The sequence below is a fragment of the Homarus americanus genome, unplaced genomic scaffold (genome assembly GCF_018991925.1).
Source record: "Homarus americanus isolate GMGI-L3 unplaced genomic scaffold, GMGI_Hamer_2.0 scaffold52512, whole genome shotgun sequence".
NCBI classification, from domain to species: Eukaryota; Metazoa; Arthropoda; class Malacostraca; order Decapoda; family Nephropidae; genus Homarus; species Homarus americanus.
The window spans coordinates 16,539,389-16,611,477 of NW_024735442.1; the positions used below are offsets into that span (position 1 = coordinate 16,539,389).

Here is a 72,089-nt window from a genome sequence, read left to right on the forward strand (position 1 = left end):
CGCGCTACGTTCGGCTGATTGACAATCGCTTTGCAGTGTTTGCAGCGGAAAGGTGCAACAGAGCTCTGTGTCGAGAGGGTCATTGATCTGCCATGATCGTACCAGTAGCCTCCCACTACGGATCACAGAGAGAGAGAGAGAGAGAGAGAGAGAGAGAGAGAGAGAGAGAGAGAGAGAGAGAGAGAGAGAGAGGAGAGAGAGAGAGAGAGAGAGAGAGAGAGATATGAACCATCAGAAATATACATTAGCTCCCAAAAATTTATAAAACCCGGTATATTTTCAAAGTGCATACTGGTCTTATGAGTGATCATAGTTTAAGTAACTCACGAAGGTTTTGAAGATGAGTGAGATGGAGGCATGAAGGAGTGTGAGTCCCGTCATCTTAAAGTGATTACGGTAACATTCTGACACGAACCGGGCGGAGGAGAGTAAATTTTTATAGCGTGTCTGTAAGTATTTGTCGACCTTCCCATACCAACAACTGGGAAATTCATCTCACTTAACAAGGTAGCAGCCACAAACTTGGGGATTTCTTCTACAGCAGGTGTGTGTGTGTGTGAAGAAGAGGTGTGAGGGTCTAGCCGAACATGGCGTAGAGGCGAAGGCTAAAATCTGTTTCTTTCCACTCACGTCACCCCCCACCCCCCAAGACTACATATCACCTGGTGTTACCCTGATCAGACTACACCTAACTACGTTACATTTCTTTACCTGCATCATTATCATCTCCTTAGTGGGTTTAGTCACTATAGACTCTCGAAACTACGATGGGTTAGCGGTTAACTCGCCCGCCTGTAATAGTTCATGATTACCACGACCATTCCTGCTCAAATTTCCCTCTTTAAGACGACACTTGCACTGGGAAACAACAACATGACATTGGCAACGAATTTCAGGAAGTCGTTTCACATAAGGAGGAAAAAGCCCTGATGAACAAAAGTACCGCAACCATCTCAATCACATGATGGTGGGACCTATACCAAATATCTCGTGAGGAAGAGACTGCTGAGAGATGAGAGACAATAATGGTCACCTTCCACCTATTGTTTGCACGAGATCAATATATACATTTGTCCTTTCTCGATGGGCTACAGACTCATACTAAGATCAGGTGGATGTATGATCACTACCCAAGTATCTGGGGGCAGTTCTTGACGTTTTTAGAGCAATAGTTTTTCCTTCCATCCCGAAAGGAAATGGAAACGTTTAAAGAAAGATTTAATGAATTACCATACAACACGAGATCAATATCGCTCTAAGAAACTCTAAAGAGCTCCTATCATTACAGGAGACTACAAAGCAAGAATAATCTTCCAAGTCAGAACTACATTTAACCTAATAATCATCGATTGAAAAGGGGAGAAGCTACACCTTGATCACTAATGCTTCTTTGGTCACTATACTATACAGCGCCTAAACAGAAAATGTGAACCACGCGAAAGATAACAAGAATGCAGTTAACACTTCGAAATTTCTGGTAACCAATGTGAGTGAGACTCAGAATATAAGGGAATTCTCTGCAGTTGGTAGCGTCACCCCCACCTGTCAGAACAGAAAAACGGCGACCTCACACCATAACCAACGGTATGAAGCTAATTATTAAGCTCGTAATTCTAACACCGTTCGGCTTTCAGGACACCTTTGATATAATGAAAAACGATGAATTTATAATCATTATTAAGCAGAAAATAAAAAAATAACAAGATTATCACCATAAAAAATAATTCGAATTAACTAAAAGAAAACGGAGATGATGTGTGATATTTGTGATATTTTGTAAGTCTAAAAGTAATTTGCCGGGCCGGCCATCAACCTCGATATGCCCAACGTGTGATGTGAAATCAAAAGAGGTATGAAAGCTATCAAGGATAACAACCTACGTACTGCATTGGTGTGGATTCCGTCCCTTGTTGAAATTAAGAAACACAATAAATTAAACCGATTGTCCAACGAGGCAGCGAGATAAAGACAATAGACTGCGACCTTTGGACCATCTACTGCAGTTATTAAAAATATACAAGTGAGAAATAATGAACTCTGACCCGTAAGAATAACTGGGAAACTCACAAAGACTTGGCAGTAATGGTATTAGCAGGACTGGCGAATTTTGTGATAAAAGGTACCGGTATAGCCAGCACAGCAAGAGGTACCGGTATGGCCAGCACAACAAGAGGTACCGGTATGGCCAGGACAACAAGAGGTACCGGTATGGCCAGGACAACAAGAGGTACCGGTATGGCCAGCACAGCAAGAGGTACCGGTATGGCCAGGACAACAAGAGGTACCGGTATGGCCAGGACAACAAGAGGTACCGGTATGGCCAGGACAACAAGAGGTACCGGTATGGCCAGCACAATAAGCCAAGCAAGATGATATAGTCGTTACCGGGATCAGACGAGGATAGAGTCACATCTGAACACTGGTCAAATAAACTCGGTAATAAACCTTCAAAAATATATTACTTACCATAACATTGAAAGTTCAGATCTCCTAACCTAATAATTGAAGACCTTTTCGTGGTACTTTTACGCCGTGTTGTGTTGTGTTAACCTTTTTTCTACTTCCTTCGTTCCTTCCCTTCCTACTCCTCCCTCTCCTACTCCCCACAATCCTTCTCCCTCCTACACCCTTTATCTTCTCTCTCTCTCTCCATAAATTTCCTTCATCCACCATAATATTTCCCTCTTAAACCCTGACCCAGTCTTTCACTCCTCTTCCTTCTTTCTCTCCTCTTCCTTCTCTCTCCTTCTCCTCTTTTCTCTCCCCTCCACTTCCTTCTTTCTCCCCTCCTCCTTCACCCTAAACGTCAATTCTATAACTAATTCCTTAACTCTGAGTCGTCGAAACATCCCTGTAACTTATCCTTAATTCACCTGTCCACGATAATATGTCAGACTTTTGACAGGTAAAGGTACTGACTCCTCTTTACGTGTGACCCTTTTACCTTGTGTGGCTGTAAGTGATACCAAGATCTGACTGTATGTGTGTGTGTGTGTGTGTGTTTATTTCTTATTCTTCTCTTCTTCTTTCTTCTTCTCTTCTTTTTCTCTCTACTCTACTCTTTTTCCTTCTTATTCTCCTTTGTTTCTATTTATCAATCCCATCAGTTAATAATACTTTGAGTGGCTAGAAATTGACACACGAAGGAATAGAATATGACCAGGTAATGCTAAAGACAGGTATGACAGAGGGCCGGGGGTTACTCAGATAATCATCTTACTATTACTGGCAAAGAGGTTTATCTTATGTAGTCAGGGGTGCATGTAGTACGGGGTAAGTAGAGATAAGGGAGAAACAAAAAACCCATAAGAGAGGGAGAGAGAGAGAGAGAGAGAGAGAGAGAGAGAGAGAGAGAGAGAGAGAGAGAGAGAGAGAGAGAGAAGTGTATGAACCGCTAAGGAGTTAAGAATTGTGACATGACCAGCGTTGGGTGTGATGAATACTGAGTTGCTGAGGAAGGAAGGAAGGAAGGAAGGAAGGAAGATACTGGGAGAAGGAGGGATATTTTTGCCAGAATAAAATGCTTGAGGGATACTTTGCCCTCTAAAGGATTAAGTATCAAACGAGAACTCCGATTGGTGGACAGGAGAGAGAAGAGAGTTAGATGAACCTTTGGGAAGAGAAAAATAAAACAGTCTCAAGTGATTCATTGACAACTAAAGAAAGATATCGTATTCCTCATTCACTTATAATGACGAAATAATGAATAAGGCAACTGTAAGACACATTAATGATGAAGAGAATATAAAGGCTAATTATACTATTACCTGTAATTAATTAACCTTAGTACTCCTTTGTATATATTCCTATCCATGTCTAAATCAAGGTATAGAGTCAATTATTCTCTTAATTTTAATATACAGGTGTGTGAACTATTGAAAAACATGAAGGTGGATTTACCCAGCATTGACAATTTTTAACTAAGACTCGGATGGGTATGGTAATGAAATGTGTAAAGTATATACATTTTTTATTAGATAATGTAAATATGTACTTCTGTGTGTGGGGGGAGGGGATGAACTGTTTTCCACATTATCATAACCACTTAACTCTAGAATAATTAAACACATCACTTTCTCTCCTCGAAACCATAACAACGTGTGTAATTTTTCCTTCCTTTTCTTCCCCCCGCTCGGCAGCTCGCCTCAACGAAGTGGGCACCATGGAGCCTGAACCAGACTTTGGCGACGAGATAAACAACGTAACGGTACCGCTCGGGAGGGAAGCCATCCTCTCTTGCATAGTGGACAACCTGGGTGAATATAAGGTGAGTTACTTACCACTCTTGTTACTCATCCTGGATATGAGGTGAGTAACTGATCACTCTTGTTACTCATCCTGGATATGAGGTGAGTAACTGATCACTCTTGTTACTCATCCTGGATATGAGGCGAGTAATTGACCACTCTTGTTACTCATCCTGGATATGAGGTGAGTAACTGATCACTCTTGTTACTCATCCTGGATATAAGGTGAGTAACTGACCACTCTTGTTACTCATCCTCTGCTGCCATTCAGAGCCAAGTCACTCACCATAGCCTGAAAAGAGTAAAAGATGAGTTATATAAAAGATGATTCGTGTAAATGTATATGTATTTATACTGAAAATCTAAAGGGTAGATCCTATATGTATAGAAATGTTATTATAAATTGAGACAGACAGACAGAAACAGTGCTGTAGTAAACGTTAACCAAACATGTCAACACCTGGAGGAGGCTGGGGGGAGGGGGGCAGCTGTCCACCATTACACTACTACATCTTTAACACCGAGAATTCCATACCAATGATTCCAAACACTTGTCAGATTCTCATATTACTCCAACACTCCAAAGTTCTTTCTCAATTTTAAAACTCTAATATATTTCTGCTTCTCTTTAAAGGGGGTCTTTGATTTTCTCTGTGAGTGGCGTCAATTCTTGGAGGTGGGAGAGAGTCTTTGGCATACCGCGGGTTTTTTTTTTTCCCTTTGAAGTTAATTTGTGTACGTTTCTATGTAATTCTGAAATCACGCGGGAAATATGTTGGCGGGTTTTTTATTCTTAAATCACGCGGGAAAAATATTTGCGGTTTATTTTGTTTTAGAAATCACAGGGGATTTTTTTTATAAGAGTTTTCTATCGGTAAATCACGAAGGGGAAAGTATTTGTGTTTTTTCCCCTTAATTTGTAATGGACGCGGAATAATTATTTAGTTTTATTAAAGTGAAAATTGCTGGAAAAATATACTTTTTCAAATCTTTAATCTGTAAATCATAGAGAAGAAAATTTTCGGTTGGATATATTTACCTCCTCTTGGGGCAAAGATAAAAAAAAGTAGGGATTAAAACTGGAGAAATAAGAACAAAAAAAAAAGATTCAGATTATCAATAATTAGGAAAATACGGATTAACAATTACGAAAGTTGGAAAAATACGGATGAAAAAGTACGAAAATTAAGAAAAAGTATTTAAAAAGTACAATAACAGAGATAACACTTAAAAATGACGAGAAAGAGGAAGAGAGAGAAAAAAGGTTTAAGAAATATACAACAGGGAAAATAAACCTACATTAGAACTTACAATAAAATCAGATAACGTAAATATTCTTAAGATATAATTCACGAGAAAAAATAAATCGTATTTTTTTTTTACTTTAATTTTTTTTTTTTTTCATATTTACAAAAGGGCGAATTTTTTTTCGTCTCAAGTTATGTTTATTTTAAAAATCTAGATAGAGAGATAAATAAAAAATAGACGTTTTAGGGTCATTCTTCATTTAAAAAATACGTTAAGTTAAGAAATTTACATCATGAGGAAAATTTTTTGGGTTTTTATTACTTTGAAAATAAAACAAAGAAATAAAATAAATTAGAAATATATCTTAAGGGGGAAAGAAAGAAAATATCGATATCAATCATAAAAAAACCCTGATAGGTAACACAGTTATTGACAACGTTAATAAAAGTATTATTGTATCCTGAAGATGGTGAGCAATGTTATGTACTGTACCAGGACCAGTACACTAAGAGGTTCACGGCGTTAACTTACTTACTTATCTACTATCTTATTACTTACTTATTCACTACTAATTTTTACTTATTGCGACTTAATTATTCATTTATTATATTACTTTTAACTTTTTTTTTAAGGATTCATCACTTTGTTCATCAGGTTCTCATATACAGACTCCTGAATGTACATACCTGACTCTGTGCCAGTGCCAGCCTATCTTGAGTCTAAGAGAGTACACACACACACACACACACACGTGGTCTTGTCACACAATTCTCTGGTAGATTATTCCATGAGATAACAACTTGGTGGTCGAGTGGATAAAGCACTCGTTTCTTGATCCAATGAATGCCGGTTCGAGTCTTGCAGGTCGGCCACTGAATGGGGTCTCCTCTACAGCTGTGGAATAGATATCTAATTTTACTGATAGGAAGTGTAAAGACGGTTGATTGTAGTGTAGTTCTCTCGTTCTATCTCTCTCTCTCCTTATTTAGCCTTCCATGCCAGTCTGTCTACTGTACCTTAAGCTGATCTGGTTGATACCTGAGCTTGAAGGAAGAGGGAGAGAGGTGGAGCAGAGAGGGAAGAAGAAAGTAAGAGGAATGGTAGTTTGGCAGGAGTAAAGAGGAGGTGTGATGGAAGATAGAGGGAGGAAGTATTAGGGAAGGGAGAGAAGGGGGGGGAGAAACAGGTGTGATGGAGGAGAGAGATGTAGTGGGGAAGGTAAGGGACAGAACGAGGGAGGATGTGGAGAGAAGGGGTGTGAGGGAGGGGAGGGTGAAGAAAAGGAAGAGGAAGGGTCGGGAAAGAGAGAGTATAGGAGGGAGGGGACAGCAGTGGGAGGGAGGGGGCAGCAGTGGGAGGGAGGGAACAGCAGTGGGAGGGAGGGGGCAGCAGTGGGAGGGAGGGAACAGCAGTGGGAGGGAGGGGGCAGCAGTGGGAGGGAGGGAACAGCAGTGGGAGGGAGGGGGCAGCAGTGGGAGGGAGGAGGCAGCAGTGGAAAGGAGGGACCAGACCTTAACCCGTGACATGCACCGCCTCGTTGTTGACACGGCCACCCAGCGCAAGGGGAGCAACTGTCATCAAATATGCAGTGAAGGACACTCTTGTTACCCAGACCGAAATTTTGGCGGCGCTGAGCAAATAGCGAGCAGTGTGAGGGTGTTGTCCAGGCCAGCTAGTGAGGGAGAGTCAGGGTTGATGGTGAAACACAACCACAGGTCCTCTTGGTTTGTAGTGAGGGGGCGCTTGCACACACACACACACACACACACACACACACACACACACACACACACACACACACACACACACACACACACACACAGTGGAAGAAATGACGAACTTGATGAGTCTTGCTACTTAATATATAAACAGCTCTTTTGAACTCGAATCTCAAATACTGTCCACATAACAAGAGACTATTGGGTGTAGTGAGAGGCACTGTGAGGATGATCTCAGTACCACCACCAGCTCCTCCTCGACGTATCAATACAACAGATAATTCCAGGTTTTACTCATGGTAGTTGCTGGAGGCATCACTCATGATCAACACGACGCCTGCAGACGGTTACCTACCCGATTTCCTATCCCAAGAAGTCCCCCGAAGGAGCAGTTTGAGAGTGGAAACCCTTGCTTTTGGTAAATCTGGAGTAGCGCGTTCCTCACCTCACTGAACTTAATATATATTCAACGTCTGGCAAGAGAAATGGTTATAATACTTCTTCTCGTTTGAAAATTTAACTCATTTTCTACGGCATATCGTTCTATCTTACCTTTCATGAACAAACATAATGTCATTCAAAGGTGAGTAAACTTCAAAGGAATGATAAAATGAGGGGAATGAGAATGTTTGTTGGTGTATAGAATTAATAACACTTCGGCCTCCTTCACATGCGAATACTTCTAAAGCCAGAGCGCCGAGGCATCAAACTCTCCCTTGGGTGACTCTAAGTGACACGGGGGTTATTTAGTCCACTGTGGGGGGAGTACATCATTGGCTGGGCTTCTTTAACACACCCGCTCGTGTGCACCGTGATCACGTCTACTTCTATATAATCTAGAACCTACAAATAAAAATATATTGCTTTTGAGAGCGTTGAGGAAAATCTTCTATTGAACTCTCCTGATGAAACTACACAGGTGAAGAGAAGCTGTCATAAATAACACCCTTGACCTGACCTGGCTCTGGCAGCGTGTGTCAATCAGTGCCACTCAAAAGTTTGAACTTCCTGATAACGGTAAATATTGAGTTCTGATGGTGAGACAGACAGGCAAACGGACATCACCAAACTTTTCTCTCACACCTGGACGTTAATAACTTAATACTCAACCCAGGTCCTGCCGCCTGCACAGGTCCTGCCTCGGCACAGGTCCTGCCTCCTGCACAGGTCCTGCCTCCTGCACAGGTCCTGCCTCCTGCACAGGTCCTGCCTCGGCACATTTATAGCAGAAAGACCACATGTACACCAGGAACCTTAATAAAGCTGGGACTACTTTATAGTTTAAAGCGAATTAGTCCTACAAAAGACAATCCCAAAGGCCCGGCGAGACAGTCAAAGGATCTGTTTATGTCTTTTTTCTGATAGATGTCATGTAGTGAGGAGTCTACAACACCTGTGAGAGAGCCAGAGAGGAAAAGCAACATATTAAGTTAAATAAACACACCTATCTTGGTCAATAGGAGAACCGGAGGGGGGAGAGGGATCACCTTGCTCACGCCTTCAGCAAAGATAATTTAATGTCCCCACCAGTTTAGATTCCTGTTGACCACAAATGAAACGACGGACAAGAGACTTACAAAACGTGATCAGGCTGTTTGATTTACACCTTCCGTTGATGATAATAAAGAGTTCTGCGAGTCAATTTGCGTCTTCTGGTCCTTGAAAGTTTGAACGATCATGTTGTGGATTTCCTTCAGGATGTAGGAGGTAGCGCGAGAGTCAAGAAAGCAGCTCATATTCCGGAGATGAAGCTCTGGTGTAGCAAGGAACCTGTAAGCTGGAGCATTCATATTTATGAATTGTGCCGGCGGCGGCAGTGTGTGAGGAGCAGCGAGCTGAGGAGCTGCTGTCCACACTGTTGTCAGGTCAACAAAGCCACGAAGAGTGTTGCCAATGATGACGAGTCTGATTCCATCACAATCCTTTCCAAATAAATACATACATACATACGGACACATAGAAAAAGAGAGACTTACGCCCGTATTATTAAACAACATCTTCCCTTGAAGAGGGTCGTCGTGTTTCAACCCGAGTTTTAAATTAAATGAGTCCTGAGGGACACCGCAGTACAGTACTAGCGGTAAAATTAACTAATTCCAATAAAATTAATTTATAATATTGAAATTAGTTCATTTTACCGCCACACCGCCCCGTTAAGTACTGTACTGCGGTGTCCCTCAGGACTCATTTAGTTTAAAACTCGGGTTGAAACACGACGACCCTCTTCAAGGGAAGATGTTGTTTAATAATACGGGCGTTACTGACTTCGAATTATTGCCAACCAGGTGAATTAGGCCAGGAGTCATAGAGCATCATTTAAGTGAAACAATACCTGTGAAACGAGGAGGGGAAGTCAAGGCTGCTTTATATACCTCTGTCTCCTGAAGGATTAACAGTTCGTGTTGGTAGTGTTGACGGAGAGATCACTGGCGTCCCTCGGAGCTCTGGCTGTATACGTGCGTCAGAGACCTTGGCTGTGGCAACAAGTGTATCATCGCTGGTGATTAACCTGATGGCAGCGACGGTGTTGCTTCCATCTTTTAGCTGACGGAAGCCTTAATCTTGGAACAGCTTTGAGGGAGATGTTAAGTCTTGCTAGAAACTGATTCTTTGATCACGAGGGATAGAAGTCGGACGATTTTATCCTCTTTTTGATAATTATTTTTAGCTTTATGAGTGATGTTGAGGTAAGGATATTGTCCCCTTGTTCCCCTTGACTGGTGCAGTGAGGCAGACGTTACCGAACAGGAGGAACTTGTGCCAGGCTTAGTGGGTCTCTGTGTGGCTTTAAGACCTGGGAGTACCTGTATTAAGCCACTCACTCAACACCTGACTGACACGGGCAAGACATAACCACAGACAAGACATAACTGACACAGACAAGATATAACTACAGACAAGACATAACTAACCCCTTCACTACGGGGGCTTAAAATTTTTATTTATCTAACACCAGGCGATTTTAATCAGCTCAGAGAGGACCCCGTACACAAGGGATTAAGAATTGGTGTCGTATGAATAAAAGAATCCTAAAAGTTAAGCCATCGTCCTCAAAGGGTTAAGCCATCGTCCTCAAAGGGTTAAGTCATCGTCCTCAAAGGGTTAAGCCATCGTCCTCAAAGGGTTAAGCCATCGTCCTCAAAGGGTTAAGCCATCGTTCTCAAAGATTTAACCACCAAGGAAAGACTTTTAGTTCAAAATGAGATTCATAAGCTATTCATAACTTAGATTCGTGTTGGAAAATAAATATTAATCTCTTCTGTGTTATAGTTAAAGAGACGTTAGATAGATATGTCTCTATTTGAATTTATCTTTCTCTATTATTCTATTTTTATTCATTTTTTATCCTGTTATCCATATCTACATTGTGTATTTTTATATATATACGTGAATAAACTAATAAGACAAAATAAATAGGTAGTTTGGTTTAATTTTTCACCATCTTGGAGACACATATTGAATTAAATCACTTGAGAAGTTCTTGTATTTGAAGCTAAAGTTCCTCAAGATTTTAATTATTTAAAACTTTTCACGTCAGGTCAATTCTACCCTCCAGTGTGTCTCGTGTTTTGATCTTGGATAGAGTTTATCTGTTTCTTGGATGAAGTGAGTTAAGTAAATAAGAAAGTGAGTTAAGTAAGTAAATAAGAAAGTGAGTTAAGTAAGTAAAGTAAGGATTATCTTCAGAGTGGATCAAAGAAGAGAAGAAACAGAAAATTTTATAAAACAAAGATTTCTTATTTTCATTCTTTCTCAACTTTCATTTTCTGATTCTATTTCTATCTTTAAGTTTCAGTCTTCTTTTCTCTAGCCCAGCAAAACTTCTTTCATAATTGAGACGTCTTTCTTGGTGTCTGTCTTTGCCCTTTTATTACACACTCTCTCTCTCTCTCTCTCTCTCTCTCTCTCTCTCTCTCTCTCTGCATCACCAATCCCCACCACACTCTCTCTCTCTCTCTTTCTCTCTCACTCTTTGTTTATCTCTCTCTCCATTAGCAACCTCCTCTTTCCTCTCTTTCCACTCTCTCTCTCATTCTTTCTTCCATCTTCTCTGTGACTCTTCCATTATCTTTGTTTCTCCTCTCTTTTATCTTCCTTATCCTTTCTTTTATACATTTTTAAGTCCTCTCTTCTCATTCTTCCTATCTGGTCTCTCTTCCATCTTTCTCTCACTCAAACCTTATCTTTTCTCTCTCCTCCCCTATCATTCTTTCAGTCAATCTTCCCTTACAACCTACTCCCCTCTTGGTCTCTCCCTCACCCCCCTCACCCCTCTTCCCTCACCCCTCACAGCGGAACCTGGTCTATTTGGTGGCTAAACACTGACCTAAGATAAACACGGGTCGCGTCCTCGCCTCCCGCAAGATCAACAACAGCCATGATCTGTTGGATTCCGTCGCGCTGACGAAATTCCTGTTGATCTAGAGAAGTTATGCCAGCCAAGCTCACACACGCTACGCCAAGTTGACCACCGTGTTCTGGGAGGAGGAGGAGGAGGAGGAAGAGGAGGAGGAAGAGGAGGAGGAGGAGGAGGAAGAGGTCTTTGAGGAGCGTGTGTCTGTCTGTATCTATCCTTCAAATGTACGTACATCTTGTCTATCCATCTGTCTGTCTTTCTCTGTTTCTCTCTATCCACACACACATCTGTCTGTCTTTATGTATTTTTATTCTCAGTTTATTCCCTCCCCCCTTTTATTGTCTATCCTTTACAGTCCCTTTTACTCTATTTCTGTTATGTCTGTTTCTATCTACGTCTATCTGACCACCTTTCTCATCCCTTATTTTCCCCATCTCTTTCTCTCTTTAAATATCTCTCTCCTTCTTTCTGTCTTTTATTTTATCAATCTTTATCTTCCTTTCTCTTATTACTATTTATCCCAACACCCTCTATCTCCTCTATCCTTCCTAGTCTTTCTCTCCTCCTCCTCCTCCTCCACACTGTAGGTATTTCTCCAATTGTGTTTAGGGGAGGTAGGGAGGGTGAGGAGGGAGTTTGAATGTTTAAACGTTCAACTTGCAAACCAGTGACCCGCGAGCAATGTTATGAATGTTTAGTTCGGGTGATAGAGTTAAAGGGAACTATGCGTTTGAAGCTCACCTCTAGTCTTCGCTTGATGACCACAGCGGGTCCTCAGATGTTGTCTATACACACAATCACACACACACACACCTCGGCCTATTATGACCGATACTCTTAAAATTCAGAACTGTCAGCCGAGAGATAGTTGCTGATACCTTTAAACTTTTAGAGTGTCAGCTGAGAGACATACCCCTATTCCTGACATGACTCATAAATTTCTTAAGTATCAAATGAGAGAGAAATACATTGTTACTGATACTCTAACTTGAGGGAGAAAAGTTAAAGCTTGTTTATAGGCTTAAGTTTTCACACATCCTCGAGCACGATTAGCGACCATACAAGTTCTTACCTTCTTGGAGAGTAAAGAGAGAATTCTGACTCATCTTGTTTGTGTAAATGAGCGTGACAATCGACAGATGACTCGCAAGAGGTTGGTCCAAGGTTCAGTGTTTTACGTTTATCCAAAATTTCCAACAGTAATGATGTTTTTGGCAAGGAACGATTGCTGATTGGTCTCATTTGTAGGTGATTCGTGAGAGATTTTAGATTAATATACATCTGAAGGTTTAAGGGGATGTTATTGAAAGTGACTGAATCTCAAAATCAACAGGAAGAGTTGACGGAGTTTTTTTTTTGGCCAGTTCTCGTTTGACTCTATTCGGTGTTATCCCACCACGAGTAATCCTCTTCAGGGCACCAACGTAATCCATCATGACAAGTGGATGGCGAAAGTAATCTTCTGAATAAAGATGTATCTGTTGATGTTGACGCACCAGGTAATTGAAACACGTTGACTGGTATGAAATGATTTCGTGGTAACAACCCAGGTGGTTAGTTCTCTGCATCAGTCTTATGTGACCAAAGTGACTCTGAGAGAACCAGAACACAACAAAAGGACCATTCAAGTATTGGTGACCAGAGCAGACCAGAAACATAATAGTAAATACCAGATAGTTGGTCTTTGGTATCAGATGACCCGTCCAGTGGATACCAAGATGACAAGAAGAAGAAGGAGGAGGAGGAGGAGGAGGAGGAGAGAAAAAAGAATATTAGTGAGAAAGATAAAGGAAAAAACAGTTTAGGAGAAATGCTGGCGGAGGGTCTTTCAAGATTTCGAGGGGGCGTCCATGTTGCCTGAATTATAAACAAATTTGAGGGTGTTGGTGAGGGTGTTGGTGAGGGTGTTGGTGAGGGTGTTGGTGAGGGTGTTGGTCATTGTCGTCCAGAGGAATGCTTCTACTCGGCGTTCAGGACTACATGGGGGTATCAGACGAGTAGTAGTTTCTGGGTATGGTGTTCTTCCTTCATTCCCCATATTATTTCAGCTGACACTCAAACATAACCAATTACTTTGTTTTCGATGTGTAGTCGTAGTAGTAGTAGTTGCGTCCGTAAACCGTAAACAAGATCATTCTGTCTCATTATTTCCCGGTCTATAGGTTCTCCTTCAGGTTTCCATCACACAGAGGAAATAACTGTTTGCTAAATCCATTCACGGTTTCCTCCTTCTCCTCCTCCTGTCCTCGACGTTAATAAATCACCAGGTAGTATCTTGTATATTACATGAAGGTGAACTTTTATTTGATGTCTGTTCACTCTTAATTTCACATGACTCGGCCACATGTCTGAACTCAGTATATTGATGTGTGTGTGTGTGTGTGTGTGTGTGTGTGTGTGTGTGTGTGTGTGTGTGTCCGTGTGTGTCCGTGTGTGTGTCCGTGTGTGTGTGTGTGTGCAAGTATCTCGGCTTTGTTCTCATCGCATCCCGAGGACACCATTGATGTCCCTTCACCTCCAATACCTCCGGCTGCTGGGTCGTGACCTTTGTTCCTCACACCTTCAGTTGTTGTTCCAGACACCGACTCCATAATTTCTTCATAGATATATAACCGGAACTATTATTCCTGGAAATACCTTATAAGCTCTCTTTTGTACTCTCACAAAAATGTACCATCCTTCCGTGGCTCAAAACATCGTGCCAAAGAGCCACAGTACACACAAGAGTAGTATACAAACACTGGAAACTCACTCGCGAGCAAAACATTCATTGGGAACAAAACCAAAGCAAACGCAGCGGGAAAACTGGAGAAAAAACTTTGTACACTATAGTATACATCCTCTTCAAGCTCAAGCGGGAAAATAAATTCCTGGTGTTTAGTTAAATGATGCTCCCCCCCCCCACACACACACACACACTGTCGCCATCCTCTACTCCACCTGGATACTCACAGAGAAAACAGGATTCCTTACACAAACATGTATTATTAATTCAGACAAATATCCTCTTCACCTGCCTTACCCAGTAACTCTCCCTCGACTCCAATACATAAATATTCAAAGTCCCAACTAATTCGTCTACTCTTCATTTTTTTAGTTCAATATATAGCTGATGGTTAAATGGCACCCCTTCATTAAATCTCAAGGAATGTTCTCTTAGGCGACTTTTACCAACCATTAATGTCCCTCAGCTCTTGCACGATGACCCTCTCTTCCTTATGCTGTAGATCACTGAACCTCCTCTCAGTCACCTCCCGTCTTAATCCATCGACACCTTTCTTCTTCTCAACCATGCAGTAACGACCCTAACATATAGTACAGTAGTTAGTGTAAGGTATTAAACGCCTGGTCAGAGGAAACACCACAAGATTCACGATGAGATGGACTGACTACCTTAGAAGACTCGGTTACACAGGAAAGAGCAACACGTCCCTTTGTTTAGTGAGAAAAGTAATTAAACATTTATCCTACCAATGTTGACTTATGGATGAGAAACACGGTGACTGAATTCAATATTAATACAGAGGCTCCAAGTTACTGAAAGAACCATGACGAGTTGAACACGAGCAGGGAAATACTAGCTAAGCCCTAACACACACAGGAGGGAGAGCACTACCCCCCCCCCCCCCACCACACACATGGGGGATTAAAAAACAAATGAGTTAGATCTTAAAACACAATTTGTGATGGAACAAAGGCTAAGGAACTACAGCTCATTTATCAAGACAAACATATTAATGGTTGATGAATGAGGACCTCGGTGTGAACCTACTAAATGAGACTCGGTAAAAGGGTAACTATCAAATGCGTTGTTGACATGAGGAACTTTGGAGATGGTTAGATGGTTAGTGGACAGAAGAGCTTCATGATAAAAGGTTCTCTTCAAACACCCCCCCTCCCCCCCTACCTTGGTCTCCCTCCTGCAGGTACAGTATCTCTAGTGATGTACAACTGGGTCATGGTCGTTCTACACCAGAATGTTCCACCAGGTCATGAAAATAGAGCAACATATTCTGAGGGATTCACCAATATGCTGCGGGTCAGTGTGGCTCGCTATGTCTCACACACACACACACACACACACACACACACACACACACACACACACACACACACACACACACACACACACACACACACACACACACACACACACACACACACACCCCTTCCCCAGCATCAATACACAACCATCAACTACATGGCTCTCAATTCCCAGAGGCAATCTTGCCCCTCGCCAAGACAGCATTCAGCAGAGAGCTAAACACAACCTTATACCTATAGTACCAAACGACACCATTCAATGCTCCAACCAAGTGACTGACGCTCCTCTACACGAGACAAAACGGTAGAAACAAAAAAAAACGGAACTTTTTGGGGACTAAGTGAAGTTACACAAAAAAGAAGAAGAGTAGTAAAAGAAAAAAGCATTCCTTTATTTTGTTGCCGTGGGAGTGACAACAGAAGTAAGGAGATTATTTATTTTGACGTTGGATGTAGCCTTAGTCGAGCAGTGAGGATGATGCTAAGAATACCCAATCCTCCCAACTCTTACACTGGCCTTTGAGGGATTTGAGATGTTACTAAAAAAAAAAAAAAAAAAAAAAAAAAAAATAAATACCTTTTACTTTTTTTTCTTATGAGATATCAGACAGTTCTTGGATACTTGGTAAAAATTTGTGGTATTTACATGTTGGTTTTATGTCACGAACAGAAATTGGAGTACTTGGACACCAAACATGTCTGGGAATTAATAACCTTTTAATAAAGAACATAATTTAATTGATATTGATCCATGTTTTTCCCCGAGTCCATTCTCAAATCTCACTAAAGAAATCCTATAAGATAACTGTATCTCTTTGTGGTGTATAATGTGACCTATAATCACAGTTAAAGACCTCAGCTATTGAAGGTCACCAAGACATTATACTATCATTAACTTCTTACTCTACAAAGACACGAGAAAATGTTTATATGTCGTTAATTTTATAACTTTTTTATAACTTTTCTACGTCGTATAAAGAAGCAATGGAGTTTATCTATGCATCTCTCCCCGGCGTGGTCCAAGGTGTGAGTTGTATTAATCAAAAGCTCATCCTATATTCTGGCAGTTTTCTGACCCCCGTCGACAGGGAGTCATGTTGCAGTCAAAAACACTCCGGCGCTCAGCAAAGTTTTGTTTGCAAAATAACTTTGTGCTGGAACTTCTGACAGAGGCGCGGGTTGAATGTTAGCAAAGAAAAGATTGAACCTACCCACACACCGCCCCCCATCCTGTTTCATCCCACTAAAAGCGTTTTATAGCCTGAAATATTAAAACTAAATCATTTATCACCGTTTAATTTGACATCTGAATCCTGATAATAATAACAATAATAATATATATTTACTGAGGGCTGGGGACATAATGTTCAGTTAACACCTTCGTTGACGTAACACAAATCGGCAACCAAGCGAGTGTTTCCAGGTGGTATATCATGTAGTCAGGCCCTTGCAGTCATACATTGCATCTCAAGTTACCCAGTGCTTGTCCCGTCGTTTCGTGAACCTTACCATCTACTTGGCTCCGGTAAGGTACTGGTCGAACGATATATTGCAGTCTAGGATTTAAAAGGTTCCTTAACTCTTGTCTTGAAATACTTATCAATAGTAAATAAATCAATATTATTCCGACTTATGAACCAATCTTAGTGCCACCCTTATGAACCAATCTTAGTGCCAAGATCTCGTTAGGGTAGATAAAGGAATAGAAGCTTAATTAATACTCATTAGTGTTTCTTTCACCTCTCAGTTTCTCACGTTTCACCTCGGGAAAAAATAGAGAGATGAACTATTGGGATAGATTATTACAATGGACTTGATTTTGGTTTATATAATATTCCAAACAAGAGAAATTAAGAGCTTGAACGACAAAAAAAGAGCTTGACTAGAGAGTTTTGTAAGTTGGAGTTTGTGTGGCTAAAGAGATGAGGTTGAATAGAACAGCAACATTTATCCTTTCACCAAATTATTATCCATTTTTCTCACCCTCTTAATCTTTCTACTTCCCCATTTTTCCTTTTTTTTCCCCTCTCGTTAACTATCTAACTTTCCCACTCCTCTTCGTCTATCCACTATCTTATCCCTCTCTCTCTCTCTCTCTTTATCTTAGAAACTCCTCCGTCACTGTGTTGACCTATTCTTAGGCCGAGGTTGTGTTGTGTCTCGTAGGTGAGCGAGAGTATTCACCTCAGAATGTTAGTAGATGACTGGATACCCTACAAGTGAATGGCTCTGAGTTATGCATTGAAGGCGAGACGCGTACGAGGAAAGGCAGGAGAGGGGGGGGGAGGGGTGATGACTTGGTAACTTGAACTTTATAAATTGATCATTGGTGAAAATAAAGAGGAATTGGTATTTAGTTCACTATTACAGTTCCCACAGGTGAGACCAGACAAGCAATTTAGGGTAAGTGTCGATAGAAAAGATAGTTAAGCTCAGATGCATTTACAATAGTTTAGAGATAGATCGATTTATAACGAGTAAAGTGATATTATGTAGTGTGGTCTTCACGGGAGTTCTGATAGTTTATTCTTATCAACAGAAGGTTATCAGTATAAGCTTCCTGATGCACTGCAGTATTTATGGAGAAATTATCTGTGTTGGATACATTTATCAGTGCTAAGATACAGTGACTGACAGAAAGGAACAGATCCAGAACACGAGAATAAATGAACACCAGACACAAGAAGTTTGGGAAAAGAAAAACCTGATGACACACTTCCTCGAGAGCTTCTGAATAAGGAAATATTTACCAAACTTACAGACGACCAAGTAAGAGTTGTGAGAGAGAGAGAGCTTAATGGTAATGTGACTCTGACCCAAAAGTATATTAGGGATTAAAATATATTCATAAAGTAGTGAGTATTCTCTGTTAATGATACCTTCCATAACCTGAGAGATAACTGATGTTAATTATGACAGGTTGGTGAATGGTATGAATATCCTTCTTGGTTCTGGGTTCGATTCCTAATAACTTGGGAGTATGTCAATTACATTTTTATACATAGACAACGTATTTCTACTTAAAGGAGTCTTGTTAGTTTGATGTAGAAGGTGTCTTAGTGTGTTGTAAAGTTCTAACACAAGTTCTAATCTTTTTTGACCTTTTAAAGTAAGAAAAAAGTACAAAAAAAAAAACGTCCAGTGGCGACCTTTAGCTGAGGACCTTCTCGCCACCCACTGAGCCCCGTGGTTCCAACCCCTGACTACGGATATTTACAGTACCTCAGTGAAGTACCTCAGTGACTAATATTTCTTAACAACACACGACCAGACACAAGAAGTAAGTTATCGTACACAAGGAATTAAATCATCGTACACAAGAAGTTAAATCTCAACTCAAAGTCAGTCTTAACCTTTTCGTAAGTTTGAAATATAAATAAATGCGAACATCATCATTACTACACTGAAGTAAGAATCATACGGCTGTCTAGTATTCTAAACACACACACACACACACACACACACACACACACACACACACACAAAAGATATTTGATGACTTTGATACGAAATCATTCTAGGTAAACAACACGCTAGAAACCCAGACCCAACAATGGCTGAAATGCTTTAAGAACAAGAGTGAACACAACCTCTCACAAAGCTAATCATCCACGATTAATGAAACCCACCGACCCCGAGGAGTAATATTTACGAATCACTGAACTTCATATTGTGACTTGACTTTTAAATTCCTACGGGAGTTTTGCACTTTACGAAGAATGTTTGTACCGGATATGAACAATTGAGCTCTTATGGTTTTTCCACTTGAGGAGAGAAACCCACAAACACATAAAACACACAAATATTTATATTGAGACACCTGCTTTATCGTGGCTGCTAACCTAACTGGAATTACAGGTAAACCCTTGATGGTTTTGTTCGGTTATCCTTGGTTTGAATCGACTGAGTGTTTACCATTGTTTGTGTACCTGCATTGTTTATGTAGATTGTCTGTACACCTGGAACTACTATCTCGACCACACTACTATCTTGACCACACTACTATCTCGACCACACTACTATCTCGACCACACTACTATCTTGACCACACTACTATCTTGACCACACTACTATCTCGACCACACTACTATCTTGACCACACTACTATCTTGACTACACTACTATCTTGACCACACTACTATCTCGACCACACTACTATCTTGACCACACTACTATCTGACCACACTACTATCTTGACCACACTACTATCTTGACCACACTACTATCTCGACCACACTACTATTACTATCTACTACTATCTTGACCACACACTACTATCTCTGACCACACTACTATCTACTACTATCTCGACCACACTACTATCTACTCTATCGACCACACTACTATCTCGACCACACTACTATCTTGACCACACTACTATCTTGACCACACTACTATCTTGACCACACTACTATCTTGACCAGGTAGGATTCATCACATTTCATCACCCACGAGAGGAAGGAAGGGAGGATTAGGATGGAAGGAAGGAAGGAAGGAAGGAAGGAAGGAAGTATTAGGAAAGGATGTTGAATGAGATGTCCCTCTTGCTTAGGTAGAAAGGCAAGGATTGTCTCGTGTGTGTGTGTGTGTGTGTGTGTGTAAAGGAGTTTTCCCCTTCCTCTTTCACCTTTTAATGTTTCGAGTCAGAGAGAGAGAGAGAGAGAGAGAGAGAGAGAGAGAGAGAGAGAGAGAGAGAGACCAGGAGATGATGTATCGACGTTGGTTCCTCACTCCACACACCCGTTCCAGAGATTGAAAAAGGTCAAGTCACATATGGACAAATTCCCTTCCGTCTCTCCTTTCCCTGTCTCCTCCTCTTTCCTTTACACTCCTCATTTTCCCTCCCTTTCTCCTCCTTCTACTATCTCTCTTTCTCTTGCACACTCCCTTCTCTTCTTTCGTCCTTTCACTATATCTTCCTCTCTTCTCCCCCTCCCTCTTTCCTCCCTCCCTTGTCTTTCTCTTTCTATTTATTTCCTTTTCCCTCTCCTCTTCCTCCCTCTACTTCACAAAGAGAGAGAGAGAGAGAGACAGACCGAGCGAGGAAAAATGAGCGATGGAGATAAATAAGGGAAGAGAGAGAGAGAGAGAGAGAGAGAGAGAGAGAGAGAGAGAGAGAGAGAGAGAGAGAGAGAGAGAGAGAGAGAGAGAGATGATGGAAGCCTTTAGTATGTCTCTTCCTTCTTTTCCATCACAAAGAAGGAGACAGAAGGAAAAAATAATAATAAACCCCCCCTTTTTTTCCTTCTAGTGTATATTAACTGATAATCTCTCCTCCCCCCTCCCTCCCTATTCCATCTCCATCACAGAGAAAGGAACAGAGAGGAATGATGAAAAAAAAATCTTAATTCTGTCTCCCCTCTCATAGTGAAGGGGAAGTGGAAAAGTTATGCAGATTCACTCTTCCATTTTTTTGATTACTCTTTCCCTCACAGTTAACAGGAAGGATGGACTTGACCCCCATGAGAGCTTTGTTGACTCTTGTAAGATGGGTGAAGGGTGTGGGTCTTCTCGCCCACCTTATGTTCTCAATGGTTTTATAAAGAGGGAACATGGGATGGGATGGGATGGGATGGGATGGGTTGGGTTGGGTTGGGTGGAGTGGAGTGGGGTGGGGTGGGGTGGGGTTGGGTCGTGTCGGGTTTGGTTGGGTCGGGTTCCGAGGTCATTGCTGCATGGTTTCTATTATCCGTTCACGTCTACTATCAAGAAAGATCAATTACCCATAAAAATCTGTTTCCCATGAAATTATATTGGCCGGAAAATTGATTATTAGAAAATACCGATTATCCACAACGTATAACTATCCCAAGAAGTGAATTACCTTCAAAGATCCATTATCAGAAAATGATCGAATATCCGGAAAAGACCAACTATCCGCGAAACATCGAAAATCCGGAAAGATAAATTATCCGGAAAAAATCGAATATCAGCAAAGATCCATTATTTTCCACTGTTGTGTTCTGTATATACACTATTTTTACATTCCTAACTCGAGACAATTCCTAGAGTTAACCCATCTACCAAGTAAAGCATCATGTCTTCTTTAGGTCTTGCATTTTCATTAGATAACGAACACCTCAGCAAGAGATTTCCACCCAATGAAAATCCTGAGAGAGACTTTTGCATATGGATGTTCTGAGTCCCTATAATAACAATCAGAGGTTGACCAAGATTACAGCAGGTCGACTAAAATTACAGCAGTGTTGGCCAAGATTACAGCAAAACATGGCTCTCAACTCTGTAATCTAGACTCAGCCAACCATCCCATCCCCCGGCCAAGTCAGCCAGTCAGGCCTACATTCTCCCTCACCTCCCTACCCTCTTTCTCCTCCTTCTGTCTGGTGATGTATTTCTGATGGGGAGGAGAGAAGAAGGGAACGATAGGGAGTGGAGGAGGAGAAGAGGAAGGAAGAGATGAAAGGAGGAAGAGAAAGAAAGAGAGAGGTTGGGTAGAGAAGAATGACGAGAGGGGAAGAGGAAGGAAGGGAGAGGTTGAATAGAGAAGAGAGAGACGAAACGAGGAGATGGAAGAGGAGGAAAGGTATAAAGGTGGAGAAAGGGGGGGAGAGGGAAGGTAAGGCTAAGAAAGGAGACTAAAGGAAAGAGAAAACAAGAGAAGGAAAGGGAAAGTATGGGGGGCAGTAGGAGAGAAAGGAAGAAAAAGAGACCAACAGGGCGATAACAGGAGTGGAAGGGGAAAAGGGAAAAGGGAGCGATTGAAGAACAAGGAGAAAGAGGAGGAGGAGGAGGAAGAGAGGGATGGAGGAGAATAGAACAGGAGTAAGTAGAGATGAGGGAGAAGAAGAAAAGGGAGAGTAATAGGAAAGAAAAAAATGAGATGAATGGGAGATGAGAGAAAGAGGGATAAGTAGGGTAGTGATGGATAGAATAGAGGAGAAGAAGAGAAGACACAAGGAAAGTAAAAGCATAGGAGAGGGAGGGAGAGAGAGAGAATGTGATGAATGGATGAAGAAGGAAAAGAGATGGTAATTTTTCTTCTTCTTCTTCTTCCTCTTTTGTGTGTGTGTATAGAGGATGATGAGAGAGATGAGAAAGAGAGTAAAAGAAAGATGATAAGAAGGTAGATGAAGAAAGGAGAATAAAGGGAGAGAGAGAGAATAATGTGGAGAAAGATGGGAGATATACAAAAGGAAAAAAAACTTGGAATAAGATAAAAAATAAATAAGAGGAATAAAAAGCAGATTATGTGACAGACAGACAGACAGATATAGACAGACAGACAGACAGACAGACACAGATATAGATAGATAGATAGAGATAATGAAGGCTACATATTAACACAACACTCCTTCTACCATCTCATAAACCCATCGTGTAATCTGTGTTCAGGGACCCGTGGCTAACAGAATTATATAGCCAAGAATTTATTTTTACACCACATGTTTGAAATTAGTGATGATTTAACTTTTTTTTATATGTGAGTTTCTCTGTCTGTCTGTCTGTCTCTTACAAGGTCACCTGTTTGTTAGAATGTAAAGAGTTAGAAAGACAAAAAACAGAATAACAACAACATATACGAAGTTACGTATATATTAAAATAATTACAAATACCTCTATACTGTTATCATAGTTACGAATGGATAGTAAAGGTAAAGACACTCTAAAGATAATTGTCAAACACATCATACATGAATTCTGGATGAGAGACTAACTTGTAAACGTCATACTCACAGGAATTAATGGAAATGCAACAACAAAAATGACTTTCCCTTCATTCATGTATATTCTCTCCGTGATGGCTGGGGTTAAGAGCAAATATACACATGACTCTCCCTCCCTATACTGTTCTAATATACTGTCATATATGTGTGTGTGTATAATAATTTTGATATATATATATATATATATATATATATATATATATATATATATAATATATATATATATATATATATATATACTTGTGTGTGTGGGGGTGGGTGGGGGGGTGAGGGGTTGTGTGTGTGTGTAATAATAATAATAATAAACGGTTTATTAATAGAGTTGCAGCCGGTGGCTGAAAATATACAAACTTACATGTGATTTAGACATAATAATATACGTTCAATACATTTACAGGGCTGTACAGTACATAAATGAGGAGTTGTTTATTATTTTAACAATAGATGGGATGGTACTATTCTTATAACTATCAGTGCTGGCTCTTATGGGCTGAATTTTGTTGTAGTGGCGGACTGCGTGAAGTGGGCGGGGAACTGCAGGTGGCAGTAGGTGGCGATGACGAGGACGGTGCAGTAGTCCACTGCCAAACCTTGCTAGTGCTTGGTGGTGGAGGTCACTGGGGGATGGCATTTTCAGGGTGGAGAGAGCATTGATGTAGCTGGAGTGGTCTGCGCTGGCATTTCCAGGGTGGAGAGAGCGTTGTTGTAGCCCGAGTAGTTTGCGCCGAGCATGATTCTGCAGGCTCTCTTCTGTACCTTCTCTAGCTGACGTTGTTGGGTTGAGTTGAAAGACGACCAGGCTGGTGACGCATACGTTAATTTGGGGAGAATAAATGCATTGTAGATAGTCCTCAGCTCTGGCGTGGGTGCCCCAAGTGACCTGATTCGTCGTAGCATGTAGAGTCGGTACGAGGCTGCCTTGATTGTGTTGTTTACATGGGTCTTCCAGTCCAGTTTGTGGTCTACAGTTACCTCCAGGAGTTTGGCAGACTGCACTAACTGGAGAGGATGGGCACCCACTGTAACTGCTGGAGCTTGCACTGGAGTGGTGGCGGTATTGAAGTGCATGACTACGGTTTTGGTGTGATTGATGGTGACCTTGTTCTCCGTGATCCATGCCTGTAGCCTGTCCAGGGTCCCTTGTAGTGATAGAGTAGTCCGATGAAGTGTTGTCCACTGTCACCCCTACAGTGCAGTCATGGGGTAGTGTGTGGGGTGGTGTATGTGTGGGATGGTGTGTGTGGTGTGTGTGTGGGGGTGGTGTGTGTGGGGTGGGTGTGTGTGTGTGTGTGGGGGGTGATGTGTGTGTGGGGGTGTGTGTGGGGGGTATGTGTGTGTGGGGGTGTGTGTGTGTGGGGTGGTGTGTGGGGTGTGTGTGGGGGTGGTGTATGTGGGGGTGGTGTATGTGTGGGGTGGTGTGTGTGTGGGGGGGTATGTGGGGTGTATGTGTGGGGGTTTATGTGTGTGGGGGTGTGTGTGGGGTGGTGTGTGGGGGTTGGGCAGGTGTGGGGTGGTGTGTAGGGGTGGTGTGGGGCAGTGTGGGGGGTTGGTGTGTGTGTGTGTGTGTGTGTGTGTGTGTGTGTGTGTGTGTGTGTGTGTGTGTTATTTATGTGTATATCACGGTAAAATCACAACGTTAACTCAGGTGTATTCATTCCTTCACAGGTGGGATGGATGAGAGCGGACACGCAGACTATCCTGAGCCTACATAAGAAGGTGGTCACTCATAATACCAGGATATCCGTCACTCACAGCGAACCCAGGACTTGGAACTTACATATTAGAATGGTAAGTGTCACTCCTGATTCTCTTGTTCAGTTTATTTTGGTGAGTGTTGTGGTGGTGGTGGTGGTGAGTGTGTTGGTGTGTGGTGGTGAGTGTGTTGGTGTGTGGTGGTGAGTGTGTTGGTGTGTGGTGGTGAGTGTGTTGGTGTGTTGGTGAGTGGTGGTGAGTGTGGTAGTGTGTTGTTGGTGAGAGTTGTGGTGAGTGTTGTGGTGAGTGTTGGTGTGTTGGTGAGTGGTGGTGAGTGTGTTGTGGTGGTGAGTTTGGTGGTGTGTTGTTGTTGGCGAGTGTTGTGGTGGTGGCGAGTGTGGTGTTGAGTGTTGTGGTGGTGGTGAGTGGTGGTGTGTTGTTGGTGAGTGTTGTGGTGGTGGTGAGTGTTGTGGTGGTGAATGTGTTGTGTTGGTGAGTGTGTTGTTGTGTTGGTGAGTGTGTAGTTGTGGTGATGGGTGTGTTAGTGAGTGTGTTACCAAGTTGTATTATTGAGTGTGTTGTTGATTGTGTTGGATAGTTGCTGTATGTGTTACAATGTATGCTGCTGTGTTGTTGTGTCTTTCGTTGTGTTTCTGTGTAAGTTGTTGTATGTTATTGTGTTGCTGTGTTGCTGTGTTGTGTTGCTGTGTCTGCTGTTGTTACTATCTCTGTTGTGTTGTGTTTATTGTGTTGTTACTGTCTCTGTTGTGTTGTGTTGTGTTGCTAGTGGCGGTAAACCTATATATAACCTTATTACCTCTTAATTAATAAAATCATATGACAACACAACACTCACCATAACCCAAGTTGTATTTCATCACTTTATATAAACTTTTGGGTTGTAACATTTCCACTTAATTCACCCAAGTTATTTCTCCTCCCAGCTGACATTTAAAACCTGTCAATAACTTCCTGTCACTTGTTTTTTTTTCCCAAGTGACTGAACGTGAAAATCCGCAATCACGTTCTCGTTTGTAATTTAATATGAATACAGGTGATTTATTTCTTACCTCCCCGCCATGTAATGTTATTGAATGAGTAATATGGTAATTTAAGGTGGTAGGTTGACAGGTGTAAGGAGACTTGTGTTTTAAATATTTACAGGATTTACATAAAGGAAATGTTAATCGTATTTGCTTGTCTGTCGTAATACTCGACTGTGTTCTGGAGAGTAGAAGACACGACGTTAATGGTGTGTGTGTGTGTGTGTGTGTGTGTGTGTGTGTGTGTGTACATGAGACATTAATAGTGTGTCTGTCATTATATCATTCTCTCATCCAACATTCTATCATTCTATCATCCAACAATCTATCATGTCCTACAATTCTATCATCCAACATTCTATCATTCCATCATCCAACAATCTATCATTTCCTATCATTCTCTCATCCAACATTCTATCATGCCATCATCCAACAATCTATCATCTCCTACCATTCTATCATCCAACAATCTGTCATGTCCTACCATTCTATCCTCCAACAATCTATCATGCCTAATCATTCTATCCATCATGCTACCCCCACAGGTAAAGGAGGATGACAGAGGCTGCTACATGTGTCAGATCAACACAGCCGTTATGAAGAAGACGGTTGGGTGTGTCGATGTTCATGGTGAGTAACTTCTGTCTGTCTGTCTGTCTCTTTTTGTTTGTTTTGTCTGTCTGTCTCTTTCTGTTTGTCTTGTCTGTCTGTCTGTCTCTTTCTGTCTGTCTGTCTCTTTGTCTCTTTCTGTCTGTCTGTCTGTATGTTCATAGTGAGTAACTGGCTGTGTACTTCTGTCTATCTGTCTGTGTGTTTATGTCTCTCTATCTGTCTCTTTCTGTCTGTCTGTCTCTTTGTCTCTTTCTGTCTGTCTGTCTGTATGTTCATAGTTGGTAACTGTCTGTGTACTTTTATTTTTCTGTCTCTCTCTGTCTCTGATTGTTTGTCGATCTGTCTGTCTGTCTGTCTGTACGTTTGTCTATTAGTAGATAGCCATGTTCTTCTGTCTCTCATTGTCTCTGTCTGTCTGTCTGTCTGTCTTTTCTTTAATATGTGCCTTCTGTTTCCGTCTACCTGTCCTGTGTGACTTGTAAGGCAGTCTCTCTCTCTCTCTCTCTCTCTCTCTCTCTCTCTCTCTCTCTCTCTCTCTCTCTCTATGTCTGTATCTCAATTAAAACTTTCTGCATTGTCAGGTTAAGTACCAATCACCTCGTTTCAGGCAATTAGTTAACTTTGTATTGATTCATTATGAGAGATGTCCTCCAAACACAAGTAAAGACAATGTCCCTTTTACAATGTCCTATTTTAACTATTTACAAAAACATATAATAAAAATATAATTAAGACAATTTCAAATAAACTCTTTATTGACAAAAAGTATTAAATTAAAATATAATTACCTACATTAATCTCTCTAATAACAAAATTAATTAGAAAAAGAGTCAACTTAATTACACTCTTTAAAAAAAATAAAAAAAAATAATTGGATCTCTTAATTGAAAGATATAAAATAATAAACTAAATTAACCTTTGAAATGAAAATAAAAGTACAAGGAGTTCATATTTAATCTCTATTTGAAACAGTGAAGAAACGTAATGAAAAAGAACAAAGAATTAACTCGAATTATTTTTAATGAACAAACAAATATACAGAGAATAACAGACCATTTTTCTGAAGGATAAAAGAGTGTAGAGACCCACGGAAGAGTGTAGTGACCCGCGGAAGAGTGTAGGGACCCACGGAAGAGTGTGGAGACCCGCGGAAGAGTGTAGAGACCCACGGAAGAGTGTAGGGACCCACGGAAAGAGTGTAGTGACCCACGGAAGAGTGTAGTGACCCACGGAAGAGTGTGGAGACCCGCGGAAGAGTGTAGGGACCCACGGAAGAGTGTAGGGACCCACGGAAGAGTGTATGGGAAAGCCGTAGAGTGGAGGAACGCAGGAAGAGAAAGTGTGTTTTCCTTTGTCCCTTTCTAGGGATGGCTGGGGACAACAAAGGATTTTCGCCTAACAGATGAAATCAATCGCTATTTCTTCGGTTAATTGTGCTCGCTACTACTGGACGCACGGGAGGACGGCCAGGACGCACGGCAGGAAGGCCAGGACGCACGGGAGGACGGCCAGGAAGCACAGAGATAAAGCGTGCATCCTTTCCCTCGATGACGGAGAACAAATATAAAGGACATTTTTTTTTTTACCTCACAGATGAAGTTTTCCTCTGAGTGAGTCGAGCCAGCAAGAGCGAAGTCTGTAAACCAGTTGTGTCACGAACAAAACAACGATAAACTAATTAATGATTCCTCGCAGCGACAAGTAAACAAACAGGTAATAAGTATAAGGTATAATGCTCAGTCTACAGAAAGATAAGTGGGAGACAGAAGGATGATGCCAGTAAACATCATGGGACTGGTCATTAGGAGAGGTGATGTGACGGTACAACAGCCCTCAGGTGGCACTTTACCTCCTAGACATGAATGAAAATGCATCTAAAAAAAATTTCCCCTAACCTAATCTAACTTAAATCCAGGTTAAACGATTAAGTTATTGTAGGCTGAATTAGGTTAGGTTGGCTGTTGATTGATCATGTCGTGCTGGCTCGGGTTACTTAGTGCAAACACACACGCATACACGCACACTCACGCACGCACTACACGTACACCGAGGAAATATATCCCCAAGGAGATAAAATAAACCGGTAAGAGCAGGGAGGCCGTAACGTGGATGTGGTGGTGCTGCAGCTGGTGTCCCGTTGTGTATGAAGGACGCTTGCCGCTGGCTGTACCTCCGTTGGAACACGTATCGATTCAAATCCAATAATTCCTCGCCCTCCCCATCTCCCCCCCCCCCTCGTTCTTTGTGCGCTACACGGCTTTGAGAAGTCACATACCGAGATAATCTACGACGTAAAAAAAAAAAAATCCAAGGGAATTCTTTTACGAGCGATACGGCGTTATAAATGCAGTCATCGATACTCGGAGATAATTGTGGCCATTATATCTTTTAAACAAACGGCAGTAGAGATGTGTGGTGATATTTCTGACAACCCAATTAAGAAAGTCTTTAAAACATATAACTCCCAACACCCATACACGAGATTAATACTGACACCCTTGTTGTTAGTGAAAAATCTTTAAATGGCAACACAACACTGTATTCCTAACAGTCATGTGTGCACGAGTATCTGAAGCCTTAAAATATACCAGATATCGTTTTAAATATTTTTGGAGCCTCAAAAAGAAAGTAAAAAAAAATAATAATAACTTTTTTTTTGTTATCGGGAGATGTAGAAGGATGATATTGCCTGGTGTTACTGGGATATTGTTGGCTTTCCCCCTCCCCTCACACACACACCCGCGACTATGCCTGTCCACGTAAGCATACTGATCCACCTCTTGAAATACTTTGCAAATTAACACATGTAAATAATAATGTGCTAATGTTAGAACACTTAATATCTCTTTAAGACTGTAAGAAGCTCTGTGTGTGTGTGTGTGTGTGTGTGTGTGTGTGTGTGTGTGTGTGTGTGTGTGTGGACAAGAAACATACTACAAACACACTTAACGAGAGGCACCTGACGACATCACACCGGGGTGACAGCATCATACAACACAAGACCACAGTTCATGGTGGTTCTTTACACAGCGAATCTCACAAGTCATTAAACAAAGACAATTACTAACATTCTAAAGACAACTGTTGGGGGAAGAATGTTTTACAAGGCTTGCTGGGTCTCTTGCACCTAACCTAACCATTAAATATAAAAGTAATCAATCTTCCTAAACTACTCATAAAACCTGGGGAGCAAATATTTAGGGAATAAATGGCAGATGTATCACTTCAAGGCTTCAAGACTAGAGGTGCTGTAACAATGTAAAAGGAGTTAAGGTGAAGAACAGAATAAGGAGAGCCTAGAATGAATCCTATGAGACAAGAAAATACTCAGAAAACCCCATCAACTACTTGGCGTCAGGGTATGTAAGGGGGAAGTTATCACCCGGCGGAATAATAATAATAATAATAATAATAATAATAATAATAATAATAATAATAATAATAATAATAATAATAATAATAATATTTCACTGTATATAAATAATCAAGACATTATTTTCCAGAATATTATATGAATACGGAAAACATTATGATCATTATTAAGAAGCTAAAAAGAAAATCAACTGTTTGAAATACCTGATACCCAAAAAAATATATGAGTTACATTTAATATGAATATACTTCTTTTATCTTGACCGACAAAAAAGTATTATATATTTCGACTGTAAAGTTAATGTCCGGATGACTGTAACTTCGCTGTATGGGAATATTTTACGAAGAATTATTGTCAATTTACCTTCATGAGTGACGACGTCCAGTATTGTGTTTCCGGTCAGTCGAGAAATCACCCCATCATCATCATTCATCTTCTCTTTCATAGATTTTTCAGAAGTCTTGTATCTTTCACTTATGATCATCTGAAATTAGTTCAATATATAAGCAACATTGAAATAAATACAGATGTCAGGTTTTTGTATTTGAACTTACACAATTTCATCTTCTTTTTACACACACTTACACACATATTCTTTTCTTTCACATTTAGGATTTCATTCAACATACCACAGTAACTCATAACTTTTAATAGAACAAGATTATCTATGCTATATATTTTAGTTCTAACACATCCTCATAGTTACCGTACACACACACACACACACACACACACCCTTCAATCTTTACCAATCAAACTTAACATTTTATTCAATACACGACAATAAAATTCAACCTCTTTTTAATAAAACTCAAATATTTCTTCCCATCTTCCAAAAAAATTCCACAATATCATCAAATACTTTTTCTCGTCTTTTTTCTTTCTTTTGTCCAGTTTTACAAAGAAATATATCACATCTAACACAACCTCAGTTTACATTTACATATTACACTCGTTTCCCCTATGTTTCCCCTACAATAAAACACTCACTGTGTGTGTATATCAAGACCTGCCCCTCACACGCGGCATCAATATGTTGCAGTCCCTCCTAACATCATCGACGAGCAGACTTCTGGTGACATCACGGTGCCTGACGGAGAGAGCGTGTCCTTGGTGTGTACGGCCAATGGTTACCCAGCTCCTAAGATCCTGTGGCGGCGGGAAGACGGCGAGAAGATCACACTCAGGACTGGAAGAAGAGACAGGATGAAAGGTTAGTTCTGATTTACTTAATAACGGGAAGACATGGTTAAAGGTTAATTCCTGTTTAACGGGAATAGGACATGATAGAAGGCTCGGTCATGTTAAATAAACAGGTTAGACAGAAGTTCCTAATATGTTAATGCGAAGAAAACAATGGGATTTATTTAATAACATAAAAATACAAATAATACTTAAATCTTCCCATGAAAAAGGACAAAAACTTAATGATGTTAAAACCTATTGGTATTTTGACTTAGAGAATACTGAAGAAAACTAATGGTGAGATATATTCGTTTTTTAGACTTCGCTTTATAGGTCAAGGGGTCATTCCCATCATTTTGTCTGTCTGTATGTTTGTCTACTTATACGACACGATATTAAAAAAAAGACCGGTTTGATTAGAAGCTAGTAAATAAGTAATAGAACCCGGCAGATATGCAATAGAACTTGGTAGATTGTTAGGTTAGGTTGGGAAGTCAAATATCAACGTCACAGAGTTTAACCTGAATAAAACTGACCTTTGACACAATATTTAGAAGAAAAAAAATAACATAGGCCTGAACAAACTGTTATAAAAGGAGGAGAAATAACAATATGTCTAGTTATTGGAACACAAGCAGGTCAGGGTCAGGGAACATGTTGAGCACGGATTGAGGGGAGGGAGGAGGGGGAGTATAGGTCACAGGTCGTTGTATTCGAGGATGACACGTGTTGACCTCTTGTTCCCTCCAGGATGACCATGGGGGGGATACCTCACTTGGGGACGTCGTTTCGGGTCAGGTTGGGTAAGGTCAGGTTCAGTTCGGGTAAGGTCAGGTTCAGGTTGGGTCAGGTCAGGTTCGGGTCAGGTCGGGTAAGGTCAGGTTCAGGTTTGGGTCAGGTCGGGTAAGGTCAGGTTTAGGTCGGGTCGTGTCGGTTTGGGGTAAATGTGATGAGGTTAAGTTTGGTCTTTTTAAGTTAGGTTAGGTTAGGTTAGGTTACAAGTTATGAACAGTTCATTGACACGCACAAATGTCCCCCAAGATATAATTACTCTTTTATTCACCAACATTTAATATATAATACGCTGAAAGCGTTATAAACAATTGGGGGCGTTGAACTTAATCTTCCTTTCAATATTCTCTAATTGTTTCACCTTTTATAACTAAAGTTTATAGCCTGATTTATGTCAACCAGCCTATACTGACTTGACTGGTACGTGGTGGATAAATGTTTTTCTTGTGTGACGTCTTCGGAGAGTCAAATGAATCGTTCTTGAATACCATTGTTACTTTACACTCAAAATCCTGAACCATGTAACGTACACCACTACTGTTATCACACGCTAGGTCACACCATCTGTATCACACGCTAGGTCACACCATCTGTATCACACGCTAGGTCACACCATCTGTATCACACGCTAGGTCACACCATCTGTATCACACGCTAGGTCACACCATCTGTATCACACGCTAGGTCACACCATCTGTATCACACGCTAGGTCACACCATCGTATCTGTCACACCATCTGCATCACACGCTAGGTCACACCATCTGCATCACACGCCAGGGTATCACACACATCATCTGTATCACACGCTAGGTCACACCATCTGTATCACACGCTAGGTCACACCATCTGTATCACACGCTAGGTCACACCATCTGTATCACACGCTAGGTCACACCATCTGTATCACACGCTAGGTCACACCATCTGTATCACACGCTAGGTCACACCATCTGTATCACACGCTAGGTCACACCACCAATACCACACACTAACAAACACAGCTTAATGTTAACAGAAGAAAAGTTACGAGAAAAAAACAGGAATCACACACAACACTACAACTTATGACCAGACCATCACTAGAAGCATCAAGAATATTAGTTAATTTTAGTTATGAGATACAGAGGTTGAGAGAAGTTGATAATCTGTTCCTATCACGAAATAAACTCCCTGGTTATCGAGGGTTATAAAAGGGAGAGAGATATTTCTTTACGTCGGACGCTGTTGAGGGGTGGGAGTCACACTGAGTCAGGTGGATTAAATCTTTGCTTATTGCCTCAACTCTCTGGTAATATTCTTGGCTCGTTTAAATATTATTTGTTTTGTTTATAAAATTTAATTACCAATCTTACTCGATAATTTTAACTATGAAGAAGCTTTGTTAAATAATCGACAATTTTAATTATAGAGTTAGAGCCTATGTAAATTTCCATGTGGTATGGGTGAGGCCAACAGAGTCATATTGGGTAAAGGTGAACAACACAGCGAGGGGAGAGCAACAACTTTTGGTCGCTGTTCAATGTTCATCGACCATTGTTCAAACGTATTATAATAACTGTGCTGTTTTTTCATAGTTTGTGAGTTCATCATGAGGGGAAGAGAAACAATATACACCTTGTTTGTGTCGTGTAAAATCAAACTAAGTGACAAGAGGATTTAATATTTAACTCGCTTTTTACGTTTGATAGGAGGGAAATGATCGTGTTTTTGTTGGATTAGAAAACTTTAGAAAAATCTCGTGCTGTGTAATGTGAGCGTTTACAGGCTTACAACAGACACATGTTAGTTACTTAATACAAGTTTTTGTGTAAGTGAAACAGAAAATACACAATGCCTAATGCCATCGGTTTTGTGCTTCTAGTAGACGAAGTGGAGGGACCGTACCTGAACCTGACGCGTGTACGACGGAAGCAGATGGGGGCGTACGTGTGCATCGCCAAGAACGAGGTTCCTCCTGCCGTCATGAAACGCATCATCGTCAACGTAGCTTGTGAGTAATGTCCCCGTGTGTGTTGATCGTGACTATCTTCAACCTTCCGCTCTTTTTATTTATCTCTGTTTGTCTGTCATCGTTCTCTTTGTCTCCCTCTTCTTTTTCTTCTTATTCTTCTCTATATATGTCCTTCAGGTTGCCTCGAGCCTCAATGTTACAGTTCCACAAACACTCAACACCTTCAGACACATCAGAGGCGGGATGAGGTGGCGGGAGGTATACAGAACAGTGTATAAAAGTCACCTTCACGGTTCTTAATACCTACTTCCATTCCCTTCATCTGGAACATAAGGAACGACACCTCCCTGCACCACCTCTCCAGCAGCCCAATCTCTGACACAAAGAATTCGGGCCAATAAAGAAGGAATAAAGCGAGACGAGAGCTGCAGTCAGGGGGACCAGAGGCCGCCCGCCATCCACCCTCGACAAGGAAACTGTGACATAACCTCTGACCTCCATTTACAGACAGATTTGCCAGCGAGATTTCATTCCAGTATTTGAAGGGAAAGCCATGGCCCGGCCCAGTCGTCCCAGTAGCTCGCCATTTTCACACCAGAAGTCAATATTTTCCTTCCCCCGAAAGACTCCAGGTTTACCGGAGTAATCTTGTGCTGCACTGAGTCTGCCGTGACCCCCACACCTGTTCTTACCGTGTCTTGGTTTACTCTATAGAGACCGGGGATTTTTGCCTAGTTTATAATATAGTTTAGTTTATGTATGTGTGTATGTGTATGTATGTATGTGTGTATGTGTATGTATGTATGTGTGTATGCGTATGCCTGTATGTATGTTGTTACGAGCTTTTGTTCCCGAGCTGGACACCTTACCAGGAACCGAGCGGTAACCGACCCCCACAGACTCGAACGTTCTGTTTACTTACATTTCACCTCATGTTTAGCGTATTGATCCTGCACTATTCAGTCTTACTCAGGTATTCTACATCACCAACAACCAGCATTAATCAAACATTAACAATCGTCACACTCTTACAACAGTTACGTAAATATAAAACAATACTCTAACAATCACCCTAATCCTACCGCATATAAATGTACATAAATATTATAAACTTACACTACATTCTAAGCCAGAGTAACACAATTTGCTATCAACCACAACCGGCTCCACCGACCACCAGCTGCACACCCTGGTCCGTCCTGGAACACTCTGCCCTCCTCCCTGGTGCACCGCTTCATTACAACTCCGTTCGAGATCTGAACAACACAGACACGGAGCTCTAGAGAGCCTAACCATGAGCCCAAGCTATAGGCCATCCAATGTATCCATGATCCATAACTCGAGGTCCGGAACATCGAGTAACAGGGGTGGAGCGGTGATCGTGCAGCAGCCACACCCGATGGTCAGGTACCAGTCGGGTCTTCAAACATATTCTAAATCAAGCTTCGTAATAATGTATGTCTGGGAGAGGCACGTAGGGGAATGAGAGAGGCACGTAGGGGAATGAGAGAGGCACGTAGGGGAATGAGAGAGGAGGGTAGGGCATTAAAATTACACAGGGAACGGAGGAAGGCATGAGGGTACTACTATCAATGGAGGAGGAGGAGGGGGGTGTACCTCTGTTGCTAGTCTGTAATAGGAGAAATTCACATCCTTTAAAATATTACGTTTATCTTTGTTAACATCAATAGCCACAGGAAGCTCATGTTTACATACGTCTACCTATACTCACTGACAAGTAGGTAACACACACATACATACACACACACATAAAAAAAGGTTATTACTAGAGAGAAAAAAAAAAGGCCACTAAGATACCTGTATAAAGTGTAATGTACCTCACGCTAGACCAAGAAACACCAAAATAAACAGAAAGGTGTAAATGGACTCAGTAAAAGGCGTTATTCTGTTACTCTGTTTGTGTAACTATATTTTCTATTTCACTTTCTATATATTTCTGCCTGCGTGACGTCGTTCCTGTACAGAACAATAAACCTATTTCCTCGATTACACAAAAAAAAAAAATAGTCCGTTACAATTTTTTGATCTGTAACTTAATTTCAGAATCTATCGTCAAAAATAGTTTAAAATTGGTTATATGCAAAGTAATATAATCTAGAAACGATCATTATCTTAGTTATGTCTTGTTACATACTGGAAGTTTTAGAACAAAATAGAGAAATGCTTTTATATTTTGTGTTCAGAGGCGGAAAGTATCTGGATTTGAATCATTATCCAAAATTAATTTCCTTCACTAATCATTAAACAAATTATGAATAAATTATGGTAATTATCCAAATGTTATTCTAATATCAGGCAGTTTTATCTTTTTTAAATGAAATAATTAAAATATTTTCTATATTCTACACTAGACTATACATACCTTAACTGCCCTGATAGTTTCTATGTCATAAATAAGCACATAATCTTGGAAGTGTTTATGTCTGTCTGTCTGTCTGTCTGTCTGTGTCTGTCTGTCTGTCTGTCTGTCCATTCATAAGGTTAAACCAAATGTCTACAGAATTCATTTTTTTGTCTCCATATTTAAACAAATTCTTCATCGGAGTTAAATATCTTCGGTGATGTTGATTTGTAAATAATATGATTCAATAATTGGTTAGTCGTTTGTGACGTCTTCAAAAGAGGATGTTTTAATGTTTTAATGTTTTGTTGTGTTAGTTTTGTGGGTGTTGTATTGATGGTGTTCCTGTGGGTGTTGTGTTGATGTTGTTGTAGTATTATCTTGATGTTGTGTTGTTAAATGAGTTATACCATCATTCTTAGGGGGGGGGGGTTTACACCATCGTATTTAGACTATAAATCATCGTAATCAAAGGCTTAACAACACTTCATCAAATAACCACATCTACCCCATAACTGACATAAACAACCAGGTAATAAGGATCGTTAGTTTGCCCTAGAATACCCCCTAGTTGACCCAGCTGAGAAGTGACATGTTAAGTGCTATCGTGTTGGTTGTCTTTGTCTTACCTCTCTCTATAGCTGCGCCAATAAGGATGACATACAAGAGCTTTAAGCGGTATTAATGACCCTTGTGAAGTTGTATGTATTCTTGTGGAGTGGTATATCTTGGGGTGGTGGTGGTGGGGGGTGGGCTGGAGGGGAGGGTGGGGTAGGGTTGGGTGGGGGGGTTGGGTGGGGGGAGGGTTGGGTGGGCTGGGGGATGGATACACAACGCTATGCATCAGTTTTCTTATTATATTAGAAGGTTTATGTGTGTGTGAGCTTGAGTGATGGTGCCATATATATTCACCATGAAAGAGATACCGAGAACAACACCCTCACACAGGCAGGACTCACTGACCCACGTAGAAGGATCTAGGCACGGATAATAACCTAACCTAACCCAATAGTTTCTTAAAAATTCCGTGTGTTATTATGAGGAAGGTAATAAGAGGCAGTCGGGAAGGTATAATTTAATGAATTAGATAGAAATATATAATTTAAATATATAATAAATAATAAATCGCGGGTACACTTATATAAATATATTTATTGTACGTATGAGTGAGGAAGAGGTGTGTGTGTGTGTGTGTGTGTGTGTGTGTGTGTGTGTGTGTGTGTGTGTGTAAAATGTGATCTGTAACTCTATTTTAATTTCCTTTTGTAAAGTTTACTAAAATTCTTCATCCCAATTATCGAAATAAGTCGAAAAAAAGACGTTCATATCTACAAACTTTTTAACACTATTGAAACACTAAATTAAACGCTTGTGTTAAATTTTACATGGTGATCGTAATGAGAAAGACAAAGTTAATCCACACGTTACTTATTTAACTACAACGAGTCTTTGAGAATACTTAACTATGACCAAGGGGGAGGGGGAGGGGGGCACTAAGACTGACGGCCACTTCGGTAATCAGGTAAAAGTTAGCAGGTCAGGTAAAAGCCAGCAGGTCAGGTAAAAGCCAGCAGGTCAGGTAAAAGTTAGCAGGTCAGGTAAAAGCCAGCAGGTCAGGTAAAAGCCAGCAGGTCAGGTAAAAGCCAGCAGGTCAGGTAAAAGCACAGCAGGTCAGGTAAATCTTGAGTGTCACCATCTTCATGTAAAACAAACTGTATGTCACTTTCTTCAGTAACAGGACAGTGACAGTCATGACAGTCCACTAGGTGTTAATGGAGTAGAGGCAATTTCATGATTACTTCCTCACCAGGTGGACACTATCTGCCTCAGTCCTTAGAAAGTGGCTGACGTAACAAGAGGTTTTTGGCGACTCTTCAAGTGAGAATCTTTACCCCGTCTCCATTTTGAATTCTAAAGATAGATTTAATCCCAAAAATATATATTTATTTTAATTTCTGGTAGTTGTTGTCTAGTGAATAAACTAAATACTTAAAGATCTTAGTTGTTAAAGCCTTAGAAATCCTTTATAAAAACGACAGAACAAATCCAATATCATGTTTGTGTGAGTGTTACCTGTTAAATAATTCTTAGTGATTTTTTCTCTTATAACAAAGGATAAGAGATAGCACTAAGTTATGGTAGATACCGTCTGTGTGGCTGATGTGTCGTGTATTACTATTTTGATTATTAGCTTTCAGAGAGGTGAGGCAGCTAGGGACATTCTTAAACGGTGTTTAGTTGTGTTAGTTGAGGTGAATAATATATCTTTCGACATGTGTAAGTTCATCTGTCCGGTCTCATACTCCAATCCTTTTTACTGACAAAAATAATATTAAGTTTGTTGTACCATGTATAAGAAAGGGATTAAATCCGTCTTTTATAAACCGAAAAAAAAAAAATACACTTGTAATCGGTCATGTCAGTGTGACTACCACCATTCCCGGCGACACTCAGCATCAAACATTCTCAGAACTGTGAAATGAAAGCTGTAAATAATTAAATAAACGACATAATTCGATATTTACTGAATTCCATTAGAAAATCCCCACCAAAGGGATATTATTTTTGAAGTACTAAATCCCTTTGCCCACCCAACGGCTCATGATCCCGGCACATTGATTTTTTTTATTATGATAAAAGATAAACGTCAAACTCTAAAATACTCGGCAGCAATTATTACGCATCGCATCAATAGTTAATTTGTAGGGTCAGGCAGCGTGGAGGCCGCCATGTTTACTGATAATTAACAGTTTTATCCAGTGTTTACATCGTGTTAAGCAGTGCTTCACTGACTTTCATTACTGGCCCTCACCACCCGGCCCTGTGGCGCCATCACAGTGGCGGTTTATTGCAGCTCCTCTTAATGGTGCAGTGTGTCGTGCCTCCCTCACGCTGCCGGTCAAGATGATCAGGTGTTACCGCCTCTCTTACGGAGGTTCAGTTAGTGTTAGTAAAGAGGTTCAGGTTCCATTATTATTAAAGTTCAATTCAGATTAGTACTAAACTTAGGTAGTTAATAGTAAGGTTAATAGTAAGCAATATGTATACACAAATAGACACCGAAATAGCTAAACTGGTTGATGGACACATACACACTGATAAATAAATATGCAAGTAAAGACTGAAGCAAATAAAATTAATGGAACAGTCTGATGTCATTATTATTATTATATGACTGGTGCTTAGAGGACTTAAACCTGACTTAACACATTATAGGATTTCTTTTTCCTTCTCGTTCCTCTTTTTCTTATTTTCTACATTTTACTGTAGTCTCTTAAGTCATTCAAACGTTCCCTTTCCCCAGTTATTCCTTCATCCACACCTCTCTCTCTCTCTCTCTCTCTCTCTCTCTCTCTCTCTCTCTCTCTTCTTTATTCCCTCTATTTCTTCTCCTCCATTATTACTTTGACGGAGACATAGATGTTAAGGGTTATTTATATATATATATATATTTATGGAACTTTAATCAATATTACTCCACTTGATTGAGTAATATTTTAGTGGAATATTTAGTTATCTAGTGTATAAATATAGTGGTAGGTAAATATACGTAATACGCACACATACATTATATCCATGGGTATTCATACTTTCTCTTCCTCTCTCTTTCCCTTACTCTCCCTTCTCTATCTCACTTTATCTACCATCGCAGAATAAGTACAGAAAAGTGTTGGCAAAGAAAACCCTAATAATTATAACCTTGTCGTTGTTGTTGTTGAAGTTGTTGTTGGTGTTGAAGTTGTTGTTGTTGTTGTTGTTGTTGTTGTTGTTGCTGTTGTTGTTGTTGTTGTAGTTTCGTTAAAGAATAGAATCAAAGAAAACTTACAAAACTACACACTAATTAGTCTTCTGTTGGTCTTCTGCAAATTACATAGTTTTTTGGTCAAATTTCTTACCGACAGACTTTTATTACAAAACTTAACGTCAATGAACCCGGCGAACAAGCGGGGTTAAGAAATAATCAAGGTTCCCTAAACTATTTACAGGCAGACTAAGACCCATTACAAAGATGATGTACCGTAATGTACCGCGTTACTGATACTGTACCACACATGTGTACATTACTGAGACCATAAATCACAGCATATTGATCAGTAAGGTAGAAAGGGTTGTATAATTTTATGCGGGTATAACCTGGAGTCTAGCCTAACATCACCTGGAAATAACATTTGTTTCTTCAGCTGATAAAAATCTAGAAAGGATTTCCTCTCCGCACCTCCCCAAAGGATATCCTAAAACCCCTTTATTACGACGCCAGGTTCTGCTTCCACTCGGGGCAAGTTTAGCCTCTCATAGAAGGTGCAATAAAAAACGTTAGAAGTGCTAGAACGACTAATAGAGTTTGAGAGTGCGGCGCCAACCCATCACTTGGCGGAAAACACAATACGTTCCGCTTTTTCTTCCCTGATTTTATCGTTTCTCCATTGGCTCTAACGTTGAAAGGGAAAATTATGTCGACTTTTAATGGCAGTCGAGGAAATACAAAGTTTTCATGAACCAACAAAAGCGGTGAACAATGCAAACAAAATGTTCACCTCTGAGACTGTGACCCGCTGCCTTAAGTTTTCAGATTGGTTTTTCAAGTTTTATAAAATGGCCTCAGGAGCAGGTAAAAAGCTTTAGGTCGTGTTAATATTAAATCACCTCCTCATAAGAGTTTGGAAAGTTTTGCCAGTCGACCTTTACACAAAGATAAACACTGATAACAATGTAGAAATCAATGTGTTTTTTTAACGAGTTTTGGTCGAGGAACCTGGCAATACTCAAACCCTGGCTGGTGTTTAGGACGGTACATACTGAGAAACGATCGAAGAGGTGTGGAGAGGTAAGTGAGAGGGAGGGGCTGGGGGCGCGGCTGAGTTAGAAAGATGTATAAGCGGGTCTGGAAAATATTTCACCCCGGCGCACCAACTAGAGACCGTGGTTTCCGACCCCAAAACACCTGGAAATAACCTTTTTATAAGACGGAGGAAACTGAGCCAACCAAACGGCATCACCCTGACCAGAAGATAAGATTCAACTACATAATCCTTTACGTGTTTTATTAGACAGTTACTTAGGTTTAGTGTTGTAATTGTGGTTATGTATTCTTGAACGTCTATTTTACCTTACTATACTGATCACTTGACCCTACCGTACCCCCTCCCCCCACTCCCGCGCCACCTGGGAGCCCGTTCAAGCCAGGAGTATATGAGTACATGTACCCACCACTCGTTTCAACCGTACCCAGTCCACCACACCACCTTGAATAGCTCCCTCACAGGACTCCACGTCAATGGTTTTGCATCACAAGTTTGCCTATGCTCAAGATGTCGACGTCCTGTACCTTCAAGAAACGCGGTACACTGCTGGTCGAGTCCCTTCACACCTGTTCTCCCTGCCGATGGCCCACAAACAGGACATGCACGAGGACTACATAATATCTACGTAATGAAGAACGTTCCTTACCAACCTCTCGACTTCTACTCAATGCTGTAACTATCGACGCACACTATGCAAAGTGGTGCCCAATAAACTAGCCTCCTCGCTGAGCAAATCTAAAAATCTGTGTGGGTGTATGAAGGAGTATGTGTGGGTGTGTGTGGGTGTATGCGGGTGTATGTGCGGGTGTGTGTGGGTGGTGTACGAGTATAGGATCAGACCTTCCCTCTCTCACACACTGATGGTTCCTGATGTAGAAGGTCATCAGGCTAATCGATTGGCTGATAAGGGGTACTCATTTCAATTAACACCAACTACTCCTTTGTACCTCTCTCTCGTCTTACAGAACCTCAATACTTACTCAAATTCATTTCTACCTGAACCAACAATCAAGGAATCTACGTCTTGAGAAAGGAAGACACCACGACTAATAAATTTAACAATGACATTTCCATGATCTTTCTCGCGTCATTTATATTTCAGGAAAAAAAAGAGTGAATGATTTTCTTGGTTACGTAAAGGTAGGTGGTAATTGAAGGCTGGTCAGGAGTGTTGTATATCGCTGTACTCCCTCGTTTGTTTTTCCATTTATTAATTTTTGTTAGTTTGTGATTTCTGTGTAGTGAGGTATGAAGCGTTGTAAATCACAGAAAGATATACATACATACACACAAACACATATATACACACAAACACACACACATACAGAAACACGCACACACACACACACACACACACACACACTTGCTCATCCCCTCAACTTATAAAATCAATTAATTTCCACACTCCAATTTTTCACCTAATCTAACCTAACCTAACCTAACCAAACCAAACCTGACCTGACCTAACCTAACCTAACCTAACCTAAAAATAGTGAAACTCAGGCCGCATGTAGAGATAAGGTTTCCCTACCACTATAACGTAATCAGATAAGAATTCTTTGAGCAAGGTGTTACCGCTATCCTACGCTTGATAGGTGACTCATAAACTGGTGAGGGTAAGCTAAGTATGAAATCTTTTCCTGCGATTAAAACTGATGCTTCCTTAACATTATATAAAGGTTTAGCTATAATGATTAGACTGAGGGATATATGATGATTGGCTAAGCATTTAGATTAGAGGGATAATTAATGGATAACTTTACTTTATATTGGCTATCCCAGAAGCTCGTTTGTGATTGAAGTTTAATTTATGGTTATTGTTGGCTATTCTGATTTTTTTTTATAAACATTGACCTACTGGTGACCATCAGTATGAGTCAACCACCCGCCTGTTAGCTGGAGCCTTTCATTATCACCAGCTCAGCCTATCACCATCCCAGCCTGACCGAGTATGGGGGCATTACACCCTCGTTCTGTGTACACTTGCATGATAGTGACACTCGTGAGACAACACCTGCCCAATTTATTGCTATACAAGTATACTCCTATAAAGTTTATTGCCCCATCCTTCCACATACATACACGTACGCGAACACACACACACACACACACACACACACACACACACAATGTAATGTTGTTTAGTAAATGATAAGATTTTCACTGTACGTGTTTTATTTGTATTTAAAATTAATTCAATATCAATCATTTGAAGTGAAGCGAACTGATACTCTCTTGGATTCCTTTACTTCATCTAAGGTTGTATTTTCTACTTTATCATCATGAAGACTAAAGTTGATGCCAAGTGCATGTATATTAGTATGACTGACACGTTAACACAACACACCTGACGATCTCAAGAAATGGAACAACATAATAGTCAGGTGTTTACCCTCACCTCCATCCTACAGCTCAGAGGACGATGACCTCCTTCAGGTTAGGTCAGATAACTCAACGTTTCTCAGTACAACTCTCAACAGTAAGTCAGGCCCCTGGTCAAATGCAGTAGTCCAGGTGTTCGTATTTACTCGTAGTGTTCTGCCTCCCACTGCCTCTACTGAGATGGCGACTGAACACCTTCCTGGGCGCCTTAAGAGACTTTACTGGAGTCCTAGACCTCGGCTACACTGAGGGAGCCAACCAGTGTTGTGTCCTCACAGCACCAGGCCCTGGACAAGTTCCTGACAAACACTCCGGCAGGGAAGGCTCCGTCGTGGTAAATATTGCCTCAATCATCCTCGGGGAATTGTTACGTAAACAGGAGAATTGTCTGTCCTCAAACCACCAGTGTCTGCCATGCTGAACACTTCATGAAGAACAACATCGACCTCAGCACCAGGCCAAGACACCAGCCAGGCTTTGATTTACCTGCAGTCTGTTACTAGATACCGGTACACACTTTTGTGCATAACATCATGATTCTCTCACCCGATAATGATTTAAGTTAGTAAATAAAACAAAACAATTTGATACTTACAGAAATCATGAAAAATCAGAAAGATTAATAACATTACATTTTGTTTCTATGAAAGAAACTGAGGACAAACATTGGTTCCTCTTTCGTAACAAACTGTTTGTTGCTTATAACTTGAGCTGTATAAACTCCAGATTATTCATGTATATGATAATAAGCCAAATATCTGTAATGAACAACAATCTATGAAGGCATCTAACGTACATGAAATAGCAAATGACATTCTAAAATCATAATGTATTACTTTAATGCCGAAACTAAAAATAATTAATGACGCACAAACAACAGAAAGTGGAGCTCGGGATCAAACATTAATGTAAACACGAATTTTTTTATTATGAATTCTTCCCTTAAGAAGATGGATAACATGATATGGACCTGAAAAGTTTCCAATTGAACGAAAAGTAATATTTACTTTGTTCGTACAATTAAAACAATATAGTTCTTGCTACATCAGCGATCATTGTTCACTACCGGTAGCGGCCATAGTGCGGTGCGTTTACATAAAACTTACGATAAGTGAACGAGTAAAACTGACCAGCAACAGAGACTCAGTTGATGTACAGAGTCTAAAGATAGACTCGACCCGGTTTAAATTTAAATTGAAGAATTGATCTGGGGAATCGGAGACATAATTGAGGCATATCCGCAGCCTGGTGGACGAGCACACACATGTGACTGACCTTATGTTGCTTGTATCAGTCAGGGGTCAACATTCTCAAACAGTGAATCAAACTGTTCTTGTATTTTCTCGTTTCCAATTTTTGAGGGCTAAGAGGACTACCACTCAGACAAGTAATGCAGCGAGAAGATACTCCTTAGCTCCTACAGTGTGGGGTAAGTACAAGGGCCTCAAAATTAAAGATAAACTTGTGGTTCCTGGACGCCTGGTGGTGTAGCTGCGGCAGGACCACAGTGCACCACATAAAGAAATCAAGAGACAAGCTGAAGGCGTACATGGTGAAGCAGGACCAGCCAGTACAAATTTCAGTGAGAGGAAGAGGGCGGCGGGTGCCAAGCAGCGGGAGGCGGATAACAGTGTTTACAAACAGCAGGGAGCTGACCCGCCTCTTTACGCTGAGTTCACTGTTTCTTTCGCTTTAACTCTTTTATGTTGCACGAGTTCGTTATGTCATCATCGTTCACGACATGTAAGATAAAACCTCAGTTGAATATAAGGTTATGACTAAGTTAATTCATCAGTAGCCTGTGTGATGGTCCTATATAATAACAAACTTCTCAGGAGGAAGTTAGTAAGGTGACGTCAGTGAGTCAACCTTGTAGCAACACACAGGTATGATGGAGCATCGTGAGTATGTTTTCCTCTCTGCTCACTTAAAAGATGGAAGGTAAACTTTATATTATGCTGCCACTAAACATACTTACATGTTAATAACTCGACCTATTAATATATAATACCGGAGAGCCTCGAGGCCAAGTAACACAAGAATGTCGTATATTTAAAGTCGATACATTGTGTGTTCCAGCACTGGGCTGTACCTGATTGTCGTACACTGATATTATCAAGGGCATAAAATATTTATATATCATTTGGAAAAGAAAACATCGGGGAGGTAGTCCGGTGGAGCTGCCGATATTGCCTTGTTTACCTAACGGTCACAACATGTAGTAGTGGCCACCTGGGGATAGAAGCCCCACGGCCATCACATGTAGTTGTGGCCACCTGGGGATAGAAGCCCCACGGCCATCACATGTAGTTGGCCCACCGGGGATCGGTGGTAGAAACGGTACCGCTCTTGCCTCGCGAGATGTCACAGGTTCGATTCCGTGGAGTTGTTGGACTTCTTCCTAGACCCCATTAGTCCCTGTTCACCTAGCAGTAAGTAGGTACCTGTTGTAAGTCGAAAGTTGCGAATTCGTATTCAGGGACAAGTTGTTGGAGCTTCCAATAACTTGATGACATAAACCACTGACTCTTCAGGCTTTACACCCTTAACTCATGAGACATAAAGGCAAGCATGAACTTAGCATGCTTCCCTGTTGGGAGCTGTAAACGCTTCTGCGCTTCACCTTACACAAGGATGTAGGGAGTGCCCAACAATAATAATAATAAAAGTTGTGGCCACCGGGGGATAGAAGCCCCACGGCCATCACATGTAGTTGTGGCCACCTGGGGATAGAAGCCCCACGGCCATCACATGTAGTTGTGGCCACCTGGGGATAGAAGCCCCACGGCCATCACATGTAGTAGTGGCCACAAGGAGAGAGAAGGCCCGCGACGAGTTGATGGGGCCGCGATCATTATGTTATGCCTTGTGCTTTAGGTCAGCACTATTGTTGCCGGCACAGGTTCAGCAGGTGTACAGTCCCGGACGCTATCATTCCCTGAAGTCAGCTGTAGCCTGATACTGGTCGAGGGTTGCCTAAGCTTGTCGGTCTCTTAAGGGCAGCGCGGACACAGCGTACTGCATAATAAAAACCTTTAGTTCACAAGGAGACAGTGTGGCCAACACTACACTTGACAGCTGCGTGAACTGGGGGCTACTCCAGGCGCGAACCATCGACTCTTAGGGTAGGAGCCAAGCGAGTACTGTAACCGTTCACCCACCACATCCAGTTTATTAACAAAACCTAATCAAAATATATATCCTTAATTCCTACTGTGTGTGCGTGTGTGTGTGTGTGTGTGTTTAACCATCAAGTGCCTGTAACTGTCGTAGTCAGGATTTAATAGCAAACAAATAAGACTTGATTCCGGTAACATTTATACTCATCATTTGTTCAGATACTAATTGTACAAAGAGAAATACATTTTTATTTTCTATCTCAGTTTCAGTTGTTGTTTTTCCTGATGACCAATACCATCGTTACCTAATTACTAATTGTCTCGTGTCCATCACTTTACACCACAAAATGATTACAAATAACGTTCAAACTTTTGGGTAAATGTCAACACCAGAATTAAAACATGTGTTTGTATCCTGTGAAGCTGATCTGCCTAAATGAATTCTTTATCTTGTATGAGTTTAATAGATTCAAACAGAAAACAAACAAAATATTTAGTGACTCTTACGGTATATATTTCTGAATGCTTTGGTTCACTTATCCGTAAAATAATTAACTCTTTAACTGACAATCTGAAAATTCATATTGAGGTTTAATGGCTAATTCTCCCGAGTATGCGATCTAGTTTTTATTTATGTTCTAATTAAACACAAGAGAGAGATATTATCCAAGCGCCATGATCAAATTTGCGCACCCTGAAGACACGCGACGCAGAAGGTTTGGAACTGAAGGGGGTTGTTTGTTGGAGGAAGACCTATCTGTAGGAGGAGTTCCACGTGGTGTTAGTGTGGAGAATAAGAGTCTTTCAGGAGGGTGAGGATACTAGGTCCGCCTCAGCCAAACCCATATGTTGAGTTCCTTCAAGACCTCCACCTCAGCCAAACCCATTGTTCCCTCATAAGTAACTATAAGATAAAATTAAGATTAAAACCCTTAAAAAAAATCCTGATACTTTAATAAAATATATATCACTGTTTTATAAGGTGCTTAGGTATCGTTAACTATAGTCCAGAAGATTATCGGTAACTATATAATGGGGCTTCTTAAAATTAATTCAATGTTATGGTACAAAGATTCTTTCTGTGTTTTTTCATACAGGTAAGAAAAATGTATTGACTGGAACATCGGGATCATCATTGTGGGTTTTTTGGTAGTCCTTGTTCTTCTATTTTCGGTGGGCTAACCGTGCCACCGACTTGTTATTGTCGAAAACACTTGTCAAACTCGCCCCCTCCTACACGAAAAATTTCCCCGGTATTTTGTTTGATACATCAGACCACAAACAAATATATACAAGATATTCTTCTATCTTTTTTTTTTTCGTTCACATAAGCCTCCCAAGTTGAGAATGTCTGCCAGGCTGAGTGTGTCTGCCAGGGTGAGTGTGTCTGCCAGGCTGAGTGTGTGTGCTAGGGTGAGTGTGTCTGCCAGGCTGAGTGTGTGTGCTAGGGTGAGTGTGTCTGCCAGGCTGAGTGTGTGTGCTAGGGTGAGTGTGTCTGCCAGGCTGAGTGTATCTGCCAGGCTGTATGTTAACGCCAGGCTAGACTTGTCAACTCAACTTCTCTAATAATTTTCATAGGCACCAAACGTGAACTCTAGCGAATAATAAAAAATGTGCAAAATGCTTCGTTGGGGTCAAGTTACCGCCTGTTGTTACGTTTATTTGAAGACACAAGGGTCACAGGTCAAGGTCAGTATAAGCCAAGAAACTAATTATGCAAATGCAGTTTCTCAGGGTCACGGTGTCACAGGTCAAAGGTCAACGCAACTAATTCACTGGGGGTTTTTTCTTCCTCCGACAGTCGAGCCTACAGTACACGTGCCAAGCCAACTGGTGGGGACGCCTCTGGGATCTGATTTGTTCCTCTCCTGCAAGGTGGAGGCCTACCCCAAGCCCATCACCTTCTGGCGCAAGAACAACGACTTCATGATCCTAGACGGGTGAGTTGTGATGTAATGTTGGTTGAGTAGCTAAGATAACTATGTGAGAATTATTCCTAAGATAACTATGTGAGAATTATTCCTAAGATAACTATGTGAGAATTATACTTAAAATATTGAAAAAAAATCTGTCAAATATTCAAGACAATTATGATAGAATTTGTCGAATATTTAAGATAATTATACGAGAATTATACTTACAATAATCATGAGAAAACAAATAAAACTTAAGTTAATTTAAATAAAAACTGTCAAACAATTATGATAATTAAGATAGAATGTGAAAAGGTTAATAAACGTTACAGAGAGAGAGAGAGAGAGAAGAAGGGTAAATACAAGGGAATTTAAGATACAAATTAGAAAATAAACAAATATCCCAGGTAACAACAACAACAACAACAACAACAACAACAACAACAACGTAGGAATTTGTGTTGGAAGATTTTATTGTTATTATTATTATTATTATTATTATTATTATTATTATTATTATTATTATTTATGAAGTACAGGTGAGAGGAAAACCACACCTGAGAATGGTAATTTACTAAGGGTTAAAGGTCACATATTTGAGTGTTTTGGCTCCATTAATATCTTTCAATACAACCACTGTACATGTATAGAACATTCTAATAACGCCATCTATAGGTAAAGAATATTCTAATAACACCATAGGTAAAGAACATTTGAATTACGACATCTATAGGTAAAGAATATTCTAATAACGCCATCTATAGGTAAAGAACTTTCTAATAACGCCATATATAAAGTAAAGAACATTCTAATAGCACCACAGGTGAAGAACATTCTGATAACGCCATCTATAGGCAAAGAACATTCTAATAACGCCATCTATAGGTACAGAACATTCTAATAACGCAATCTATAGGTAAATAAAATTCTAATTATACCATCTATAGGTAATTAAAATTCCAATTATACCATCTATAGGTAATTAACATTCTAATTATACCATTTATAGGTAAAGAACATTCAAATTATACCATCTACAGGTAAAAAACATTCTAGCTACATCTATAGGTAATTAACACTCTAATTATACCATCTATAGGTAAATAACATTCTAGCTACATCTACTTTAAAGAGAAATTTACATTACAGTCACATAAAGAACAAGTAGCGAGTTTTAACGCCATCTATGAGTTATAAACAAACACTAAATTAAAAGACCCCCTCCAGCCTCCTCCTCCTCCTTCCCCCTCTCCATAGTTTACGTGAATGTCACAAGAAAAAAAGAAAGATTGAAAACTAAAGATCAAACAAGAACAAACAAAAGCTACACTTGCCCTTAAACTTGACTTAATCAAACAACAACAATGCTTGGTGCGCCATCTAGGGTTAAAAGAAACAGTTTGTAAAGGAGTTGAAAATGTGTGGTTGGTGAAAAAGAGTTTAAGGTTTCGTAAAAGACCACTCCTGTGAGGCTTGGAGGAGGAGAGGCTCTCTCTCTCTCTCTCTCTCTCTCTCTCTCTCTCTCTCTCTCTCTCTCTCTCTCCGTCATCAGGAACTTTGCTAAAGTCGTGTGTTCCTCTGGCAAATAATCCCTCTTTCCCCCTCTAGTCTTTCATATAGTGAAGCCTTCATATAACGGATTCTCTCAATATAGTCCGCTATATGGGGGTTTCACATATAACGGACCCTCGATATAACGGACTTTCATCTCTTTATAGTTCGATATATGGGGGTTTCACATATAACGGACCCTCGATATAACGTTAGATGGGAGTTCCATATCAAATGAACCTTCTATATACCGGATATTTTACTTATATAGTTAACACCACCTAATATAACCCAGACAATTCTAAAATGTTTGACCAATATGTTCTCCAAATTCCTACTAGGTTATCCACACGTTAGTCTATATAACCTGTGTCTTTCTTAATTCACATTCTGTGGACATAATACAGAATGATAGGACACTGTGGACATTCTGTTTAATCGTTCTCACTCACCTGAACACAACAGTATATACCTGGCCGTCCACCACTAGTTAATATTTTGCCTGTTGGCTGGTCAGAGTGTATACTTTGAGCCACATCCCTGTCAATATGTCACCTCACAGATCTATACTTTGAGCCACATCCCTGTTTATATATCGCCTCACAGACCTATACACTGAGCCACATCCCTGTCAATATGTCACCTCACAGACCTATACATTGAGCCACATCCCTGTTTATATATCGCCTCACAGACCTATACATTGAGCCACATCCCTGTCAATATGTCACCTCACAGATCTATACTTTGAGCCACATCCCTGTTTATATATCGCCTCACAGATCTATACATTGAGCCCCATCCCTGTTTATATATCGCCTCACAGACCTATACATCAAGCCATATCCCTGTCTAATCACCTCACAACATCTCTATTCCTCGCCCTTGCTTCTATCTGTCTATAGTATATATATATGTCTGTCACTTAATTGCTATGTGAATGCATGGTGTTCTGTGTGTTTAGCTGGTCTCTGTGTTACCTAAAGCCGTCTAACTCATATTATGGTCTTAATTTGAGGTCCTTTTTCTCATCATGTAGGTAGACCACTAGACCAAGTAAAAATTTCACCTATGATAAAAAGAAGAAAATCAGAATTACCGTCAATTATAATATTCAACCCTTAGCTCCTTCCTCTGTCAATCAAACAGACAGTAACAAACACCCTCCCCCCCTCAACTGGAAGTACTGTCACCTTCTACCGTGTGTAAATATAAATCATTATAGCCTTCCATTTTTTTTTCCATTTCTTCACAGACCAAAATACAAAGTCGGTGAGACATCAAGGTCGTATCACAGTAATATGTCTCTGATAATAAGAGAGGTTCAAGCATCAGACATAGGTACTTACATCTGTGTAGCTCGGAACTCTATCAACCAAGCAGAAGGTCAGATCAGAACCTATGAGATCGATCCTCCGGTTACACACAGGCCTACGACTTCTAAGGGACCACCTGGGGGTGATTCTCTCTCCACTGCTCTCAACCATAGTGCCAAGTCTTCAGGTGAGTGTTCCCTAAATTGTTTCAGCATTATCATTATTATTGTCATCATCATCATCACCACCATTATCATCACCACCTCCATCAGACATCACACAAAATAAAGAGCGGCAGAAACGACTGAATGAAAACGAATGCAAAGAAAAATTGTGTATGTATGTATGTATGTATGTATGTATGTATGTATGTATTCCGCTCATTCAGGTACACTACTGCCTCCTGGACGCCCAACCACTAGCCTTACATCTTCCCTCTGATGCTCACTGTGTCCTCCCCTTCATCTCTGACTCATTCACTCCTTTAACAAGCTTTCACATCTCATTAACTCAACATGTCGTCCTACCCTTCACGGTAGTTTTATAATTTATCTCATTTTCTCGGTATTTTTGTGTTTTTCATCTAGTTTAACTTATATTTTGCAAATGTGTGTATCTGGTGCTTTTCAAGATTGTTAAATTCTCATAAGATTGCCAGTAAAAATATTAGTATGTCAATAAACTGTATCAATATATCAGCCAATGTCCCACTCCATCGCTTCCTCTCCTCACATTGTTCATGTCAATCTCACACCTGCCTCATCTTTCATCCCGTAGGTCTACACAAGAATCAGTTCGATGACGACTTCAAGTACAAGACGACGGTGGACTCGTCACACACGCCACACAACAAGGGCAAGCGTAAGGACGTGAACCACTACAACAGTGTCGAGGCCACCAACACGAGGAAGCCCGCCCTACGGCCCGACGTGTTGTCCCGGGGTGTTGTGGAGACGGCACCCAGCCCCGCCTCCCTCACTCACCTCTACATAGTGCTCCGCCTTGCTCACTTGTGGTTTTAAATGGTTGTCCGACTACTAGATATATATAAATACTTATGTGTAAGCTAAGCGACCTATGTTACTCGTGTATAAGAGATGCATGTTTTGTTATTTGTTTGCGTTCTTCTCATTGCGTTGATCTATGTGCTGTATATCATGACATAGTTACGTGTTCATTAACATATCCAAGGCGTTACCTCAATTAGATTCCATGAGAAACCTTTTGTAAGTGTGAAGGAATGCGTCGTCATGGCCTCGGGTGTCTCACTATCGCTGCGAGGCACATTATCTCTCATCTTCGATGTGCTCTTGTAGCGATTTCTTTATCCAATGACAAAAAAAACAATCATTGCTTACCAGTAACTAATATTTTTGGTGGCAGTAAACTGAACTGTGTAGCACATGACTCTGGTGTTGAGAAGTGGAGAAGTGTTTAGTGAGGGTGGTGGACGAGGGACGTGGTGCTAGCACAGCCACCCTCACTCGCAGTTAACAATTCTCTTAGAACACTGTTAAAAGTCCTGCAAAGTGAACAGTCTCGCTAGTGGGTCGCGGACAACTAAGACGCTTTCATTGTTCGTCATTCATGATGTGTGTGTGTAAATAATCTTCCATTAGTGAATATAATTTGAAACTTATAGTCTTAAGGCATTTATGAACTTGTCCTGTATGTGTGTAAAAAAAATAATCATGAATATTCTTGGCACAGTGACTGATGAACAAGTTGGCTGTTAGCGTGAGAGTCGCCTAACACACCACTGGACCGGCGAACACCACTCATCCACTCGCGCTAGTCTCTCTTCCTTTTTTCTATCAAACTATAAACAAATAATAGGAACACAAAACCAGAAGACCCAAAGCTCACATTGTTTCTACACATAACCGTCTTCTGTGAGTGTTTAGCCATGACAAGGTTCCTCAAATTTCTATCTTTGTACACAAGTTTTTTTTTTCTAGTGTCCTGTTGGCGAAAGATTAATAACAATGTGCATTATCCTCTATTAAAACCAGCTCACAGAACAGAATTATTAAGAAGATATATATATATATATATATATATATATATATATGAAACAGGTAGTGCAGATTAAATACCCGCTGAGTGTCCCTTGTAATGCTAACAAGTGCAGACATAGGCAGACATGGGAAGATTTATTCATTACTCAGACATGTCCATTTCCTCTCTCAATAACCTTCTGAAGACGTAAAGAAAATATTACCCATAAGTTCTTTTACAAATGTTACCATGAACAGTACCAGTGACGCGGTCTACCTGGACTCTGTGTGTGTGTGTGTGTGTGTGTGTGTGTGTGTGTGTGTGTGTGTGTGTGTGTGTGTGTGTCCTCTACTCCAATGGCAGAAGGAAAAACTCGTTCATGCTGTGGACTAAAGCACCAAAGTTGGCACACTTGTTCTGGCAACACTGAGGCTATAAGACAGGAGGTGCCCGAGACAGGTCACCCAGGTCAAGGTCAGGTCACACTACAGTTATATAAGGTGGGTGCCAGTGCCTTCTTGAACAGCCTACAGTATATTCAAAAGATGGTTTGTCATGTTTGTAAAATTTCTCCTTTGCATGACTCCAAGATGGCTGCCATATTGTACCATCTATGAACGGACAATCAATAAACTTCAACAGATCTTCAAAACATCTCAGAATGTATGGCACTATAAGCTCCTCTTTCAACATAACTTACGAAATACAAAACTAAAAAAAATAAACAACTCAATAAACACACAAAACTGGAAAACCGATGTTGGTACAAGACTCAGAGACAAAATAACCTACTGAAACAAACCCTAAGTTAAAATTTCCCAGGTTAAGATAGACAAGTTGTTTACATAATCCAGATGGGAAATTTTTAATCAAAGAAAATCTATATATCGCAAGGTTGTCTTTCTTAATATAAAAAAAAATTGTTGCCTAAGATATATTCAAAGACGTAATGAAGGAGCCAAATGCATTAAAACAACAAACTCAATATTTTAAAGAGTTGTATTTTAAGAAAGGAAACCAAATGTAATTCCCCGCGGCGAGGCGTGATAGGAATATTTTAAGTCGTTCTATTGGTTCTGAATATATAGGGAGAGATGATTCCAGTGTGGAGGAGAGAGAGATGGCAAGAGGTGTTAAGTACGTCACTCCTGGAATACTGGAAGATGTTGTCTCTCTCTCTCTCTCTCTCTCTCATATCGAACACTTCCTTTTTCCTCTACACAGTTTTAAGATAATTAAAGAGGATATATAAAATTACGTGTGTGTGTGGGGTGTGTTTCTTTACGCCATTTGCCTCTGTCTTCCCAGCAGCAATTGGAAACCTGGATGTTAATCCATATGCGGATCGTATTCCGGGTTAATGGTTAGCCAGTGCAGTTGGCGAGCTGTCCGGTCTTCTCAGACCATTCCGGGACACCGTGTCATGCAGCTCGTTAACTTAGGGTGTGGTTGTTGTGTTTGCGACAGCTTTTACACCTTAACAAATTCACGCCTAGGAGGCCCTTGGGCCGGCCATCCTCGATTTCGAGGGGCTTCCATTATTATACAAAGTCATGCAGATGTATTGAAAAAAAAATAATATGAATACACTCAATAAATCAGTGAATAGTGACCTGCCTTACGCTACGAACCTAACTTAGACCAAGCGAAACTAGTAAAACCTAACATAACCAAACCTAACCTCACCAAACCTAACATAACCAAACCTAACATAACCAACTCAAAATGACAAGAAAATTAATGAAACTAATGACACCAAACCTTTTTCAATTAATTATTATTTTTCCAAGATTATGAAGCACTTGTGTGACAGTGTTCACAGCTGGCGACGAAAATACCAATAAAAAAAAATACTCAGATTTAAAACTGATTTACCGGAGCTAAAACACATTAGTATTAAATAATATCGCATAAAATCAACTAATTTCTAACTTTATTTTTAGATTATTTTATGATCATCAGAAGAAAACACAACAAAAATACATAAAGAATTCGAGGAGAAACTTCAGTGCAATTTATACATCAACTTCCAACTTCCTTTTATGAAACTTTGCCAAATCACATCAGGGAAATTTGAGAGACACTCCGAGACGTATTGTGTGATAATATTCTCTATTCCTTAATACACCTTTTTGGGCACTGAATCGCCCAAGAAAATAACACTTTATTTTAGCATTACACTTATTTTTATTGTTAGTGTGTGTGTGTGTGTGTGTGTGTGTGTGTTGAAGGGTCAGATATAGTAGGTTTTTAAGAGCCTTTTAGATGCACGCATACACACACACACACACACTATTAACGTCTCCTGCACACGCATACACACACACCATTAACGTCTCCTGTACACACGCATACATACACACTAACGTCTCCTGTACACACACATACACACACACTATTAACGTCTCCTGTACACACGCATACACACACACACACACACTATTAACGTCTCCTGTACACACACATACACACACACTATTAACGTCTCCTGTACACACACATACACACACACTATTAACGTCTCCTGTACACACACATACACACACACTATTAACGTCTCCTGTACACACACATGCACGCAATATTAACGTCTCTTGCACACAAACACGAACAATTGATGTTGTTTATTTGGGAGAGGAAAAATATACATACCTTTATAATTCTGTTCATTATTACCTTCAAGAAACACGAGAGAAAATGTTCCTGAAGCAGTTAGCTGTGTGAGTACAACTTATCTTATTTAGACGAAAAAACTTGTAAAAATATATTGACAACTTAAGCTATTACCTACAAGAAAGGATAAACAACTAAATTAACAGGTTATAGTCAACCTACAACACAACATATCTAGTCAATAATAACAAATTGATGAGTAACAACCTCGTATGATATCTTCTGTTATATTTGAGTTCCCATCATCAAGATATTATTACCAGCAAATCATGTCCATAAACACAAGCTGAGGGGGGGGCATCACTCGTCAACACCACACAGTAAGAGAGACAGAGATGTAATCATTATAAAAATATAGAAGATAGGAGTTTTCTATCTGTTATTTACACATAAGACATTAATCCTATGAGAAATATCAATAGAGTGTGGGCGAAATATACCGTAGTTCTGTACCGAGGCTCAAACTCTTCAGATAAGTTACACAAAAATTTAGAGAAATATACTATGAATTTCTGAAGTACATTGCGTAGATACATAATGAAAGATTGTAATTTGGTGCGTTATGTAAAATCTCACGTTAAATTACACTCTTGAAATATCCAGTGATGATATAATTACGTCATAACCTCAGCTGTTTCACGCAAAACTACATGACACAAACAATAGATTAAAGCGGTTGATTCGTACATTACATTACGATACAGCAGATATTTAAAAAAAAGCCCAGATGACACATATACAGTTACATTACAGCAATTAGTTCATATCTGTAATTTCCTCCTCGGTATAAGTACTTCCCTGGACAACAGTGATGACGAAGGTGTGGCTCCTATCTTTAGCGATCATCAATTATGTAACAGTCTCTCAATAACACAGGTGCTGGTTGTCTCGCCACGTTCACCTGTACAGTACTTCACGCAACACCCGGTACAGACTGGTGCCCGAACCTTCATACAGTAGATCCCACCAGTATATGTTCACTTGAAGTCGAGGATCCGATATGTCCCCGAACAGTCTGAGTCCTTTCCTTGCCTGAATACCATGACCACAGACGCCACCAACTACCCTTGTTGGTGGGAGTTTCACGAGAGAAATAGAGCCACCAGATCCCTAATGTTAATCGAAACGTGGCCATAATCTAAACATGGCCATAATCTAAACATGGCCATAATCTAAACATGGCCATAATCTAAACATGGCCATAATCTAAACATGGCCATAATCGAAACATGGCCATAATCTAAACATGGCCATAATCGAAACATGGCCATAATCTAAACATAGCCATAATCGAAACATGGCCATAATCGAAACATGGCCATTATAGAAACATGGCCATTATAGAAACATGGCCATTATCGAAATCATCCAAGCTTCTAAAGGAAATAAATGTCTCTACTACGTTTAAATCATAAATTCGTTCAATAGTTAATGTAGTGAAAATAAGAACAGCTCCCGAAAGCAAAGACAGTGACACATTCATGGAGATGATAAGATACTTCAACACCTCAGAAGACCTCACTCAGACATCAATCATTATCTTTAAGAGTCATTAACCAAGCACTGAGCTCTCTGGGGACAAGCTGTGTTACCTCACAACACTTCTGTATAAACATTAAAGTGTAAAAATTATACATATATACATTCATGTAACTCTAGTGGTTAATATTTGTGTTTTTTTCAATAGTGTATTTGGTTTATTCATTCATCAGTGGATATGGTTATGTATCTTAGTTGTGACTCTACCTAGTTTATTATCTGTGCTTCTTATCTCTCTCTCTCTCTCTCTCTCTCTCTCTCTCTCTCTCTCTGTCAGCAGCTGTATACTCAGTAAAATCGGTTCTGAATTTCCATTGTCCATCTAATTTTCATATTTTTTTAATTTCATCCCATAAAGTAGTTTGTAAATACTAAGTCAGATCATCTTGGAGTAAGTGTTGGTATGAGTTTACTAACATTTTATGTAAAAATGTATAATAAAAGTCGAAATATTTAAGCGTTCTTTATTTCGTCCTCAAGTGAAGATTAAAGTCAATATACTCCTGACCGAAATGATGTGGAAAAGATCATAGTTTTTCTTTATTGTTACACTTACTTTAATAATGCGTATGAGAATGGGTACCATATAGGCATTACTGTGCGTTAGGAAATGTGGGTATACAGCACAATGTTCATTAAGCCTTCTGTACACAAGGAGGCAGCGTTTCCGGCACTCTACTTGACCGTCTTCACTTCCCCACTTGAAAAGGCAGGTACCCATTTACAGCTGGGTGGACTAGAAGTGCCCCCAGATTGAAACAAAAACCCTAAGGAGAGGAGACGAAAGGTGTATTCACTCGGCCACCGCACACACACACACACACACATGCTAATATTTTCGTCCCTGTCCACACACCCAGTACATATCAACAAACACTAACAAACACACTCATACAACGATTGCTTTATCCCACCGTTCGAGCCCCTCCGAAGGGTCGGTGTGTGGCTCTAGCAACAGTGTGGCCTTCCAGAAGTCAGGGTGTAATTCTAAAAACAGTGTGGTCCTCCAAAAGGGTCAGGGTGTAACTCTAACATCAGAGTGGCTTCCAAAAGACTTAGGGTGTGGTTCTAACAACAGTGTGGCTCTCCAGGAGAATCAGGGTGTGGCTCTAACAACAATGTGGCCCTCCAAGAGGCAGGAAGTGGCTCTAACAATAGTGTGGCCCTCCAGAAGAGTCGAGTATGGCTCTAACAACAGTGTGGTCCTCCAAAAGGGATCAGGATGTGGCTCAAACAAAAGTGTGGCCCTCCAAAAGAGTCAGGGTGTGGCTCTAACACCAGTGTGACCCTCCAAAAGAGTCAGGGTGTGGCTCTAACAACAGTGTGGTGCTGGTGACAACATTTACACCGTCACCCCTGGAGAGAGAGAGAGAGAGAGAGAGAGAGAGAGAGAGAGAGAGAGAGAGAGAGAGAGCTGCACTATCCCGACAATTGCGGAAATTCAGCAGCTTCCTGGAGTGTTGGGAGGTGTTTGCAGATGACTAATGCCCCCCATCTGTTAGTGAGGAGGGCGCGTCACGGCTCTTTACACCAACTAACCTGTCTGTTGTGATTGGAAAAATATGTATTGGCTATTTCTCGTGTCCTACCTGAGCCCTCACTGGTCATAGCGGGTGTTGGTGGAGGTGATGGTGAAGATGGTGGCGGTAAAGGTGATGGTGAAGATGGTGGCGGTGAAGGTGATGGTGATGATGGTGAAGATGGTGGTGCTAGTGATGGTGGTGGAATTGCAAGGGACATAATGAGGTGACAATTTACCCAGGTCACCTTTGACCTTACGAACCGGAAAACATAATAGATTTAAGAACTGTTTTAACTGACTATACTGTAGATGACCGTCGGTGAGTTGTATTACAGACATACAGAGAGCCACTCGCCCTTCTCACCTGACATAGAGAATTGTTAATGATTAAGCATTTATTGTATATTTGTGTGTTTAATTAAATATCCCGATGTGTCTTTCAATAGTTCAGAATTATGTCAGAGGTTCGGGATTGTTGGAGGGGGGGAGGTATGGGGTAGGGAGGGGAGTAGGGAAGGGGGGGAGTAGGGGTAGGGAGGGAGAGGGCAGGGTAGGGAGGGGATAGGGGATAGGGAGGGGTAAGGTAGTTAGTAGGTGGTTGGAGAGGTAGGGGTAGGGAGGGGGTAGGGGGGATAGGGGATAGGAAGGCTCACCACCTCTGTGTTTAGGAGTGACTGCCAGTGACCTACCCCGCAGTTGCATGGCTTCCTGTCACCCCTAACTACTGAACTAGGACTCTGGGTAATCAGAATACATATCACTAACACAAAAAATATAAATTTCCTTGTTAAGTAAACTTGAGGTTAGTTACTCAAGTGGTCACAGTGAAACACAAATGGCTCCTCAAGTGAAGCCCCTTTGTCGCCAGGTGTCGGGCTCTGGGCTACATCACAACTAACACTACTGTACCAGGTAGTACTATAGTATATAAGGGAGATATACTGTACCTCGCTACACTGTACTAGTGAGGAGACCACATACTATATCGGGGTATGAGAATTAATTAAAGTGTGATATGATTTATACACTGGACTTATTAAGAGTTAAACTTCATTGAATTTAAAGTGTAGAACAGTTGTTAAAGTTCTTCTCTTCCTTCATTGTTCACCGTCTTCTCTGTTTTGTAATATATTGTAAAGATGAACCCAGGAACGATAGTAGATAAATATATAAATAAATAATAAATTACGAATATGAAATAAAAACTGCGTAATGACTCATCAGATTAAGATAAAAACTGCTTATATCATCGTCATCGATTATCTTCCTATTTAACGTGATTATATATATATATATATATATATATATATATATATATATATATATATATATATATATATATATATATATATATATATAAAGATGTAGTGCGAGGGTTTTAATAAAGAGTTAACAGTTAACTACAGTATTGGATCTTGCTGGGCACAAACCACTCTTCTGAAATATGTACTTTCCAAAAGCCCGAATTCCATTCAATATAAATAACTCGAGAATGTTAAATCTGACAGAATACTTTTGTTTTATATTAAAAAAGCAGACGCAATAAACTACAATTTTTATGATACCCATTTTTGAGCTGTGTTGATGTTTGCAATATATCGAACAAACCTCTTGTGAAATATTACATAAAGTCAGTTGTTTTGGTTCACATCAGAAACTCAATTAAAGGCTCACCATATTTTTTACGGAGCACAAACCCTGAAGCAGCGTTTGGTGAGTCAAGTCTTATCAACTGTCCTCCTAACGCCTCAACTTGTACCCACACGGAGCTGATACAGAGCTTAGTGAATTAACCTGAGTGTTGTGAGTCACTTTATTTACTGTTGAGGAGGAGAGCAGTGAGTTGTCTTGTTACATTCCAGTCAGAAGGAGGAAGTGTAGACCGAGACCAAGGTGGAGACACACTGTAGAGGATAACGGCGGGTGAAGGATAATGGTAGAGGAGAGACAGAGACGTAGAGAGGACAGTGTGTGACCTAGACCAGGGCAGTGTGGGCTACTTGTGTGCCGCGATGTGTGATGACTGTAACTAGGGTCTTCTAACATCACTCTGGTGGCGAGGCTGGTGTGATTAATGCTGCGTTTTGCTGAAATTCTAATTGAAATAAAAAAAATCAAGCTTGTTGTACAAACTATGGCGGCAACATTTTGTACCACAACAGAAAAACAACTGAAGCTATAAACCACGAAGAGCGCAAAGCAAAGTGAAAAAAAGGAACACAAAAAAAATAGCTTTAATTGTTGGTAGTGACTTAACAACTACAGCAGCAACAATAATAGCGAAGAAATATTTAAGTACAGTGGCACTTATATTAGTCAACGAATTAGTTAAACTAGTGAGTAATGTCCAGGTAATGACACCAGGTTAATAAGGCACTGACACTCATGACGTCACGACCCTATAACACTCATGATGTCACGACCCTATTACATTCATGAAGTCACAATCCTAGAACACTCATGACATCACGACCCTATAACTCATGGCGTCACGACCCTAAGACGACTGAAACATAAACATAAGCAGTATCTGTCACTGAGACATAAATGAAATAGTGATTAAGATGAAAAATATATCCCAGTAGATAAAGAAATTCTTATTACCAAAAAAAAATAAATAATAATAATAATGCTGTAGCGAAATAAACTAGGACAACACATCTGACTGGCAGTGAATTAACCTACATCCACTCCTTCCCACTCTCCCTGACCCTCTTCTTCCCTTCCCTCACCCCTCCACCCCCCTCCTTCATCCCTTCCCCCACCTCCTTCATCCCTTACCCCCTTCCCTCACTCCCTCCCTCACATCACAAAATCTACTGAACAAATATCCCATCATTATAATTACTCTAAAAGGAGAAACATTAATACTCAACAAAACTACAGACAAATTAACTTGTTACCATAAACTTTATACATCATCTCCAATTAAATATTTAACCAATAAACTTAAAACACTTATCAGTCTCCTTCAAGAAACAAAACAAACGAGACTTATAAGTAGTTAGAGAACCTTCAAACAATTCAAACTATCCAGGAAGTATTTTGTTGTTTAAGAAATTCGGATTCAATGGTTACACGGCGCCTGACACACGACATGTAATTTAAGAAACTCACACAGATAATATTCGAGATGTTTTCTTTTATTTACTCTTGTGATGCTAAAAGGTCACAAACAAGTTAAGAGTTAAATGGGGGAATACACCAAGATGGTAATTTGCATTCTAAACTTTATCATTGGTATCGTGGGAAGATTCTAAAGCCGTTCAGTTGGATTACAGTGACACGCTAATTCTAACTATCAATGGTATTCGCTGGGTTTACATTCATAAATCTGTTATTGTAATACTTGAATTAAAACCGGTAGGTAGAATTATTAATATATTAAAAAAAATGAAATAAACAGTAGGATTGAATATATATACCTAAACAAAACAAATCATTATTAGGTTTTCAATTTCTCAGCCAATTGATCCAGTAATATCAATTTAATAAGTCACTAAATATCACGGGCAAAACAGTTGACTAATATTGTAAAATGAGACAAAATGAACAGAATTGTCTTCAGTAAACAATGTGTTGAACCCACAAGTAACGTGATATTGTATCTAAAACAAAATAGATTGGAAAAATAATTGTGGGTATTAAAAATGGATTCTACGAGATAAGAAAATATTAAGGAAAATTAGTGAACTTAAAACTGGACTGATGAAGTAGATTGAGATATTCTGGGCCAATCAGCACACGAGGAAGACTTAACTAGGTGATTGGAATAACACAGTAAAGGTCTAAGCACAGGTTGATGATAATGATTACAGTAATGTTATTTCTTCTTTCTTACGTCAATATTTTCCTGTAATTAGAATGTTCCTCCTGTAACTAGACACATAAGTCATTGTCGCAACACATCAACAATTAAGGATGGGGTGATTAAGAGAATATAATAATAAAAACGTAAATAAGAAAACCGATTAAGATCATTAAGTAATGTTTCGTTCATAAGAAATAAGAACAAGTGAGAGATTAAAACGAAAATAAAAACGAAAGAAAAAAAAGTAGAAAACAGAAAATGGCGGACATTCTCCCGGCTGAAGCACTTACAGTAAGTCTTCTCTTAAAACACCATTGGCTGTATCTCGACATAAATTCCTGGCAGCAGTATCAAAGACGCTACAATATCCAGCATTTCAGTGGCACTTACCCAGAGGGATTTATGATCTGACGAAGATAAAGACACTGTACCAACGAGCTGCCGAAGGTGACTGAATAACGTGGTTGCATAACTCGAGTGACGAAACTCAAAACTTAGGCAATAGAAAGAAAGAGAAGAGCAAGAGAAAGGTAAAAGAGAGGTGGATGGAGGGAAAGGAAAGAGGGAGGCCGGGGTGTGGCTTCCAGTAAAACGATCATTGTGTTTCCAATTCAATTTCCGAGTATCGCCGTGCCTGGTGCGAGCGCTCCCTGCTGGGCCATCCATCCACCAGGGTCCCGCACCGCTCTGTCGGGTCACCTGCTGCCTCGCCTCACACTCCCTCTTAAACCACTTCATATAGCTACCCAATGACCGTCTTCTGATATTCGGGAGCTGACGAGGTTCAAAATCCCAGTAAGTTTTCAAAGGCGTGTACAGGAGTTATGCATCTAAACGAGTGCCTCTAGCTATTGAAAAGAAATGGTCGGTGGTCGGCATTCCATTGCTTTTCTTAAAACAAGCAGCAGTGACCGGTGTTGAGTCCGGCTGCTGGACTGGCCCCCAGGGACGACTTGCCCGCACGATTTATCGGCCTGATACAATACGACACCTTGTGTGCGACACCAAACCAATTTATGGAAAGTGTGTGGTGAAGAAGACAAGGAATTAGTGAATGTGCTTTAATTCAAGGCTGCCACTTAATCTTCCCGTAGTTAAGGGAGCCAACGAGGCCATGAAAGAGATGTGTGAGAGTGTCTGTGTTGAGGGAGCAACATAGAAGGAGCGAACTGTACGCCATCGGCAGGAATCAGTTCTACCAACTTCAGGGGCGCTGGAAATGACTCGAGGTGAGAGGAACTAGAGAGGTGAGGAGGTGAGCGATCTTGTCAGTAGACTTCGGTCAGGAGGCACGCTGCCACTGTTCCATCTACTACACGGCCCCTCTACTACACGGCCCCCTTCTACTACGCGGCCCCCTCTACTACACAGCCCCTCTACTACGGCCCCCTCTACTGGGCCTCTACCACCTCACACCTCTCTACTACACGGCCCCCTCACTACGGCCCCTCTACTACACGGGCCCTCTACCACCACACCTCTACTACACGGTCCCCCTCTACTACACGGGCCTCACCACACACCTCTACTACACGGTCCTCCCTCTACTACACAGGCCCCTCTACCTCACACCCCCCTACTACACAGGCCCCACCACACACTACTCTCTACTACACACACTACTCCTCTACACAGGCCCCTCTACCACACACCTACCTACAGTCCCCTCTACTGCAGGCCTCACACCTCTACTACACGGTCCCCTCTACTGCCCCTCTACCACACCTCTACTACAGGCCCCCTCTACTACACGGCCTCTACTACACTACACAGGCTCTCTACAGGCCCCCTCTACTACACGGCCCCCTCTACTACACGGCCCCTCTACTACACAGGCCCTCTACCTCTACACGGCTACACCCTCTACTACACGGACACTCACAAACTAAAGAATCCTACAAAAACACACAAATAAAAACAAAACAATTATCACGAAAAAATACATTAGACATAAAACGAAAATTGAACAAGAAAAATACGAATAATTAGAGAAAAAATAAAGAAAATTATCTGTTCCCTCTATCTACTGTCTACTGAGAGAGGTCGTGAGGTCAAGGGGATACAGACACACACACACAAAAAAAACGATAATAATATTCCACTAACATGATATCGTATAAAATTGAGTAAAAATAAGATAACCGTCCAAAACATTGTCTTAAATTTGAGATGTTGTTTAGCGCACAAGAATTACACACAGACATTTATTTAACATTAATAAAAGTAATGATATTTTTCTTTCTTTTCTTTCAGCTTTTACTTTACATGGCAGCGAGAGTACTATACATACTTTAACCATTGGCCTTAAGTAGTTCACGAGGCAATTACTACACAAGACAACAGGTGATAAGTAAGGGATTCATAAACTATATTTAACTGTAAAGAATGAAGAGAATGAAGAGAATGAAGAGTAAACATTGCTTGTTCTCTCCTCTGGTAACTGAGTACAGGAAGGTTATCAGTCACCCCCTCCTGACGTTAAGCTCCCAACAGGTGAACTTGATCCTTCATTAATAATAACACTCATATCATCCTGTAATACATAACACAAGGATTGACATAAAAACAGAGGAGTTCAAAAACAGAAGAACCAGAGAAGAAAACAGATTAATTATTTAAGGCTTTTGATCGATGAGTCGTGTTACCGTGTTTTCGTGTTGTCGTGTTGCCGTGTTGTCGTGTTGTGTTACCGTGTTGTCGTGTTACCGTGTTACAGTGTTGTCGTGTTATCCTAATTTTCCCTTAACAGCAAAGAAGAAAAATAAATAAAATCTACCCAGCCCTTGTCCAGTCATCTCTCACTTCGCCTCCTTCGACTAGGATGGGTCTACAAGTGTCCATCCTCACATAATCTGGCATCATGACTCGTGTTTACAATCAGTTCATTCAAGAGCCGCAGATGCATGAAACAGATAAAACATATTAAACCTCAACAGTAATATTAAACCACTCACTGGCAACATGATACATCGTTGACCATAACTCCAGTTGTTGTTGTTCTTATGTCAGGTTACTCCCACCCTAGAACACACGTTGGGACTATTTTACACGGAACTAAACAACCAATATAACGTCGGTCAAATTCAAAATAGTAAAAAAAAAAAAATTTAAGATATCAATTCTGGTCTTCTTCCGTTAATCCAATTCCTTCCTCGTTCACCAAGTCTCTGTCAAGTTCGCTACGATTCACGACCCACAACTCTATGCATCATATATGAAACAGCAGTAATGAAATTTCTTTCACAGTAGAGGGAATTTAGATTAAACCACTGTAAGGAAAATTAACTTCTAACATCAGACAAAGACTTCAGTTAACCATTGACCAAGGCTCCGTGTATTATATATATCAGTGTTGGTATACAAATATGAGTCTTAACAGAGAAAAGGGGAATATTTGAAGTATTATGATTCACCAATGGCTTTAAGAAATCACTGTACGAGAAATAAGTTAAAATCGTCTTTCCTAGAGCGACATTATGACAGCTGATACAATAATACATTTTTTGTCATAGGATGATGAAGACAAGCCTAATGTATACTCGAATAGTCAAGAATAAATGTAGTGATGATTCAGGAGGCCATTTGGTGATACAGGAGGCCATGTGAGAATACAGGAGGCCATGTGAGAATACAGGAGGCCATGTGAGAATACAGGAGGCCATGTGAGAATACAGGAGGCCATGTGAGAATACAGAAGGTCATATGACTACAATAGACCATGTGGTAATACTGCAGGCCATCAAACACGAGAACTATACCTTACCTGGGTGTGATATCCTGGTACTGGGTTCGAGTCCTCATATGTTATCCCTCAGTGACCTGCAACATGACGTCAACCCGGCCATAGAGCCTCCTGGACCTGCCGGGAAAAACAACATTAGAGACTTTCACAGTTTGTTTATATTATACTTCGCCTCTGATTCTTTCATTCAGCTGGTGACAAGACTTTCATCTAGTTTAAGTCGCCTGAGATATAGTTTACCCCCATACATAAAGATATATAGTTTACCCCCATATATAAACAGATCTAGTTTACCCCCATACATAAAGATATATAGTTTACCCCCATGCATAAACATTAAACAGGCATGATTCCTTAAGGGTCGAATTGGTATATTGGTTTTACAAGGAGTCTCTAGCGCCCCTTGAAACCCCTAAGGAGCTGGTCACTTGTGTTTAATACGGTTCTTCGTCAGAAGGATATTTAACAATCCGGCGATTAGACTTCTGTTGTTGACGTCTCCCTTGGGTCGTCTTCGAAGCAATTTTAATATTTGTTTTCCTATTGTCTACTTACTGCTGTTTTTAATGCCACAAAACATTGCCAGGACTACTGTAAAATGAGCACAAATTAGTTTACTCTTAATGATCCCAGGAACTACTTGGAATATTGCTTGTAGTAAATCATGACCCATCCTTACCCCACCCCACCCCACCCAACACAACCTTACCCCACCCCACCCCACCCCACCCAACCCAGCCTTACACACCCACACCTTACCCACCCACCCAGCAACTTTTACCCCACCACCCACCCCAACCCAACCCAACCTTACCATCACCCACCAGCCTTACCCCACCCCCACCCACCCCACCCCACCCAATCCAACCTTACCAAAGGAAATACTATTAATTACCTAAAATAAATTTCTAGGTTTCACAGAGACGAGGAACCTTGTCATCCACGTTACGACTGAACCATCCCTCAGACATCTTGGCCAACCTAACCCACCATCGTACCCACTCCCGCTGACGATAAATAAAACCTTTTTTCTCTCTGTCTCCGTTCCCTTGTGGTGCTCTACCTACCCCCCACAACCCTAGAGGGATAAGTCTCACTCGTTGAATGACCGTGACCGAATCCCCTTAAAAATAACACGACTAATAAGCTAACACGGCTAAATGTCCCTCACAGGACCCTGGCTGCCGCTCGACACAACACCTCGTCCACCAGGCGCATGGCCGTGTATGTATTCTCTAGGCATTTAAGGATATTTGTGGCCGACGATTGATGTTTGTTAGAGGTTTATAAAAAGTTATTATACTGTTCTTTATTCTGTGTATCTAAGTAAGTAACAGTAAATAACAAAGTAGGACAAGTGAACATGTTTATACTGTTAAAGATATGTAAAACTTTTCCATACTATTATAAAGAAAACAGACAATTATTATGTATATACTATTAGTTACTGAAGCTCTTGTGTTAAGATTCTATGTGTAATACTTTTCCATAGTTCATTTTCGAATAATTTTCTGTCTTTTCATCGTCTCTCTGATTTACATTTCTTCCTTCTGCTTCTCTTTTCATCTCTCTCGCCTCCATGACCAATATTGCTTCTTCGACGATTCTCGGAAATCTTCTTTACATTTCAATCTCACTTTAACTTTTATTTCTTTCATTTATTTTCATCTTGGTTTTGTCTTCTCCGTTAGCCCTCGTACACTCTGATTATTCAAAGAGCGAAAACATCTGGGGAACCAAACCCATTGACCGCATCAAAGGAAACTCACTTAATCCCATTTGTATCAGTAGCCGGGGAGGAGGAGGAGGAGGAGCTGCCACCAACATAATAAGTGGAATTGCCCCACAGGAGGACACAACTCCTCCCTAAGAAGGTGTTATCGTTCTCATTCAGCTGAGTCGTGTTGTGTCGTCACCGCCGCCCCACCCCACTTGACGCTTCCTCCTGGACAACATTGAGAGAGCGACCGTGACAAGGGAGGATACACCGGGCAGGTACACGGCTTCCGATAACAGTGATTAGAGATAAGACTAGAAGAGATAAACAAAAGTGAGGCAAGAAATAAGGGGCTGGAAGATATGTAGTGATAATAAAAAGAGTTTTGACTTCACGTTATCAATACCAAAATATACAACCACACACACACCAAGTTTCTATGCAACAAATGTGGTTATTAATCATATATTTTATCCAATTGTTTAAAAACCACTTGGAAATATGAGTTTTTAATTAATACAATAATTCAGACAACACAAACTGATTATATCAACTTAATTATTTTGATTCCTATGTTAAAAAGAGCCATTGACTTGACGTAAAAGTTCTGCCATACTAAGATACAAGAGTGATGCTGTGGTATTGACTAAACTGAGAGATGAAAAGTATATTTCTATCTCTTCCTCGTCGCTGGTAATGAGGGAAAAATATACTGGATAAAATTATTACGAAAACAGAAACAGGTAAATCTATATCTTACATAACAATTAAAATTCCTGGTGGAGGATTGGCCAAGAAGCACAGGTGAAAGGAAAGAGATGAAAAAATGTCTTAAGAATTTTTTAGAATGAAATAGTATACAAGACCTTTAATTCTATAGGGATATAAGACTGGCCTGTCAATTTGTTATGGGGTGAGATGCAGCGGGGAAAAATGACTTGACTCGAGAGGTGGAGGTGTCACAGTGTCATTTAGGTTTGTGTGTGTGTGTGGAAGCAACAGGTTGATATTCATGTTGTGGACGACGTAAAGAAAAATACAGAGAGGAGAGAAAAGAAGAAAAAAACAGAATTAAAAGAAAACAAAGAAGAGAGCCATATAGAACGAAGAAGGTCATGAAGGAATGTTGAATAATGAGGGAAATACTTATACACCAGATAAACAGAAGGTATGGGATGAAAGATAACACAGAACTGAGACAAATGCAAAATTGACTAAAGATACAACTTAAATTTTCCAAAGTGAACAACACACTAGGAGAGATGAAACTTAGATGTTTATTATGAAACTTTTAGAAAACTAGAACTATACAAGAATAAGCTACGTGAAACTCTCTCTCTCTCTCTCACACACACACACACACACACACACACACGTGAACACAGCCTCGCCCACTCCTTCCACCACCCTTCTCTGCACGCAGCACCGGCCACACTGTTTACAGGGGTGTAAATACACTCATAAAAAGAGCTTTCAGCCGCTCAAGCTCCGAGGTCGGTCGTTGGTGGAGACATTTAGCGTAGTCCTCCATTACCATAACCCCGGCACACATAACAGATCACGGCAGCCGGGAAACTATATCCAGGGACACGGTAACACGGTCTGAGACTACACCCTCTCCTCATTATATTACCGGAGGCTGTAGTGCTTGTATTACTGGTGGCTGTAGTGCTTGTATTACTGGTGGCTGTAGTGCTTGTATTACTGGTGGCTGTAGTGCTTGTATTACCGGAGGCTGTAGTGCTTGCCCAGTGGCTGTGGTGCTTGTATTACTGGTGGCTGTAGTGCTTGTATTACCAGGCTGTAGTGCTTATTGGAGGCTGTAGTGCTTGTATTACTGGTGGCTGTAGTGCTTGTATTACTGGTAGCTGTAGTGCTTGTATTACTGGTGGCTGTAGTGCTTGTATTACTGGTAGCTGTGTGCTTGTACTGGTGGCTGTAGTGCTTGTATTGCTGGTGGCTGTAGTGCTGTAGTGCTTATTACTGGTGGCTGTAGTGCTTGTATTACCGGTGGCTGTAGTGCTTGTATTACCGTGTGTTTACTGGTGGCTGTAGTGCTTGTATTACTGGTGGCTGTGTGCTTGGTGGCTGTAGTGCTTGTGTGCTGTGGCTGTAGTGCTTGTGTGCAGTGGCTGTAGTGCTTATACCGGCTGTAGTGCCTGGTACCGGTGGCTGTAGTGCTTGTGCTGTGTATTACTGGTGGCTGTAGTGCTTGTGTGGTATGAGTGGCTTGCTTGTATTACTGGTGTAGCTGTAGTGTAGTGCTTATGTGTGGCTGTAGTGCTTGTATTACTGGTGGCTGGTGCTTGCCAGGCTGTGGTGCTTGTGTGGAGGCTGTAGTGCTTGTATTACTGGAGCTGGTGCTTGTATTACTGGTGTGCTTGTATTGGCTGTACTGGTGCCTGTAGTGCTTGTATTACTGGTAGTAGTATTACTAGGCTGGTAGTGCTTATTACTGTAGTGGTATTACTGGTGGCTGCTTGTATTACCAGGAGGCTGTAGTGCTTGTATTACTGGTGGCTGTAGTGCTGTATTACTGGTGGCTGTAGTGCTTGTATTACTGCTTTAAGTGCTGGTGCTTGTATTACAGAGGCTGTAGTGCTTGTGTACCAGGCTGTACTTGGCTGTATGCTTGTATTACTGGTGGCTGTAGTGCTTGTATTACTGGTATGCTGTGAGTGCTTGTATTACTGGTGGCTGTAGTGCTATTACTGGTGCTCTGCTTGTATTACTGGTGGTTTGCAGGCTGTAGTGCTTGTATTAGTGCTGGAGGCTGTAGTGCTTGTATTACTGGAATGCTTGTATTACTGGTGGCTGTAGTGCTCTTGTACTAGAATTACTGGTGGCTGTGGTGCTTGTATGTACTGGTGGCTGTAGCTGTGTGCTTGTATTACTGGGGCTGTGGTGCTTGTATTACCGGTGGTGCTGTAGTGTTGTATTACTGGTGTAATGCTTGTATTACTGGTGGCTGTAGTGCCTGGAGGCTACTGGTGCTGTAGTGCTTGTATTACTGGTGGCTGTAGTGCTTGTATTACTGAGGCTGTGCTGTAGTTGTAGTGCTAGAGATTACCGAGTGCTTGTAGGAGGCTGCTTGTATTAGAGAGGCTGTGGTATTATCATTATCAGTAATGGCTATCACAATGGGAAGGACAAACAGACATAGAAACATACATGCTAATTTTACAGCCATTGTAATAAGTTACTTGCGTTTTAACTCGTCGAGACCCAAACTACGTCCTCTCCACCACACACCACATCCACATGAGGGACAACAAGCAACAAAATATATCAGTTTGAGGATATGAGAAGTGGGAGCTGTTTGTTTCCCTCTACCCTACCATCATGACAGTCTAGTTACGGGTGTGAGGCTGATGATAGATGATACCTCACCCACCCCCCTCCACCTCCTGCCGCCCCCAACCCTTCACGAGGGGGAAAAATGCCCACCACAACAACAGGAGCAGCTTCTACCACACTTATCCATTAATAGTGTGTGTGTGTGTGTGTGTGTGTGTGTGTGTGTGTGTGTGTGTGTGTTATTAGCTTCAATAAATCTAAACTCCTAAAAAAGGCTCAGCTATTAATCGTTTTTCTCCTCACGTTCCCACAACACACATCAACTCTACAACAACAAAATAATGTAAATCACAATATAAATAAACATTCCAATGTAAACAACTAAACATTCAATCA

At 40.6% G+C, this 72,089-nt stretch overlaps 1 protein-coding gene across 1 annotated transcript; it reads left to right on the plus strand.

The window, feature by feature from the left end:
* The first annotated feature begins 4,113 nt into the window (after positions 1 to 4,113).
* LOC121871080 (lachesin-like) lies at positions 4,114 to 53,437 on the plus strand. The gene is made up of 8 exons (XM_042373203.1): positions 4,114 to 4,267; positions 24,965 to 25,087; positions 26,580 to 26,664; positions 31,062 to 31,232; positions 33,860 to 33,988; positions 48,416 to 48,554; positions 51,334 to 51,581; positions 52,172 to 53,437. Exons 1-8 carry the CDS (start codon positions 4,163 to 4,165, stop codon positions 52,414 to 52,416), a joined length of 1,245 nt encoding a protein of 414 aa, XP_042229137.1. The 5' UTR covers positions 4,114 to 4,162; the 3' UTR covers positions 52,417 to 53,437.
* Positions 53,438 to 72,089: the final 18,652 nt, after the last annotated feature.

Bases quoted from the DNA above. Each gene is read 5' to 3' on its own strand.
- LOC121871080 (XM_042373203.1), top strand. From the start codon at position 4,163: ATGGAGCCTGAACCAGACTTTGGCGACGAGATAAACAACGTAACGGTA. The intron at 25,088-26,579 runs GTAAGTGTCACT...CTACCCCCACAG, and splicing joins GGAACTTACATATTAGAATG to GTAAAGGAGGATGACAGAGG. The intron at 31,233-33,859 runs GTTAGTTCTGAT...TTGTGCTTCTAG, and splicing joins AAGAAGAGACAGGATGAAAG to TAGACGAAGTGGAGGGACCG.